At 40.8% G+C, this 72089-nt stretch overlaps 3 protein-coding genes, 1 long non-coding RNA gene and 2 pseudogenes across 6 annotated transcripts; 1 reads left to right on the top strand and 5 right to left on the bottom strand.

Annotated features, from left to right (window-relative positions):
- Positions 1–10764: 10764 nt before the first annotated feature.
- On the bottom strand, positions 10765–13806 carry LOC117556424 (annotated as a pseudogene).
- Positions 13807–23218: 9412 nt separating this feature from the next.
- Positions 23219–26278, bottom strand: LOC117556425. The gene is made up of 4 exons (XM_034231753.1): positions 26168–26278; positions 25925–26038; positions 24653–24860; positions 23219–23683 (listed from the first exon to the last, which is right to left on the bottom strand). The coding sequence occupies exons 1-4, from the start codon at positions 26260–26262 to the stop codon at positions 23219–23221; spliced, it is 882 nt and encodes a 293-aa protein (XP_034087644.1). The 5' UTR covers positions 26263–26278.
- Positions 26279–31150: 4872 nt separating this feature from the next.
- LOC117556427 lies at positions 31151–34442 on the top strand. Its single transcript, XR_004570556.1, has 4 exons — positions 31151–31282; positions 31371–31481; positions 32545–32657; positions 34103–34442. It is a non-coding gene; the product is annotated as an uncharacterized LOC117556427 (long non-coding RNA).
- Positions 34443–49873: 15431 nt separating this feature from the next.
- On the bottom strand, positions 49874–51751 carry LOC117556426 (annotated as a pseudogene).
- A 4492-nt stretch (positions 51752–56243) lies between these two features.
- Positions 56244–60465, bottom strand: ctsl.1 (cathepsin L.1). 2 transcript variants are annotated; one of them, XM_034231766.1, is made up of 9 exons: positions 60350–60465; positions 59979–60080; positions 59569–59711; positions 59248–59445; positions 58966–59157; positions 58535–58700; positions 58302–58407; positions 56581–56684; positions 56244–56437 (listed from the first exon to the last, which is right to left on the bottom strand). In XM_034231766.1, the coding sequence occupies exons 2-8, from the start codon at positions 60073–60075 to the stop codon at positions 56585–56587; spliced, it is 1002 nt and encodes a 333-aa protein (XP_034087657.1). In that variant the 5' UTR covers positions 60076–60080; positions 60350–60465; the 3' UTR covers positions 56244–56437; positions 56581–56584. The 2 variants fall into 2 exon arrangements, with proteins under 2 accessions (XP_034087657.1, XP_034087658.1); XM_034231767.1 differs by having other exon boundaries at positions 59979–60076; positions 60350–60407.
- Positions 60466–65294: 4829 nt separating this feature from the next.
- vgll2b (vestigial-like family member 2b) lies at positions 65295–70226 on the bottom strand. 2 transcript variants are annotated; one of them, XM_034231691.1, is made up of 4 exons: positions 69937–70226; positions 69134–69476; positions 66808–67257; positions 65295–66286 (listed from the first exon to the last, which is right to left on the bottom strand). In XM_034231691.1, exons 1-4 carry the CDS (start codon positions 70015–70017, stop codon positions 66243–66245), a joined length of 918 nt encoding a protein of 305 aa, XP_034087582.1. In that variant the 5' UTR covers positions 70018–70226; the 3' UTR covers positions 65295–66242. The 2 variants fall into 2 exon arrangements, with proteins under 2 accessions (XP_034087582.1, XP_034087583.1); XM_034231692.1 differs by having other exon boundaries at positions 70058–70226.
- Positions 70227–72089: the final 1863 nt, after the last annotated feature.

The raw sequence follows: 72089 nt of genomic DNA, 5'->3' as shown, positions 1-72089 counted from the left end.
CCAGAAAATCAGCGCGGATAGAAAGAGTAAAAGAAACAAACAGAAATGCCGGGATAAAACGGGAAGCAGTGAGATGCTGCACAATCCGAGAGACATAAAGAAAGATTGACAGGCCAAAAGGGAGACCGCAGAAATGTACATACCGCTGATATTGTCATTCTGTGCAGCAACCCTGTTCCAATGTGCTGATTATGAGAGCATCATTTTAGACTGACAACCTTGTTCCTACAGTATGGCATGCCAAACACATTCCCAGCCCCCATCTTTTTCTCTCTGTGCTCACACAATAGCCGTCTGATGAAGACCGAATGATTGGAGGGAGAACGGAATGAAACGTGAAAGAATAACAGAAAAACACACTCTTGGAGAGGCTGGTGATGTAAAGAGTGTAGAAAAAAACAACCTAGAAGGATAAAGAGTGGAGAAGAGAGGAGGTGTGCAGAACACGGGCTCAATGCAGCTGCAATTAAGGGAGCGATTTTGTGCCAGGGAATATGCTAATGTTGCCTTTGTGTGAGCAGTTGATTGGCCATTGCACGGCGCACCAGGCGGTGAGAGAAGGGGAACCGGTGGGCTTGGACGCCTCTGCCTGGCACCACGTCTATCACAGGCCTCATTTAGCTACACCATCACAGTTAGCAGCATCAGAGGGAAAAAATACACACTTTTGTCAGCTATCTCTCCGCGCTTCGGCATGTACATCCAAGGGATGTATAGGGAAAGAGAGGCTAGCTCAATTAGCAAGCTCGGGGGGGACAGAGACCGGCACAAAGATACTCATTAATAGTCACGTATGACCTTTATATTCGAGCTGAGCCTCAATCCACTGAAGACTGGTTGTAATTTTGGACTTGAGGGATTGTGGGTTTATTTCAGGCTGTATGAGAGGAACATTAAGCTACCGTATCATTTCCAATGCAGTCTGTTTTAAAGACTAAACCAAGAGAAAGGATATGTTGCAGTTCACAGAAACATTACCAAACAAAATGTGTCGGTAGGAAATGTTTAACAAATCTAACAGGTATGGCAGGATCAGCTTGTTGCCTCTTCAAACAATAATTTGTATCACTAAATATTGCTTCCTTTACTGCTGTCATATATTACAAATTAATCGCCTGTACTGAAGCACATCACAAAATCATGGAGTTGTCAGATCTACTATAAGCATGGTTAGGCTTATGTGCTCTCTGATCCATGGACCATAATGTTGCTGAGACACGTGTTGTTATTCAGCGTATTTCCTCCACATACAATTAGACAGTCTTTGGAGAGACGAAACATCAGCAGGCAGCGTCCGCCTGTCAGCGAGAGTGTGGCTGGTGATTAGCTTCCCTTGTGTAATTTGCACACCTGTCCCTATCATATTGCACAGCATGCATTGAACAGGGAAATTATGGGTAAAGTGAGATGCTCTCACTTGCTGAGCAAGCAGTCCTAGCTAATGTCGTTTTTTATCATAGCATATAGTGTGGCTGTGTAAGATGTTTTCCTCTCTGGTCTCAGACATAATAGTTTTTGTTTACAATTGATGACTACTCTAATTTAATTTATAATACAAAAGAAAATTGGATTTATATATTATATATATACTATATATATATTATAATTGATCACCCATGAAAAACACAACAATTGCTTATGATAAATTCAATCATTTGCTAAAGTCTGCAATACATGGTATATCAGTTAGGGCAGATGTGCTAACATTAAACTAAGATGTATATTTACGTCTATTTACTTAAACAAACGTTTTAAAAACCGTTTTGGATAAGTTAAACCTCAAAAAGGTTTTCTGAGCTCATGAAAAGTTGGCTTTTTAGAGATACGTGAGGACAGCAAGGCTACAAACATAGGATGATCTTTTAGAATATGACGCATTGCTGTAAACTATACTACCCAACAGTATGTAAATATGTTAAAATTAGCACTACCTTAAGCAACTATGCAGAGTTGCTCTCCCACCCTCTCTTTGAGTGGTGATGTCAGAAACAGTTGGGTGGGGCGACTGGCTCCATCACCATCTGGTCCCCAGAAAAGAGAGGCACAGCAGTGGTCTCATAATGCACACCCACTCACCATCCCACAGGACACACACACACACACACACACACACACACACACACACACACACACACACACACACACCACACACACACACACACACACACACACACACACACACACACACACACACACACACACACACACACACACACACACACACACACACACACACACACACACACACACACACACACACACACTCTCTCTACTCCAAGGCAAAAGCCAAGATCCTGCAGTAACACCTACGTGAACACACACACACACACACCAATAGTAGGAGCATTCTCAAGCACACATACAGGGACATGCAGGCTATACCACCCACACTCTCTGTAATGTGCAGTCCATCTGCTCACTCTCCCTCTCTCCATGGATTTAGATGGCTGAGTCCAATATGTGGTGTGATTTACCAGCTTGCTGTACATTACAGTCACAATATGTACAGGTGTCTGAGGCACACACCGCTAGAGCCTGACCAATGCATCGGCATGGCCAAAATTGTGGCTGTTTTTTTGTTTCTCTCCCATTTAATTGTATCTGAAAATAAGTCTGCCAACAAATAGCAAAAAATGGTGTGAGGAATCCACCATGTAATCAACAGGAAATGAAACCGCATCTATTTTGATTGTTGTAAAAGTATATTTTTTTCTAGCAAAAATGCCAATCATTTATTGGCAGAAGATTCTCGACTGTGAGGATCTGCTTTGGACCTTTTAAGTTTTACAAAACTAGTACCTTGAGAACATCAGCTTGTGATTGTGAAACCAACATGTGATTTTCACTAAAAAGTCCTCAGATTAGTCCATGATGACAAAAATCATTGGTCGCAGTTTAGGAACATTCTCACCATGTTTATGGATTATTTCCAACAGAGCGCTGTCAAGGTTTATCTTCATCAATAAAACATTATATTCAGATATATATTAGTCACTATTCTATTATCACATTTAAAGGATTCCTGCTTTCTTTTTACTCTCAGATGTCGTTATTTTCGTCTCAAATGTCTTGTTTTGGCTGTGCTTTAAAAAACACGAGAAACAGACACTCGGTAAATATAGATATAGACCAGAAACAAGCAGGCAATGCTTAAGGTCAGAAAAATGCCCCGAGGCATATTAGACAGCATACCATACCCATGAATAAAATATACTACTTGCTCTCCGAACAGGGCCTGAGGGGAATACACTTACATCTACAGCACACATGTGTAAACTTCAATGAGAAGTAATGTACCAATAAAGAAATGCTGGAAGATGAATTGTCAGATAAACGAACATGCAAGGATGTGTGCGTACAGTCACACACACACATATATTCCCAGAGCAATATATTTGTAACACTCAAACTAAAAATGAACCTGGATACCAATTGAAAGCAGACTACAGAGGAGATCAGCCTGCAGTACAGAGCTCTGAGCGCTCAGGTTGCTTGCTGCAGCTTAAAACATCACTGATGGCTGTTTCACCCTCTGACTCACTAAATTAACTCCAAATCCATTTACCAGCGTTGCAGCTTAAGCCCTCCAGTTTGGTCTTGGTCTTCAGCGGTTTCTTCTAATTGAGTTTCTAGTAATTACCACAAGGCTAATGCATTGTAAGTGCCTTCTAAATCAGAGGTAAAGATTTAGTTTCAGACTACAAGTGCACACAGTGATCGTATGGTATGGGAGTTAAGAGAAGCTTTGGGATGTTTGTAGGAAAACAACACGGATCCATCGCAGACCTCTGTGACAAGTAGCTCACATCCCAAAAAGAGGATGATCCTCTATCACATGGCCTTGAACCCCATCCCCCACTTTCCCTTAATCCTTGACTTTGATTCAGAGAGCCAAGGTAACCTGGCTGACACGCTACACAGGGGCCTTTGATCTGCGATGGCAAATTAGACAACAATGAGTGGGCTGGTTGGATGAATACACTTCAAGCTGAATAAATTATCTAGCTTGTGTTACCTGTTTCTTGATACCACCAAAAATACAGCAATTAATCCAAGGACTTTGCAGAATTGTGATGGGATTGTGTGTACTGTTCCTCAGGCCTTTCTATTTATTTATCTTTGTTGTGTTGGTCGGGGGACAGTGAGGGTGAGTTCGCCAGAGACTTGAGAAAACACACCGCTCCCTTACCCTCATGAAGTTGCCCGAGACCTTCCCTCTCTCCATAGACTCCTTAATTAGGCTTTAATTGCCTTATTAGCTCTGGCTATCGATGGAGGAGGAAAGACAGAGAGAGAAAGGTCAGGCAAGGAAGAGAGCTGGGGGATAGGAAAGAAAACCGTGCAAATAAACAAAAGGTGGACCAAGGGGCAGGCAAAGGACTGGAGGAAACTAAAAAACATCCACCCACCCACTCTTGTTAGATACAGACATGTTTCCAAGACATTCATGCTCACACACATATGTGCAAAGAGCAGGTTGCTGCAGGTGAACGTGAGGCCATCTCCTGTGGGAAAGAGTTGTCACGTAATATAAAACTAAAAGATAAGACAGGCCACAGATACATGACTTCTCCTTCCAGAACAGGCTCCGTGGTGCGCCCAGGCAATTGACCCCTCACCCTGACCCCAGTACAGCGGGGAGATGTACGAGAGGACAGAGCTGAGAGGGAGGGAAGAGGGGGTAACAAGAAATGATGAATGAGAGGCATGTGGAAGAGAGGGGGATGATCAGGTGCAGGGGGAGTTGCTCGAGCAGGACAAAAGAAGAATGATGGAAGGAGGGAAAAGAAGGAGAAGGCCACAGTAAATATTCCTCAGAGGACTCAAGGCACACGCTCTGGGCCTCTCAAGAGTCCTTAACTGCTGCTGCTGGAGTCATTGATAGTCATACTATGAATATAGCACCTGATAGTGATGATTAACTCTAAACAAATGTTTTTAGAAGTTTAGTTTCTAATGCAACATGATGTAAACATTGAAAAACTATCATTTGAAAGCATATGCAATTAGCTTCTAACTTTGCTGCATGTGTCTTTCACACATGCAGCTCATACTATTCAAATTCATAGACTGGACCTGGGCTGCTGGCTAATTTCATTTTCAATTTGTATTTTGTTGACAGTGATCTTGCATATATCATAGCTGGCATTTGTTATTTTCATTAGCCTGTGGCTAATATCCATTTCTACTTCAATCCTCTGAGACAGAGAACAAAAAAACTTCAAAGATGTGTAACTAAGTGGAGTCAAAGCCCGGCGCCTAACACAACACAGAAATAAAACTAACATCTGTTAGGCCCAACAAGAATAACGGCTGCCATTTTTTATCACTGCTGTAGGCTTTACCAATCCATCTGTTTCTATATCCAACTCTACCTAGTGAAGTGATACTATAAAAGGTTGCCAGTGGGAGTGAGGTGTTCACATGGAAGCATTGCAGAGGCAATACAGCAAGTTACCTTACCACTATTTCCTCTTCATCTGCCTCTCACTGCATACACTCACAGATGTACCCTGTAGGCTACCAACTTCACACTCTAACCTGAGAGCTGTTGTTTGAATCTTTGTGTGTATCTTCAGTCTAATCGTGCTACAATGTGCACGCCAATGTGATTGCACGCCGGCAAGTGTGCTTGTGCATGCATGTGTTTGCCCACGTTAGTGTGTGGATGATATACAATCCATCAGGGAAGCTGAGGAGTGTTCCTTCCTTTTGTGCACGTCGTCCCCCAGCCTCATTAGAACCCATTCAGTCAATCAAGCATGAATCCCTAACACAATAACATGCAAAGTGCTTTGTCTGGGTGTAATTGGCCTTGCCAGAGCTGTTTCTCTCAAACGGTTAGCTTCACTCGCCTCCCTCAGACCGCAGCCAGGAGCGCTGTCCAACAAATGCAGCTGGCCCGAGAAGGATGGCGAGATGATATGAGGAAAATAAAAAGCGATAGAGATAAGGAACCAAATACTTAAAAGAGCAAGATGGAGAGGCGAGTATAGCTCCTTAACAGGTACATTTTTTTGTAATAAATATATAAAGTATTTATGTAATAACTTAAGCCACCGTGTGTGTTTATCAGTAGCCTACTGTGTGCGGTCATCTAGAACTCCTGTCGGTCACAATCACACGTGTTCCCCATTACCATGACAAACCAGTTGACATCCCATTTCCCCGACACACACACAAAAACACCACACACGCAAGAACCTCCACACACAGGAAGGCATAATGGGAGATGGGTAACACATGGGGTGCAGAAACATGGCCCGTCTGTATCCCCGTAGGAGCGACTGTTTGTTCGCTATGATGGGTGACACGACTGACTGACACTTTTGTACAGACCAACCCAACAGCCAAACTACTGAAATTGTGTGGTGACATTGTTGATTAAGCAGACATACACTGGATGGTGTGTGAGTCGTTAAAGTGCTGTGGTTTCATTGGTACAGTGAGATGCAGTGTCAATGTATATATGTTCTGTATGTGTGTCAAATGCGCATTTCAAGGATGGCAAATGTAACTGTAAATATCAAAGGGGAACATTTGACTTTGAATCACAGGTTTTGCAGGACTCAACCAAGGCAACAGCACCGTAAACTGCTGAAATAATCATCAGCAGTCAAATACTGCCATCTAGTGACATTAAAAAGAGCTTCTCCCAACAAAAATACAGTCAGAAATGATTAACTACATTAAATACAGTCACATTTAATGGAAAAGCTGAACTTGCAAAACACTTTAATTACTGAGGCTGTTTGAAATGGACACAGCAGGGTCACTGTTTACTTAGCTAAATTCCAATTCATGAATTCATCTTCCTGCCATGCATCCTGTGTATGTTTTTCACTCTATCCTGGATCTCTCAGCCTCCTCAGATCAATAGCTTTGTTTGTTCCAGCAACACCTCCCAGTGTTTTCACTTGTCTCTCCCTGCAGGATGGGAATTAGACGTCCTGTCCTGTGCAGTGGTTATGCTGTGAATCAGAAAAGCCAAATTAAATTACCTAATTGGTTTCCATGGGAAGGGTAAAACAGATTTAAATTGATTACCCGTAATGGCCTTTTGTGGAGCCACATTGGCTTCTGCTGTTTGAGGAGGATTTAGCAAAACCAATTAATTTGCTTCACCTCTTACGCGCCCTCCTTGTGTTTCCCTTTGTCCCTGTCTGGGAGCTTTTTCATCTTTTGTGTTTTCCACTTCCTAATGCCCTCCTTCATTCCCCTAAAAATAAAAGGGATGATGACGATAACGTCACTGGATAACAATCATTCAGGCCTAATTGGCTGACTACTGTCACATTCCGGTGCTGATCAAATGTTTTTTTTCCAGGTCTCCTGTTACGAGACTGGCCTGACAAAAGATAATTTAAATCTCTCTTTCAATTACGTCGGTTGGGCCTGTTTCCTTCCACACGGCTCGCTGTTGCCGATTGCTTCAGCTGAGGGAAAAGTAAGATGTCAAGGTTAAAATGTGCTGATTAAATCCCCTAATATGTTCTCCTTGTCTCTGTATCCCTGCTTCTGTGTTTCTCCAGCTCCCATCAAATATCTTCATTACCAGACCTAATGTGACATTTTAATGTGAAGATTACAATTACTTAATGTGATTTCATTAATAACACAGAGTAACTATTGTGATTAAAACAGATGTCATCTACCAAATGGGAAAAGGAGAACAATCATTTTCTTCTTTCATGTTTTTCTTTTTTTCCCCCAGCATACTATAAAATATGAGGCCATATCGTGAAGTCAGCATCATCTGTTACTCAGTTTTTTTGACTGGACAAAGTGTGAATGGTGTACTGAACTTTTTTCAGCTTTCTTGCTTGCAGTAAAATCAAATGCAGCTAGGCTGAATGGCCCATGACAAATGAACAAAATAATTTCAAGCATTGTAAATGTATGTATAGCCAACTTTATGGATTACAGTTGAGAGAAACAAACTTCCTAAGGTTAAAAATATATGCAAAAATAATGGTTTGAGTATACTCATATTTTTTTTACTTCTTGTTTAGCTGGATTACATGCAAAACCCTTGAGCATTACAAATTGCAATTGAAAGAAAGATTTTGTGATGGTATTATTTTATTCACATATGGCAATGGTTTTGCAAATTTGTATTAACAAGAGTTTGTACATGTAACCTGGGGAACAATGTTTAGTGTACCAGCTTGACCTTGATGGGTAAAGGAAATGGGATGTTATGCACATATTCGGTACTGATGGCTGTTACTTAGGGCAGAGCTGGGCAAAAGAAGAAAGATACATTGGCATACAGGCAAGATTAATTACATATTCTCTGGCAAAACCTTTGACTGTAACTGTGCTTGGGGCCAAGCTGAAAAGCGGGTATGCAGGTTTTAGACTACAAAAGTTTTACCCGAAAAAGGAGAACATAAATAGTAAGCATGGAATATGTTCAGTCTGCTGTTGTCGCCTTAAGTTGATCCATCAGAACTCTGCACAGGCCAAGAAAATGCTGTTGTATTCACTTATTTGAATCCATGATCATGTAGGGTTCTGGCTATTCTGACTTATTCCCACACTCCAGATTCTGTGATATATATGAGAAATTAAATTAGAATCAGTGGTTTTTGAAAGCTGAGGATGCAAAATACATGTCTTTCATGGCTCCATTTCTGCAGTTACTTAATTACAGTTTATATGGAACCAGATTGTCAAGGGTGGGGCGGCTCAAGTGTCACAATGGGCAGATTTGACAGGGGAAGAGTCTTATCTTGAAAGCAAAATTCTGTCCGTCAAATATATTGAACATAATAAAAGTTCAAAATACCATACATACAGCTGAGGCATATCTCTGAAATACAGAATGGCTCTTAAAACTCAATCGGACAAGAGTAGCAAAAGTGTGTTATTTCTCCCTCTTTGTTTCTCTCTTTAACTGTGTTAATTTGCTGTATATTTTAAAGGTGCCCTATTATTCTTTTTGGGGTTTTCCCTTTCCTGTAGTGTGTTATTGAGATTTTTGTGCAAGTAAATGATCTGCAAACCATCTACTTTCATAACATAGGGATATAAATGTGTAACACAAGCACTTCTATTGGCAGCATTGTATGTCACATCTCTAAGCTGTTGACCAATCACAACAGACCCAGCCAGCTGACCAATCAGAGCAGATTGGGCTCTGATTTCAGACAGAGGATGGAAAGAGGTGTTGCAGGACAGGCAGTATGAGAACAATTAAGGGCTTTTTAAACTTTAAAGTATGTAGACATATCACAGGCACAAAATACAAATATGAATCTGAAAATTACCACAATGGGGCCCCTTTTAACATTTACACACAGATCTCCTTTCACTTTTACCTCTTCCTGTTCTGTGGTTGCTTCCCCACCTGTATATGAGAAATGAATCTACGACAACTTTTTACAAACCGCTGAAGAAAATAAAAAGTATCCTGTAAAGACTGAGCTACAAAATGTATCCAATCAAACAACAAGTACAATGATAGCATAAAAAGCCAAAGAGGAGATATTCTTTCTTTCACCAAAATGAAACTTACTGCTCATCTGAGATTCCCTGCCCACAGCTTTTATCTTTGACCTGTGGTTTGCAAGCCGAAGGCCACAGGAACAGTTTGCATGCCAATATGAGTGAGTATTAGAGGCATCATCTAAGTATAAGGTCAGACTTTTTGATAAACAAACACAGTTGTTTGAAGTGAATCATTTATTTCAGACAAAACTGGTTTGATCAATGAACCCAGATATGAGATAAAGCCTCAAGATATGAGAATAAAATCTTCTTCATTCTATAAACATTCAACTTGTCTGAAGCAGTGCTCGGCCATGTGCTCATATCTTCAAACTATGACCAAAGCAAGTACATTTATAGTGTTAAAAATACACTACACAGCTTTTTTAATGTATTTTGCGCAGCGCACATTTTATTGTAAAACCCATCAGCCTTGACTGAGGCTACCTGCTTGGTAGACATACAGGGCAGATAAGTTGCTTCATGTTCTCTGGGAATCTTAAGGCAGTTGTAATTTAGACATTTACAACTAGATGTGAGCTCACTTTTATCAATTGTAAAAAAAAATGAAAGAATAAAATAAACAGTTTGAAAAGCATGAAGGGGAAGAGGATACAATTATTTCCTGTCATAGTTGATGTTGTCTTTTGACCTTGAATTTCTGTGTTGAAAAGCAATCTACTCCAAGCATCAGGTGCAAGACTCATCCTGTGCATTTGCATGCCGCATGCTGCATCAAGCCACAGCTCCTACGGAGTTGTCATACCCTCAACAGGACATGTTGTGGGTTGTTGCACACCGAGATGGAGTAACAATAAATTACTGTTACTGTTTGGTGAATCAAGATTTTAAAAAATGAACATGTTTTAAATGATCATTGATCAAACTGATATTCTGTACAAACTGTGAAGACCACTGAGACAAATGTTACATTTGTGATATTGGGCTATATAAATAAACATTGATTGATTGATTGATTGATTGATCATTGGACTTTATTCAGTCAACCCTGTTTTCCATTTTTAAAGGTCCCCTATTATACAGTTTTTCATCAATATATTATAGTTCTCAGATACAAAACATGTCTCTGAAGTGTTTTGCTTGAAATACCAAACACATCATGCATTGTAGGATCCCATAAACCCCTCTGTTTCAGCCCTGTTTCAAAAGTGCTGATTTAGATGAAAATAAGGAGCCACTCCCCACGCCCCTCTGAGAGATATTTGGTTAAAAAGAACACAATGGTGCTCTAGGAGGAGATTCAGGTGATAAGGTGGACGGGTGTTACCTTGGTTGGTTATTGGCTAATGGTTACACAAGCCAAAAAAACATTATGACATCACAAAGTGGCCAACATTTCTGCATTTTTCAAGAATTGTTCTATAACCCCATAATGTTTCTCTATGAAATAAAGGCAAATTATGCATCACGTTCCTCCACCTCACTTAGGAAAGTCCTGGACCTGAAAATCCAATAAACATGAATTACAACCAGTAAATAGAAATTAAACTGCGTGCATTTACACATTATTTCGGAAACATCTGTGCAGACTCCCAGATGTTAAACTTAAATTGCATCTTGAAAAAGCATTTGGTCATAAAGAAAGAAAGTTTGCTCTCACCTGCTCAGACCAGGGGGTAGGTGGCTCGAGTAGCGATGCCACACTGGTTGTGTTTGTTCCTGCTCATCTTGATGTAACCCTGGTCTCCCCATCCGATGCCCCAGCTACAGAAACAAACACATTACCAACAACATTCAGCCCCACTATGTAAAGAACTACAATATAAGTACCAACAGCAAGTAGAGACTAAATTATTGTTTTACTGATGAAAGACAAATTATAGTAGAAATGAATTGTAAGTTAAGTTGAAGAGGTTGACAACGACCTGAGTTTGACAGCTATAAATAAGACGCATAACTGCTGCTGTTTGTGGAAACAGGAACCTTCTTAATCCACTACTAAACGATAGTAGGAAAACGGTCCATACATTTAAATATTAGTACCATATTTTGGAATTTACCTGTTCTTCACCAGCCAGTAGTCATGTCCATTGTCACTGCCGTAACCCACAGCCAGTACAGCATGGCCCAACTTTGAGCTGCTGCATTTTGGCTCATCGTACAGTCCTAGAAACACACGAAGCCACATAAGACAGACATAAGTTTGAGTTAAATATATATCATATTTTCTGTCAGAGAATATACGTGTTTATAACTGTTCACCTGAGTGATACAGCTTGAAGGATGCATGAGAAACATCAATGGACACAGACACAGGTCCCACGGTGGCCACAGCGTCTTTCAATGCAACTTCGTCTCCTTGGTTCACGCGGATGTAGCCTGTGCATGTGGCAGCGCTAAGGGCAGGGTTGTGACGGCATTCACCATCCTATTTGGAAGAAAAAAATCAACAATTGACAACATGTGGAAATGTGGAAATGTCTTACGTGGAGGGCCAACATTTTAAAAACATTACAAATGAGTTGAGTTCCATCAGGATAGTTCCTAGGCAGGATTATGACGGCATATATAATCCTATTTGAAGGGAATTTTTTTACAATTGACCTTCTTTCAAAAAAAAGTTAAGAGGTGAACATATCTTAAACGGTGGGCCAACATTTTGAAAACATTACGAATGAGATGAGTTCCATCTTCAACTATACTTTTTAGCATGTTAATGACACATTTCTATCTTACACGGATGCTGTACATTCAAAGAAGAGCCAAACAGATTGTTTACCATAGCCCGATAAGGGTAGGAGTTTTCTGTTTCTATCCCTCCGTTGGCTTCAATGTAATTGAAGGCGTGTTTCGCCAAGCCTCCATTGCAACCAGAATTCCCACTGTCACCGGAGCAGTCCACCAGCTGCTGCTCACTCAGAGACACCAGCTTCCCTGTCTTCCTGAAGTGCTGACCCTCCAGCGAGCCAGTCTGAAAGATAAATTAGTTAAATGAAACCAGAGTATATTGATGTAAAGTTTACTGTATTACCAAAAGAGGACAATAAGTAATGTTTGTACATACTGCACTGAAGGCCCAGCAGGAGCCACAATCCATCTGGTCCTTGACTTCAGTCACATATCCCTTATCCCTCCAGTCAACACTGTTGGGCAGATCGGTTTCTCCAGGCAGTCGGAGGAAAGCAGAGCCAGTTTGAGGCAGAGAAGTGTTGAAGAAACCGAGGCAACCCTTGGAAATCAGGCGTCCGTTCATTTTCCTGATAAAGAAGAGCAAAAGTTTAATTTATTAGGGTCTTTAACTAAAACGCCATTCACTGCATCCTCACATGCTGATTACAACCAATAATAACAGTTTGTCATAAAAGTTAAAAACAAAAATACTTCAGAAACTATTTGTGTTTTTCTTTACATACCATGTCAGCGAATTTGGTCATGCCAAGGCGGTAGGACTTGATGCCCTGATCAGCCATGATGTTGTGCTTCTGCACCAGTCTGCGGTTGTTGAGCCAGATTGCTTCTGATCCTTGACTTCAGTCACATATCCCTTATCCTTCCAGTCAACACTGTCTGGCAGATCAAATCCTTCAGGCAGTCGGAGAAAAGCAGAGCCAGTTTGAGGCAGAGAAGTGTTGAAGAAACCGAGGCAACCCTGGAAAATCAGGCGTCTGAACTCTTCATTTTCCTGATAAAGAGGGGCAGAAGTTTCATTTATTAGGGTCTTTAACTAAACCGCATTCAGGGCATCCTCACATGCTGATTACAACCAGAGACAATAATAACAGTTTGTCATAATATAAATGCCAAGAGTTTAAATCTAAAAATATGCAGACACTATTTGTGTTTTTTTGTATACATACCACGTCAGCAAAGTAGGTCATGCCAAGGCAGTAGGACTTGATGCTCTGATCAGCCATGATGTTGTGCTTCTGCACCAGTCTGCGGTTGTTGAGCCAGATTTTCCCTGCGCTGAGCTGAGTTGTAGGACCTTCCTGCCGGCAAAATAGAATTTATTTTTTAAATGTTCCAATCAAGAAATGTCCCCTGATAAGAGGAAAAACAAAAATGTATGCTGTAAACTTGTTATCATGTAGGCAGAGCACACATTCCTTTACGTAGACGTTTAGCTGTGTTGTGTGAAAATGAGTACACATTTAGCACACTCCAATTGTAAGCATCACAAGCAGTTTTTTCATAGAACAAAGATCTACCTGTTCGACAGCAGACCACAATAATTAGAAATAGCCGGATAAGAGTGTCTCACCAAACTGGAGTTTCCAGGCATCAAACTCTGTCATCTGGAGAGATGGTTGAACAGCTGGCCACGGCCAGAGCAGCAACCAGCAACAACTTCATCCTGACTGACACACAGATCCCTTGTGACTTGCAGGAAACCACACAGGTCGAGATTAAACTCTTTCACTTCAGCTTTGTCTCATAAACTTTCCTTTATTCAATGTACCAGCTCTATTTCCTGCTTCCTTTGAATCTCTGTTTCTCTTCCTCAGACTCTTTCTGAACTTCACCAGTCTCTGTTTATTTGCATCAATGCACCTGCACTACAAATAGTGTTTGCGCTTGTCTATCTGTGTGTTCCCTATTATTTCTGCTGTGGTTGCTTACCTGCCTCTATCGAATTGATGTCAAGTTTGAGGTCTGTCCGCCTGTAGGTGATTTAGGGCTCTGCATCTGTTCTTTGGAGGTGAGTCATCATGTTCTGGTTTCATAATGGTTCTGCTGAAGTAAATTCCATGTACAGCATACAACACCTTCTGTCCTTAGACCGTAAAGGAGTTACTTTCAAAGAAACCCCAAAATAAATGAGGATAAAACGGAAGAAACCTTAGGAAGAGCAACAAAGGAGGGATCCCTCTCCCTGGAAAGACAGACGTGCAATAGATGTTGTGTGTATAGATTAATAAATAATCATTTAGCCACAGCCACAACTCATGATCCAGGTGTAACCTTTAATGCTGACAAACTGCCAGGTGAGAGACTCAAAAACTCTGAGGATGATGCTCTGGATGCTAAGTTAGTAACCTGCATTACTACATGCATTTATGGGACATGAATGCATACAGATAGAAAACAGTGCATTCAGATAACGAGACAAAAGAGAGGTGAAATGTGACATTTCCTCAACAGTATAAGCCTATAGCAGCATAATAAGGATCTGGTCCAAGGCAAGCCTGAGCCAGCCCTAACTCTAAGCTTTATCAAAAAGGAAAGTCTAAAGCTTACTCTTAAAAATGGAGAGACAGTCTATCTCCTGAACACAAACTGGAACCTGGTTCCACAGAAGAAGAGCTTGATAGCAGAAGGCTTTGAATGTAATGTCCTCAAGGCATTCTTGAATTGTAATTTAATTGATTGGTTTTATCTGGCTGGATTGATTGATATAACTGAGTACCATTTGTCATGAATCGGCACAGTACAAATACAAAAGGAACACTTTAGTTCACAGATCAAGGTTTTTGCGTGCTTATGCACTCTTGAGAAAGAGGTTGGCATGTGTGGATGTTTTAACATACAGAGTACACACCTAGATGTTCATGTGCATTAGTGTGTGTAAAGTTACCGATGAATTGTTTGATTCTGCAGACAAACAGAAAATTGGTTTTCAGAGTTTTCCACCACCACAACTCCAACATTATTTGCTTTCTCTTGACCGAAACAATACACAAATAATTCCTTCTAATTTAACTCTGGATAATAACCAAAAAAAAGACAACGAATGGAAAATAACACAACCACGGAATAGCTGCTTTTATAGTCGTTTTTTAGCCAATATACATTTTGCCCAAAAGATGGCAGTATTGCACATTGGAAGGGCAACATTTTTACTACAGAATGAGATGAGTTCCATCTTCCACTAAACTTTTTGCAGGATAATGACAAATATCACAGGATGCTCTAAAGAAGTTTTCAACCAAACAGATATTGTTGGTAACACTTTATTTTGATAGTCCATCTGTTGACACTCTATAAGTCATCAGTTGACATTCAACAACACAGTTTCAACAGACAAGTAACATGCATTCAACTAACTGCCAATAGAATATAAGGTACATCTCAGGTGTTGATCTATAGATTTGACAAAAAGTGTCTGTTGACTGTCAACAGGTTATTAACCACTATTCAACCTTACTATCTGTAGATTGTGTCAGCCTCAAAATTGACAATCAACTACTCAAAAGCAATCTGTCAGTTGAAAGTCAACAGGGTCATGTCGACTATCTGTTGATAATCTGTTGAGTCAAGATGTCAACTAAAGATTACATTAAGCATTAGTTGAAGATCAACAGATAAGCAACTTTAGAGTTTAGTTGACGATCTGTTGATCGTCAACTAATCTAGAGTTGACTATCAGCATACTTATAGGCATTCTCCACTAAGCGTTTGTAGGCATGTGTTAGGACTATCCAATTAAAGTGAAAAACTGTTGAGAACAGTAGAAAGTCTAACCTATCAACAGAACACATACATTCATCCACTAATTATATGCAACAGACATGGGAATAAAGCAAAAATGTTTTTCACAACTGATCACGAACACTGGATAACTGAAGTCAATACCAGGCTATAAAGCACAGTAAATGTAAACACTATATGCAGCATATCAGAGAAAGAAGGCTTTTTTTATTTTAAGAATATATACTACAAATATAGTAAAAACACTGAACAGTTCTGAAATGGTCAAAATAAAATCACTGCACTGCAGATGTTTACAGTTTAATAATTATAAATAAAATAAACAACGAAACTTGACCAACAGAAGAACATTACATTATTGATCTACCCTGAGACCAAGGTCAACCTTTAAAAACAGGAAGACCCCCCCCTTCCCACAACAACAACAACGTTCAACCCACATTCAGAATTTCCTGACAGAAAAGGGGATGAGCTGTTTGTTGCTTTTCATTTCAACTATATTTTCTGCCAGTCACCAAAAAATAAATTCTGACAAAGTTGGACTAATTTCAAAAGTGTGTATTTACCCTTGAACTGGTCTAGGACACTTTTATCCACCAGGAATACTTCTGCAATTGCTGCAGTGTCTTTCACAGCATTTCTTGAAACTCAAGCTTTCTTGAAAGCTTTGGTCATCCTGAAGCCTCTCTGCACCAGTTTAAGGACACGCCGATATCTTCTCACCACATCTGAGATGGAAGAAACTCAAAAATAAAGAATACATTAATGTCAATAAATGTTATGGCCCCCCAAGGATTGTTGTGGTGTGTATTGTGTGCAGTGTCTTAGTTGCAGGGTGAGCCATAGTGTTTCTTACATATTTTCTCTTGAAAAGGGACTACAACTTGGATGAATGTGTGTGACTTCCCGTTTGTTTTAGAACATGTGTTGTATTTTATAGCGCAGTGTGCAAGTCTAGTTAGATCATTTGATATTTATTGGTAAAAAACATATTGGTGGTAAAAACTGGTGAGAACATTATTTATATTTAATTATTCGTTACAGGTTCAGCTCAAACAGCCATAGTAGATGAGCATTAGAGGTGTGGAAATGTTTCGATTTATAAGATGCATCGCGATGTACGATTATGCATCGCGATGTATGATTCTGCATCGATGCAGTGACAGAACATAATCGGGAGTTTGGTTTCATATCAGCTTAGCAGTGGCGAGCCGTCAGGGCCCTCTAGGCCCTCTGTGAGTTCCTAAGATATTCTAAAAAATAATATTTAAAAACATTTAAAAAATATATTATTTTTTTTAAATATATATTTTTTAAATATTATTTTTGTTATATTTTTACCGAAAAAACTTGATTTAATTGTATTTAAAATAACATTTCCAAAGAAATAAATCCTTCGAATCTGCCTGTTCAGTTTCTGTTTGAATGTGAAGGGTTACATGAAAAAAGCTCGTCTGGCCCTCTATGCGATTCAGAGGGCCCGCTATAGTAAAACAACGAGAGAGTAATGTCAAGTGACAGAACAATTGACCAATCATATCTTCCCTCTAAATGGGAGGGCTTTATTATCGCGGACTTTATGACAAGTTCCGCCCGCTGCGCTGCCAAGTTTATGCATGTGATATATCAACGGGTCAAGCTTGGCGGAATTAGCATACGTTCATTCACGATGGCTCACGTTAGTGATAGTGATGACATCGTTGCGAAACTACTAACCGAGTCTTTTTCAAGAATGAGTTACACGGATAAATTGGAGTTAATTACCAAAGGGCGACCAACACCACAGCTTAATTTGGTTCAAAAAACCAAACGGTTCGAGAGGCATTTTAATATCGGCAATTACGCCAGATACAACTGGATGACCGGATCAACCAGGGAACAAAAGCTGTACTGCTGGAATTGCTTGCTTTTTGGTGCGGACAGTGGGTCATGGGCCAGAGATGGATATTCTGATTTAGGAAGTTTATCCAAATCAGCACATCGCCATCAGAATGCTTCAGGTCACCTCAGAGCTACTATTCGGCTTAAAACATTTGGGGACACCACGATAGAGCTCCAGCTGGATGAGCAACAACGCCGGGGTGTCATCCTTCATAATGAAAAGGTGAAGAGGAACCGAGGAATTTTGAAACGCCTGATAAATTGTGTGGTGTACTTGGGCAAGCAGGAGTTGCCGTTCCGAGGTCACGATGAGAGTGTAACTTCATCAAACAAGGGGAATTACATAGAGTTGCTGGATTTAGTGGCAGAATATGACAGCGACCTGCACACACACCTCGCCACATCAACAGTATTTACCGGCACATCTTCAAGGATTCAGAATGACCTGATCAGCGCTGTCGCTAGTGTAATGACGGATAGCATGAAAGAGGAGCTGAGGAAGGCACCTTTTGTTGCGGTCATGTTGGATGAAACGACAGACATTAGCAACGTGGCGCAGATGTCATATGTGCTTCGATATGTCACTGACGATGGGATAAAAGAGCGTTTCTTCAAGTACGAAGATGTGACAGAGGACAAACGAGCAGAGGCCATAGCTACACGGCTGCTGGAGTTCCTGAGGGAGAGTGGCTGTATTGACAAAGTGGTCGCGCAGTGCTACGATGGAGCAGCTGTTATGGCCTCTGGATTGAATGGGGTGCAAGCGAAAGTTAAGGAAACAATTCCACAGGCCCTTTTCATTCACTGCTATGCTCACATCTTAAATCTCGTCTTGTCAAAGGGAGCTTCCAATATAAGAGAGTGTAAGGTCTTCTTCTCCCACCTCTCTGGCTTGGCCACCTTTTTCAGCCGCTCAGCAAAGCGCACCAAGCTACTGGCTTCCACGGGCAGCTCCTACTCGCTGGTGCTTTCATTCTCACTTGGTGTGCACAGTGGCAGAGAAGACCAGGGAATTGAGAGAGGTAAGATAATAATAACAATGAACGTAATGGAAATATTAACAATAATAAATAAATGATTTAGTGTTGGAAACTACCCACTCATAAAAATATGAAGGTAAAGAACTATGCTAGTATTACATTAAATGAAAAGCTAATCTTAGTGTTTACTGGAGGTCTATAAGTTGTTTTTTCTAAACTAAGCATTACTCTCGTACAGTAGGTGTTCGAGCACATCGTAGACCATCACACAGAGTTTGATGACGAAACTGTTCATTGCTCTGATGGATACATCACCCTCCTTACCAGCTTCGATTTCAGCTTTTGGTTGAAAACCTTCCACGCTATCTTCTCCTACTCGGATGTTGTTTTTGAAATACTTCAGAACAAAGGTTTTGATATGCAGTTCTGCCTGGCCAGAGTGGATCAGCTACAGCGACAAATTGAACAGGAAAAGGGGAACTTTGACAGCGTCTACGATGAAACCCAGGCTTTGGTTGGTCCTCCGCGCGGCCGTGGAGCTCAAGGAGACGTTCGTGCACGGTACAGGGAGCTCCACTGCAGCGTAATTGACAGCTTGCTAACCCAGATTTCCAACCGCTTCAGTGACCACAAAAAGCTGGAATTCCTGGCCCTTCTGTACCCGCAACAGTTCGGGAATTACTGTAACTATTTCCCAACTGCTGCCTTGAACAGTTTGATGGAGAGCTATGGCGGATATTTCGACCAGCCTCGACTGCACACGGAACTCGCCGTGATGTACGGCATGTCTGACATTTTGGGGAAAAGCTCAGCCGACATTCATCAGTTTCTCCTCAAAAAAGGACTGAGTGAAAGCATGAAACAGGTGTACACCCTCTCATGCATCATCCTGACAATACCTGTGTCCACTGCCTCTGTGGAGAGGTCCTTCTCTGCGCTGAAGCGCATAAAAAGCTACTCGAGGTCCACGACTGGGCAAGTCCGACTGTCAGACTTGGCCTGAATTTCGATCGAGAAGGAATTGCTGATTGCTTTAAAAGCAAAGGATCAGCTGCATGACGACGCCATCAAGTTCTTCATCCAAAAAGACAGGAGGATGGCCTTTGTGTTTAGGTGATTTGATCATCAAAGGTAAGTCAAAGTGATTTTCAATGTGGGCCGCCGTGCCGACTTAATTCATTTGTAATTGTTACTTGGCTGTGGGTGCCCTGTCATGATAGGTGTTTATATAAATGGTGTTGTTTTGTGTGGTAGAGGGTCGCTGTCATTGATGCGTTTTGCACCCCGGGCCGCTGTTTTGATATTCCGCTGAAGTATACTATAGGCTGTGACGTAAAAATGTTTTCTTTTTTTTTTCGAGGGAAGAGGGGGGTGGGGTCAGAGGGCCTAGGTAGAAAAGTCACGGCTCGCCACTGCAGCTTAGTGAGTTTTACTGCGTTCTGCTGTCATTTTCTGTCGCGCTAGTTTCTCTCCTCTCCTCTGATCTCTGTTTTCACCGAGGGCGGAGCTTTACAGAGGCGGCATTCAAACGATCTGCAGTCCACTAACTTGTTGCTCTCACTACCAATAACAGCTGCTCTGTTATGCCAAATTCACATCAGGCAGCAGCGAAGTGCAGATCGCCACAATGATGAAATTTTTCTGAGGCGTGTTCATGTGTTTCAAGCGATAAGAAATTATTTGTAACATATGTCAACATGTCAGGACTCTGTTTACTGATTGGCTGCTCTCTCTGGCTGCATGTCACCACTAAAAGTTTAAATATCCCCAACTTTTTGTTTAGTTGCAGTTCCCCGCAGAATCAAATGTCCGATGTGCGCTCATAGACATCGCATAGTAGAAGAACTATGAGTAAGGGAAGGTCCGTAGCTGCTATGGAGTGTAAATGCCATCGGCTTTGTGCTGCATTCACATGATGTCGGAATAATCTGTAAATTATCTCCCAATACATTCAGCAGGTGTCTTAGTTTATTATACCTCGCTCTCCTTTTCCTTTTGACCTCTTTGCCTTTTTGGTTTCCTTCTTCCTTTTTTTGCTTCTCTTATTGCCATTCTTCTTCTGCTTCTTTTTCTTCTTTCCCTCATCAGAAGAGTCAGAGGTAGAGCTTGAGCTGAAGTCAGAGCTTGAGTCAGAGCTTGAGTCCAACCTCATGGCCTGCGGCTCCTCATCTCCAGTTGCCATTACCTCCAAGTTCCCATCTGTTGATGAATGATAAATGACAAACAGAAATAAACTTTAAGTTTAGTCCCCACAAAGGATTCGCCTAAAGCCCAGAGGAGTCTGCTTTTATCACAATATACAACATTACAGAATTATATTGGTGTGACTGAGCTTGTGCAACTGATAACGTAAGGTGGTTTGAGGTTGTACATGAAGTGCATACTAATTTATGCGGTGGAGGTTAGATTGGGTATGAAGAGACATTGCAGAAGTACAAATAATGTGCACAAAACTTTAGATGGGATGTCTTATGTTGTATATACAAAAAGGAGTTGTGTATGAGAAGATGCATTAGTCTGCTACTTTGAAACTACATTGTGTAGAATGTTTCTATCACTATTAGTGTATTTCCATTAATTCCTACCAATTAGTGCTCATGGTCTAAGCCAGGGATCACCAAACATTTGTCCAAGGGCCGAAATGTAACCAATAGACACTATCGCGGACCAGCGATTTTTATATAGCCCAGAATTTTATAAATAGTATTCAGATTACTTTTGGAATACTTTCTTTTTCCATAACAGATGGGTATGTTTTGGTGAACAGGAGACACTTATTTTACTGTTTTCATGGCTTATCAAGAACTCAAACACAACATTGGTGTCATTCTGGACAGCTCTCTCATCTGCACCCCACATAAAAAACATCACCCGGACCGCATTCTTTGTACTGTCTTAAAACATTTCCTTGGAATATGTTATGAATTGTAAGGTGTCCTTGGGTGCTTTGAAAGGCGCCCCTAAATAGAATGAATTATCATTATTATTTATTATCTGAAACGATGTAATAACTTTTAAAACTTTTTCCAGTTACTTGCCCCATGCATTCAGCAGCAGCAGGCCATTCACTTTGATTTCATCCCGTTATGAAATGTCATCATTTCGACAATAAAGAAATGCTACATAAATGTTATCTTGCACATTTTATCTAACCATCTCCGTTTCTAACTTTCAATATATTTTAAAAGAGATCCCTCTCTCTCATCTGCGTGCGGGGGCGGGGCCAGGGGGCCTCACAGACGCGCTGCTTCTCTCTCTCGCTCACAGACATGCTGCAGCGCCTTGCAGTGTGCACACAGTTCTGCCGGTAATGAATATTACATTTTGTGAGGAAACTTTTCGGTAACACTTTACAATAAGGTACACAAAATGTGCTTAGTTACTGAGGAACTACTAGATAGTTAATGGTTAGTTAATGAGTAGTTCCTCAGTGACTGCGATTGAGGAACTGATGGTTAGTTACTGGTAAACAGACTGGGGGTACTGTATTAACGAATCATTCGTTAATGGTTAGTTAATGAGGAGTTCCTGAGTGAACTTATGGTTAGTTACTGGTAAACAGACTGGGGGGTACTGTATTAACGAATCATTCGTTAATGGTTACTTAATGAGTAGTTCCTCAGTGACTGCGATGGATGGTTAGTTAGTTACTGGTAAACAGACTGGGGTACTGTATTAATGAATCATTCGTTAATGGTTACTTTATGAGGAGTTCCTGGGAGACTTTGATTGAAGCAATGGTCCGCTGCAGCAGGGCACATTTAAACCTGCCATCTTCGGCTGGCTTGGGTCCCACCCTGGATCAACTGGTGGAGGTGGATCCGATTTACCTTACCATTACTTAGGCCGTTTGGGTATGGTAAACTCAAGGAACGCAAACAAAAACAGTAGTTACCCATTACCTAATGATTACCTTACCGTTACTAAAACAGTAGTTACCCATTAAGTAATGCTTACTTAACCATTCGTTAAGCATTGTGTGTCCCCTCAAGTAAAGTAATGCATCAAAAACAGTAGTTACCCATTACCTAATGCCTACTTAACCATTCGTTAAGCATTGTGTGTCCCCTCAAGTAAAGTAATGCATCAAAAACAGTAGTTACCCATTACTTAATGCCTACTTAACCATTCGTTAAGCATTGTGTGTCCCCTCAAGTAAAGTAATGCATCAAAAACAGTAGTTACCCATTACCTAATGCCTACTTAACCATTCGTTAAGCATTGTGTGTCCCCTCAAGTAAAGTAATGCATCAAAAACAGTAGTTACCCATTACCTAATGTCTACTTAACCATTCGTTAAGCAGTGTGTGTCCCCTCAAGTAAAGTAATGCATCAAAAACAGTAGTTACCCATTACCTAATGCCTACTTAACCATTCGTTAAGCAGTAAACAAATAAACAAACCCTGTGCACTCAAGTTTACATTTTTATTTAAACAACAATCCAAAGGACACTAATAATGAAAACGAAGTTGCATCAGAACTTGCAAAAGTGGCGTATGTCATGCAGCAATCTGCCTAAGGGACCATCTTTGTGTTCATTTGCCAGCCAATGTGTCCACTCGATGAAAGCAAGATGACTCTTCAGAGTCTTCACTGTGCGGTTTCCTCGCAGTCTCCAGACCTGTGACTTGTACGTTGACCAAGCCCGCTCAATGTTTTGGGTGTGGGCTCCTGTGTCTGGGTTCACAAATGACCGGCTGTGGTTCACAGAGAAATGGACAAAGCCACTTTCTGCGATTGCAGTGGTGTATGCGCTCCACATGTCCGTTATCACCGTGGTCCCTTGGCGAACGTATTTTGTGACCAGAGGAATTAAGTGGCGCCGTGATCTTTGTTTCACCAGCCTCAGGATAGGTCTTCTCCTTTTTCCTCTGATGCCCAGCATTCCAAAGACCCATTTTCTCCTCCTCCACGTAGGACCGAATCTTCCCCTACCATACTGTAATAAAGCAGTGAAAAAGGACAACACAGTTATATAAAAATAAACATCAGGAATTTCAATTGATAAACAAAGTGAAATGTGTTTATTTGCTTTCTTTTACAATTTAAAAATATTCACTTCCTTTCTCAAAAAAGAAGAGAAACAAATTAAAATGTAGTGGTACAAACAGAAAAGGCTGTTTAATTTTATTAAGTTAAAGTTTGCTTATTTTGCTGCAAGAAACATGAAAATGTAAGATAGATATTGTAATTAGATGATATATAAATAAGATTATGCACTTTTAAAATGTTAGTAATAAAAAGTAAGAATAAGGATTTATTTCCTTAAAGGTGGGGTAGGTCATTTTGGAGAAACCAGCTCGAGATCGCTAGAATTTGAAAATACACAACCGGAGAAAATCTGCCCCTTCCTCACAGAGCCCCTCCTCCAACACACACGAACGCGCACATGACCAATGAGGGCACGAGTTAAGTTTGTGCCCCGATGGAAGGCTGACAGGCAGGTAGGCCATCCAATCCGTTTAGCCGGATTGGATGTACTTTTTACAGTATTACGGCTTCTACAGAGGACATTTTTTTTAAATGTATTGTCAAAGCACTTAAGATATTCATTGCTATCGGGATGTTAAGAGCATTCCATGGAATATAACAAAAAGTGTATCTCGAGCCGGTTTCTGAAACTTACCTACCCCACCTTTAATGATCTGATTGGATGAGATAATTCTTAGCTTCTAAATTCTTTTTTTCTGTTATTTGACTGTGTATACACTGTGGAGCTGGCTCTCTCTAATGTATACTTTGTCTCGCCAGTCACAAGGGTGTGAATGACACAATTATAAAATTACATTACTTTGCTCATTCATTTGTTAATCTCTGACCTTAAAATATATGTTGTTATTTCACCTTGAAAAACAAAGGTTTTAGTTTTAGTGAGGCCAAAGGCTAAGGCTCTGTAGTTTATACACACCTTCCTTTTGTGGTAGAAGTTGCTTTCGTCCAGCATGACAAATTCGTTTGGTCCTCCAAGTCTCTGCTTTCCCCTCCTTTCTCTCCTCTTGATTGCACTCTTGCAGACCTTCCTCAACTTCAGGCTAATTTTTGACAGCGTGCGACTGCTTCCTGCCACGCCATCCTGCAGCAAGTCAATTTGCCTTAGTTGCAATCCCTGGGAAAATCTGTTAAAGATCAATATAGAATTACTAAATATGAACAAAAGCATATGAAGAAGAACGCATTCAGCACCAGTGGCTAATGTATAATTATAATTCACATTAGACATTTGTTATTACTCAAGATGAAACAGAATATTTTAATGTTGCTAATTAATTTTATCTATCAAGTTTCCCTGTATCAGAGCATCTACACATGTATTTTTAAGCTATTAGAATAATCACACATTGTAACGTTCTGAACCCATTTTTTGGTTGAAGAACATTTTGAATGCAGGAATTTTACTGTAACAGAGTATTCGTACACTCTGGTACTTCTACTTTTACTCTAATACAAGATCTGAGTACTTATAGTCAAGTGCAATATCTGAGTACTTCTGTTTTACTCAAGTACAATATCTGAGTACTTCTACTTTTACTCAAGTACAAGATATATTCTGTTTATAGCCTATGAGAAAAACTATTAGAAAACGAAAGCTAAAGCTAATGTTAGCAGATAGTGACAATGTATGCTAGTTAGCTAGCTCAACGATTCTTTAAATAATATTGCGACAGAAACATTTTTCTGTTCACATCACGCTCTGCCGCTCCAACAGGGAGCTCTGCTCTGAACACCCGAACGGCAAGGCGATACGGGTCCGTTCTTATTGTGCATCCATGGGTAAAGGTAAAACCTTTATATATACAGTCTATGGTTAAGGGTAAAACGCATGTAGTACAGAACACGTAACATGAAGGTGCCGGGCGGCGCGGTCCCGTGGGTTGGATGCGCGTTCATAATGCCGAGGGAAATAACTCTCGAATGTTCTCCTCAGAGTCCGGCGCACTTCCGTGCCCCGCCACACCTCCAAGCAGCCTGCGTTGTGAATAGCCAAATAACTAGCGCTTGGTCTGCTAGCTCAATGCTAACATATAATGGATAACGTCATTGACGCGCTAACTGAAATTAGCATTTAGATATCGGTAATGTTAAACAACAGTCAACATGCTTAAAATAAACGTAATACTTACAGGCATTCATTTGCTGTGCTTTGAGGAAATAACTGATATTATTGATGAATTAATATTACCTGTAAATGTATTTCATCCAGCTGAACAAGGACAATTTGCTCCTCTGAAACAGGGACAAAGACCTCACTGACTTCTTCGTCGTTTTCCCTCGGTGTTTTTTACGTCGGCACTTCCTACAAAAGACAAATCGTAAATTCCTAGTCCTTTTTTCCTGATAAAGAACTTGTCTTTGTAACATTACATATCAGTAAACAGAGGAAGTCATCGTTAAAACCCGTGATAAAATGTACGACTTAGCCTACCACTGCAGTCCGTCGACGTTTGAGTGTTTCTCCAGTTTCATCCTCTTTTTGCAGAGTTTGCATTTCATTTTTCCTTGAAGCAATTCCTTTTTCATTAGCCATTCAATTAATTGTTTCTTTTTTTTAAAAGTCTGTCTTCCGTCAATAAGACTGAGTACTTTGGTGTGCAGTGTCATGATGATAACCTATAACCTGACTGCTGCGTTACTACTGCGTTACTGCGGCCCAGCGTAGTTCAAGATGTGCTGCCGCTGAGCCAGACCGGAAGTGGAACTCCGCTGAGCGCACTAGCGCCCTAGCACCCTGATCCTCATTTCTTGTTCACACGATTCAAACCAATAGTTTTGATGTTTTGAATCAGGTATTTCATCTTCCTTGTTCAATTGACAAAGCACAGCTTCTTTATATTCACTGATATACAATTAAAATATTAAAACCGTAATAAAGTGTTAATACGCTGCAGATCGGGATCCGGCTGGAGCACTATGCAAGACACGCCCCTTCATAGCATTCAAGTGCTACGATTGGCCATGAGCCTGTCACGTGCATCTCGGCTAGTGATAAAACTCAACCTCTCCATCTTATATGTACACTACAGTCTATGCTTTAGTCTACACGCTTAGAACTGAAAATGGACTCGAGGAGAAGCAAGCGAAAGAGGATGGGGCCCCCTAAGCGTTTAGTGTCAGAATGTAAGTATGAATTTAAATTTATTTTTGTCATTTCAGAAATCAGTAACACTGCATCGCGAAATCATCTCAATTGACACATGTTATTACACCTTTTGTTCTGTGCTATCTGATTTGAGGTTGCTAGCTAAACCACGAGGACCCACGTGTTACATAATAATAATAATAATAATAATAATAATAATACATTACATGTATAAAGCCCCTTGCTGGAGCTCAAAGCGCTTACATGACATTTAAATGTTTTGTAAAGTTCCTTATACAGCTTTAGACTTGTTTTTATCTCATAAAGTCCTTAAGTGACACACCCTGAAAAGTCTGGTGGGTCATGTGCCGGGCTAAGACATGTGACAGAACTAGGTACATTTCAGAGGCTTGTTTTTGGTTGCTAAAGGTACAAATCAAGCCATTTAAGAATTAAAATGCTTACATAACATGTACTTTGTTACATTGAACCTGTTAACATTTCTTGATCAAATTGATATGAAACAAATTAGATAAATATCGCTGTGACACTGATATCACATCGGGACATTAACCTTAAACTTTCACAGTAAATCTGGAGTAACACATATGTCACAATTAGAAATATGAGTATGATCTGCTCAGTTAATTTAGGTGATCCAATTATATTTAATTAATATATTCTTTATTCTTCAATTCAAAGAATGTTAAAACAAATTTAAATCAAAAAATCCTCCTCATTAATTAAGTTATAAATAAGAGTTACTTTACCATTAAAGTTCAATGTCACATTGTCAGAAATGTGGTCTATTTAGTCTAAATTATGTTCCCCTTAATTTCCCCAAAAGTAGAAATGGGTCTGGGTTGTTATGGGTTAAATTAGTTAAATCGTCAAATAAACTGAAATATCTCAATTACGAAGGTTTAACGTTTTATCTTAACTCTTAAATAAGTAAATGACATTAGGGTGCTAGAAACGAGAGTATTTTAATTTTAACACAGCATTGGGCGATATGTAATGAAAATATAATTAAAAACAGTACATTCATACATTCATTCAAGAGTGGCTTTTCAGATATCCAATTTTGAAATAGTTCCAATGAAGTTATAATATAGCTGAAAAAAAACAAACATACTTCCATATAGTAATGCTCTCTACATCAACAACTCTTTCTGTGCTCCATAATCTTACAGCGGATCAATATTTGGCTGGTCAGTCTGAGGAAGAGCCATGCAGCTCCCACACTGTGGCAAAGGAAATGGGTAAGTGTTTGCTTTCAAATGTTAAGCATACTTTAAGGATCCACTCAGTCTCAGATGGTGTACTAATAAGTAGTTGCTTAGCAGATAGCAGTAAAAAAAACAATATGTAAACGTATAGTGGATTAAAGATGTCACATGCACAAAGTGAAGCCCCTTGTTATCTCCTGTGTTGAGGAGATTCTTCCACTGTGCTTTGCCATACCTTTGTTGGTGGTAGAGGTCAGGGTGGGCAGATAGTGGTTTGGACGACATCCATGTTTTTTTGGTCTAATTTGGCATTTTGGACCTTTACACAATTTCAAATATTCCCTATCGCTATATGTACCATTTTGTCAACACTATTTCTAATTTATGAACTTTCTGTCTCCCCTCTTAAAGCTGTAGTGCACTGCAGTGATGGGTCTGACTCGGATGCATTCACAGGACAGCAGTCTACTATTAAAGCATCAACTAAAGGTTAGGTTGTGTTGTGACATTGCATTACATTTACATTTTATCTACGGTTACTGTTTTTTGATTGTGTTATCTTTATATATATATATATATAATATCGCACAATACACTAGAACAAGAAAATATTACATAACGAAAATGTAAACGCTTGTGCAAATGTACTAGAGCCCATTTTACTTCTGTGTGGTTGAGTGCATATTAAAAGTTGAAGTTATTTTTTGCAATTACTTGTGAAGCCCCTGTCAGAATCAATGATCTTACAGTTGCCTTGAAGTGAATATAGTAATGTTTTGTAATGTATTATCATAGGTTTTGCAGTGTTTAAATGCAGTTGCAAGTCCCAATATAGAATTCAACAGTCTCTATTAAATGTGATCAATGACATGTCTGCAACTTCACGACAATACAGGCGGTCCTAGATCTATCATTTTGACATTTTATTGTACATTTTTTGAAAACGCTAAACAAAGGCATGGAACCACAATCTGCCTATACATACTATTTGTGTAATAACTACAGAAAAGATAATGTTGTTTTTTTTGCCGTTTTTGTCATTACAGATGTTTCTGCAGCTCCCACAGCCATAGCAGCTCTGAAGCGCAGAAACAGAGATAATAATGCCTTGAAAATAAGGCTAGATGCTTCAAAGGACAAATTATTAACTGTTGAAAGCGAAAGGGACTATCTGAGGATACAGCTGGCTGAGGGTAAGCAAATCAATAATGATTAAATAATTACTTATTGGCATCTGATAGCTTTTGAGAAAAAAAACAGGCACATACACCAAGCCCTACAACATTTCTCATCACAGACCATGAGGCCATACATGCTTGCAGATGACTAGTTGCATCAGCAATTCAGTCATTTCACTGCAAACATATCATGACAAGCATATAGGACGGACAGCACCAAATGGTGGGGTGGAGCTTGACAGATCAGGCTCCAGCTCACTTCTCTCACTTATCAACCGACAGTAGAGGGTTGGATTGAGAGGGAAAGAACAGTCACTTGTTAAAACATGTTGAGTCCGTTTGTTCGGGGGAAACTTGGAACAGGCATATCACATGCCCCGTTTGAACTAGAGTCATGAAAATTATCTCACATATTCCATAAATCCTAAAGAACAAATTGTTTCACTTACCTAACATTTCAGGTCACGATATTTTTCACTATTTCAAATGTAGTGAAAAACACTATATGAATTTTCACCGATCTGCGTGAAACTCTGAACACACAATATAAGGTTTAAAGATTATTGTAAATGTTCTGACCCTTAGTGGTAACAATAGTTATCTTCTAATCCTCTTGTTTGTTTCAGCTTTGGCCCTTCTAAAAATGGCATCAGTTAAGGCGCCAGTTACTTCTGAAGGTGACCAAATAGGGGCAGGCAACTCCTCTTCATCCTCCACCTCCTCGTCTTCCTCCACCTCCTCCAGTTCCTCCTCCTCCTCCTCCTCATCCTCTTCATCAGACAGAGGGAAGAAGAGGAAGAGTAAGAAGAAGAAGAACAAGAAAAACAAATATGGCAAGAAAAAAAGCGAAGAAGACAAAAGGAAAGACTGCAAAGAGAGGTACGTTGGCCACCTACACAGTGTCTGACTAGGGAAGTAAGGAGGTAGGACTACAGTGAATTATGTGACAGACTGACCATTGCTCAGTGTAGAAGGAACAGCTAGTGAACAGGGCTAACCTGCATTAGCAGGTGCTGTCAGACTGTTTGTGTTCATACTGAAAACACTAAACTGAAACGGATTTGCTCATGCACTTAAAGTACATTAAACTTAATTAGTGGGGGAGTGTCGCTACATGCCTTAGCGTGTTATCATCAAGGGGATCATTAAGGGAACGAATGCAGTCTGGTGTTGAAGTACAGTCGTACAATGTATTTTACAGCTCAATAAATACTTTTAGTATGCATTAAGTCTTTAATTTCAACAAATGTTCAAGTTACAATTGGGCGATGTGTACTCAACTGGACATAGACGATGTCCTCTGCGGCGGTGCTTGATCAGCTCCGGGACCACGGCTCAAACTAAACTCTGCGCTTCATTTACCAATGCTTTTTTGTTTATTTCTGCTGTAATACTTGTTACAATAATGGAGTCAGCTGTTTAACTATTATACATCAACCTGAGCTTATCCTCCCACTTTATGGCTGTTTAAAGTAATGTGAGTACCGCAGTTAACTGTTCCGAAACGGAAACTCTACCCGTTCTTGTGGGGCAGGGAGGGGAGGGCGCCTTATTAACTCATGATGTGATGATGGTCAGGTATCCAACGGCGATGGCTATCATACATGGCTGATGCACAATGTCATTGTCCATCAGCCCAACCATAACTAGAGTAAAGTTTAGCCAGCCCTGCATCATCTTCTGGTTGTTTTTGTGTTTTTAAGTGGTTGGATTCAATAAAAGAGCTGAGCGCCCAAAAAATATGGTGGACACAAGAAAGACATGTTGCTGGATTCTTAAGGTAACCACTTCTCTTGGTTGGTTATGAAGAAGGAGCATATCAATATATTAATATACACAAATATTTGTTTTGAAATTCAGTTCTGTTGTTAACCTGGTTCTTGAAAAAATATGTCCATAGCTACCGCAAGGATTGCTGCAGAGCATTCTTTTGGAGGTAGTTCTTGACGCTGGAGACATGGCATATTTGACGCTTTCTCTGGTTTGTTGGAAAGTAAGAAATACCGTCAGCCAGGACGCTTTCCGGAAAAAGGCACACTTTTTGTGGATATTGAGTAAGAAATATTGTATTTTACAAATTCAATTTCAATAAGCTTGCTAAATTAAACCTTAGGCTTATTGTTTTATACTTTCTTATTACAGGTGTGGACACAAATTGGTTTCACCATTCCGAGTCCTATCGCGAGGAAATGTCCACCATGTTTTGCATTTCGTCTTGTCAGTTTTGCAGAACGCAATTCAAAGATTGTTCAGGTTGGCATACAATGACATAGATAAATAAGTTCTGTATTTCTGCTTCAGATGCTTTCAGTGCTTACATAGATTGTTAGATAGATTATATTTCCTCAAAAATGTATCAGTGCACGTCACTCACAGTTAGCTTTAGACAATTAAGTGCTGTCACCATTTGTTTTTTTCAAAGTAACCTAAATTACAGATGGCTGCCACATTGATTAGATCTAGAGTGAGTGAAAGTCCAGATTTTACTGAAGAAAAAGGAAATAATTTTGTATTCTCAAATTTAGCTGAAAAATAATAATTGCAGCTTCTTGCAATTTGGATATTGCACTTTCAACTTAAAAATATCAGGATGTCCCACTACATCATGTAAGCAGGAATATATGTGTAAAATGTACTTTTGACTCACATTAATATATTAAAGCAGCTTCCAAACAGACAATTATCTAGTGCTCCATGAGAGTATCAGTAGTAGTCTCACACAGTTAAAGACAAACTCTAAATTAATATATTTATAATTGTAATGTAATTGTGTGGTGGTTGTCGTCATTTCATGCAACAGTTGCACTCCATAGCCAGCTGCTGTTGTCACAGTATGCCACTGATCAAGTTAGCAACCACCTTTTTTAAATGAGATGTAAAAGTTATATAATTAAACATTTTGTTATTCACTGACATTATAGAACAATATTTAAAAAGTATCTCTATTTTAAACTAAAACTTTAAGGACTTTAAGAAGAAGGACTAAGATGTGTGAAAAAAATCAACAGATTTAGGGATTTTAGGAGTCATGCCTATTGAGGTTTGTAGGCTAGTGTAATATCTGCAGGGCTGGTGGAATACAATCCAGGTAACTGTAAAGCTTATAAGGGAAGTGGCTTGCCAGTCTTTTCACAATTCCAAAATATGGTGACAGCCTGTATATAGATTTTTTTAAGTTTAATTTAAATATCACTTAACCATAGTATTGAAGATAGCAGATCATTCATAACATTATACATACAAATGATCTAAATCAAATGTATTATTACATTTACAGCCTTCTGTAGATCAGATTTTTCACTTTTGTGTTGTGCAGGATACGTAGGACATGGGAAAAGAGGTGTCATTCGGGCTATGTACTCTGAGCATCCTCACCCTGGGTTCTGCAGCCATTTTTGCTCAACGGATGCTGGGAATTTTGAGTAGGAGGTACCTGGTGTTAAGGCCCCGATATTCAAAACACAGCATTGTTTTTTGCGTTAAAAACAGGCTAACCTTGACGCTGATTTGGGTGACTTGTGTAATTCGTGGAGAAGTGAAGAGTTGTAGTTTTGGTATACAGGTATAAAATACTTTGACAGTAACAAAAACGTTTTTTAAAATAACAAGAATACAGTTTGAAAGGAGAGTGATTTGTAAAATATCCATAAAGAAAAAGAGTAATCTGCTTACAGTTCTGTTTCATCTGGGTGTTGAGAGATGTATCCATAGATCTCTTCATTTTGCTCTCAAAGTGCACCAGATTGATGCTTTTAACTTCAACATTTAAAAACAAATTTGCACACATCTTGTGTCCATATCTTTCTGTTTTGGTGGTCATGCCACAACCGTGTATGCATGCATGCATGAGTCATGGTAAAATATCTGGATTAAGAGGTTGCTTTTTCTTTGCACAGCATGAAAGAAAGGTGAAATGAATGGGCTGTGATTTTAGAATTTTTAAGCAGAAATTGAGTTCAATAATTTGTACGGCCCTTGGAGAAAGTTGTAAAAATTGAAATGGCCCTTGAGAGAAAAAAGTTCCCCACCCCTGATCTAAATAGTAATAAAAACCCTTTATTTGTAACTTAACATCTCTGTCTCCTATCCGTATATTATAAAGAATAGCCAGTTAATTGACGCATTATAGCGCAGGCCTTTGTCAGATGGTATATTACGCTGTTTTTTCTGTTTCTAATAGTTCTCTCTTATTTCACCATACGGGTGTTTGCATCCCTGAATATAAGTAGGCCTATAATGTTAAACAGAACATGCTGTGATGTCGCTCTGTTCAGAGCGACACCAGTGTTTCCAAACAACTGGTCTCTGCACGCTTACATTAACCTGCAGTGTCAGATTTTAATAAAAGAACAGGGAGAGCAGATTCTCCAAACTGTTCCATTTAAAGGCTGCTGAGACATGAGGATGCCAGGCTAAAACTTGGCCATATTGATGCGTTATAAATTAGAAACGGGACAATGTCGATAGAGCGTTAAATCCACATTGTGGATCGTCTTATCAGTTATCATTATTAAACATGATTGGATAAAAGTAGAGCTGATTGCCCAAGCCTAACTTCTGTATATAAAGGTACACACCCCAAACACAATAACTAACATACATTACTTTGAGCAAAGCTACACGACTAGTAATACCTTTACACTACACCAATTCATTACACAATTTTGTATGTAAGGATTACACTACCACTATATAACACTAGTACAACAATATTATCAATAAATAAACCCATATCCAAACTGATTTCTGCACTACAGACATCATTAGGATAGGCAACAACAAAGCGACCCGACCACGGATAAGCGGGAGAAGATGGATGGACAACAAAGTACTGTTGTTAAATAGTTACATATTTGTCTTTTTTTCTGTTTCAGTCCTGACCCCAGAAGACGCCATAAGCCGCTACAAGCGTGTTCTTGAGGCGGTAAACAAGGGGAATAATAAAACGGCGGCTTACAGAGCGGTAGGAGTGGACTGCAAAACCATTGCCGACACTGCAGGAATTGCAGAACTGCATGCCGTGAACCCGGGCATCTACCAAGATATCCGGGGAACACTGAAGAAGGGGGAAACCCTTCTCCGTTTCACTGAGATGTGTAAAGCTGCCATAAAGGACCAAAATTTAGAGGGGAAGGTCCAGGACTTGAAGACCAATGGAGGACTATTATCCATTAATCCAAAGGGGAAGTGAGGAAGGAATGGATGTTTTTTTGGTTTGCAATTGTTTTTAGTTTTCTTTTATAAAAAGTATTTTTTATTTCCATTTTTTGTTGTTGTTGTTATGTTCATCGTTGTTTGAATAAAAATGTAAAACTTCAGTGGCTGTAGATCCGTCATTGTCATCAACAGTGTTTGTTTGTTTGTTAAACTGCTTAACTAATGGTGAGGTAATCATTAGGTAATGGGTAACTACTGTTTTTGATGCATTACTTTACTTGAGGGGACACACAATGCTTAACGAATGGTTAAGTAGGCATTAGGTAATGGGTAACTACTGTTTTTGATGCATTACTTTACTTGAGGGGACACACAATGCTTAACGAATGGTTAAGTAGGCATTAGGTAATGGGTAACTACTGTTTTTCATGCATTACTTTACTTGAGGGGACACACACTGCTTAACGAATGGTAAGGTAAGCATTACTTAATGGGTAACTACTGTTTTAGTAACAGTAAGGTAATCATTAGGTAATGGGTAACTACTGTTTTTCATGCATTACTTTACTTGAGGGGACACACAATGCTTAACGAATGGTTAAGTAGGCATTAGGTAATGGGTAACTACTGTTTTTCATGCATTACTTTACTTGAGGGGACACACAATGCTTAACGAATGGTTAAGTAAGCATTACTTAATGGGTAACTACTGTTTTAGTAACGGTAAGGTAATCATTAGGTAATGGGTAACTACTGTTTTTGTTTGCATTCCTTGAGTTTACCATACCCAAACGGCCTAAGTAATGGTAAGGTAAATCGGATCCACCTCCACCAGTTGATCCAGGGTGGGACCCAAGCCAGCCGAAGATGGTAGGTTTAAATGTGCCCTGCTGCAGCGGACCATTGCTTCAATCAAAGTCTCCCAGGAACTCCTCATAAAGTAACCATTAACGAATGATTCATTAATACAGTACCCCCCAGTCTGTTTACCAGTAACTAAGCATTAGTTCACTCAGGAACTCCTCATTAAGTAACCATTAACGAATGATTCGTTAATACAGTACCCCCAGTCTGTTTACCAGTAACTAACCATCAGTTCCTCAATCGCAGTCACTGAGGAACTACTCATTAACTAACCATTAACTATCTAGTAGTTCCTCAGTAACTAAGCAGTAACTAAGCACATTTTGTGTACCTTATTGTAAAGTGTTACCAACTTTTCCACCAATAATTCCAATAAGTATTCACTTCAGGTTTACGAAAGTAACTGTATTCAGATTACTCGTTTTTCAAATGTAACGCCAGCTGAATACAGTTAGCCTACTTGATTTGTGTATTCTGATTACGTAACGCCGTTACATGTATTCCGTTACAACCCAACCCTGCTTCTAGGCTACTGTCCCGCAGCTCCAGCCTCTCTGTTGGACTCTGTGGCAGCGGGGCTACTGCTGTGGTGCGGAGCGCATTAACCAGACTCAGAGCCGTATAATACGGCTCTGACCAGACTCTTCTCAACGAAGGATCACTTCTTCTTCAGGGGAGGGAAGGTTTCGCAGTACGCAGTCTACTGTCTACTGATCCGCAGCTGCTGCCTCTCTGTTGGACTCCGGTACTGCACCTTATTCACGAGACGTTGTAAACAAAGAAATGGGTGGGGGCGAACGCAGTAACCACTCCGCCAACGCCACAGTCACCCCCGTCGTGCGGGCCGGATGAGAATGTCTGGCGGGCCGGATGTGGCCCGCGGGCCGCCAGTTGGTGGTCACTGGTCTAAGCCAATTCATCTTTAAATGGAGAGCCAATATGCTATGACAAGGCAGCAGTCAACAGCCTATACACAAGTGAAGTTAATTAAATTCTTAAAGGAATTCCTTAAAAATGACAACAATAGCTGAAATATTGTAAATATTATGGCCCAAATAAGAGATTTGAATTGGGAAAAAAATGTTTCTTAACATTTCAAGAGTTTGATTTATAATTCAAAATACATTTTCAGTACTCTGCCTGAATATCAATAACAAACTACAAACCCCTCTGTATAACACTGAGCAGAGACCTATACATGTAGAAAGTACATCGGTCCTGGGACTACGGATGAAAAATAGCCTCTTGGCTAACTCTGGCACATTTACAGCAGGTGTTTGTCAATGTGTATTGTCCCTGATAAAAAAAATAGATGGCTAGGCAGCCATTTTTGTTTGCAATTCAAAAGATGCACATAAAGCAGCAGCCGATAGGAGGCTATATAGTTTTAAATACAATTGATAGTAGCCCAAATAGGTAAAAGCAAAGATACTGTGACAACCCTGTGGTTGTCCACCATGTGGTGCTGTTGTAACCTGGGTTTTCCTTGTAATCAGCAGTGATGAGACCCACCTGTGGCACCTGGTTCCACTATTTAAGAGGGGAGAGGTATTCTAGAGTTTTAAAAAAAATTCATTTTAAGTGTCTGTGCACCAGGTTCAAGGAAGTTTGCATAATCATGGCTACATTGATGGATTTTGTTAAGTGTCCCAGTGTGGAACTGCTGGAAAAATGTACCAAAGACCAACTGTTAAAAATTGCAGAGCATTTTGAGGTAGACGTTCCAAAGCAGGGTCGTAAAGACACCATAGTGACTATGTTACAGACCCAGTTGGTACTGCAAGAAGTTCTGCCAGCAGTGGCTGTCGATGTTTGTTCCGAGGATGAGTTGGCTGAGATGACAGCTATAAGTCCAGGGCGGCAGAGAAGTGCAGGTTTTTCTTTGTCTGACTTTAGTGAAATGACATTTGAACAGAGAAAGGAAATAATGCTGCTGCAGTTCCAACAAGACAGTGAACCAGCAAGTGCTCATGAGGACCGGGCTAGGGCTTGTGAGCAGGAAACTGAGATGGAGCGTTTAAGGTTAACTACAGTGATGCGGGAAGCTGAGTTGCAACAAGAGCGTTACAAGTTGGACCTCATCCAAGAGGGTAAGCTTTCTCCTGGGGTGTCCCCAGCAACTTTTGATGTAGCTTATAACCTGAGGTTGTTACCGAAATTCGATGAGAAGACTGTAGATAATTTTTTTGGACTTTTTGAGCGGTTTAGCCAAAGACGACAGTGGTCTGATTCGGAGAAAACATTGCTATTACAGTGTATGTTAACTGGTAGGTCTCAAGAAGCATTTTCTGCATTAAGTATGGCTCAGGCTCACAGTGAAGATTACTTTAGGGTAAAGACTGCAGTGCTAAAGGCTTATGAGTTGGTGCCTGAGGTAGGGCTGTGCAATTAATCGTATTTTAATCGCGATTACGATTATGGTTTGCGACGATTAAGAAAACAGCATAATTGACAAAATACGATTATTTTGCTGGGTGCGCTTTCGCCCCTCCCTAAAAGCCCACTCGGCCACGTGGGAGTGACATGTGTTGTGAGTGTTCAGCGCAAGCGAAGATGTCAGAACAAGAGCAGCAACTAGTTAAAAAGAAGGGTCGCGGGGAGATTCCCAGTCGATCGCGAGATGTGTCTAAAAATAGAACAACAATATTCTGTTTTATCGTTAATGTCCTGTAACATAATGTTCCCGTGCCAGAATAATGCACTTGAACGCATCAAAGCTTTGTGATTGACCGGCCTCACGCCATGTGTCGGGGCGTGGCTGGTGAGCAGTGCACTAGTTCGCTGACTACGAAACTGGTTCAACCTAACCTGGATATGTTTGAGTTAGCCGGTTGGCCTAATCCAAAACATAGCCGCTCTCGCTAAACTATATGTACTACGACGCTGGTTATCAAGTGGATCGCTCAAGCCAGCCGTTTCCTAACTAGTTAGGTGCGCGTTCACATGAAAGGGGTGGTATTTGGAGCATTCGACCAATCACAAACATGGAGAAGTGTACTGACAGCGCAGCGTCATACTTCCTGAATGAAAAGTGAACTTTAATATTAGACATATGAAGAAGTTAAACTTTAAACATCCATGACTTAAACACTTTATCCAGGATAAAAGCCACATAGCTGCACCTGCAAGGTGAATACAGCTGGTAACAGAACAAGTGTTTGAATGCATTACATTACATTAATGCATACATTAACAGGTTTATGATATCACTGCCCCGTCCAAGACACGATCTGACTTTAATTACATTTGACTCGAGTGTTTCGTTAACTTAATGTGTTGCTTAAAATAATACTTCTGCATACAGTATGTGACACTGTGAGTGTTGCACAGCCAGATAAGGCTCAGCTGACTCAGATAAGAAAATATATGATACATTATGAAGTGATATGCCGCGGACTGTACTTAATGTTACTCTGATCCGGTTCCTTATGTTGTGGCAGACATTTAAGTACGCTTTCTTAACGCTAATGTTAGAATAGTCAGATTGCTCTGAAGATGGGAGGTGATATTCTATTAATGTTCACGTTCACACAGTCGGTGATTTTTGCCGGCCGTCTTTCCTGCGAAGGCAGCTTTTCTGTATTTCCTTTCTCCTGTAATATGACTTGAAACGCTTTAAACTCCGCACACTGAGCTCTGATTGGTCAGCAGGCAGTGCTTTCACTGAGTTGAGCTCTTAGCCTGCAACCAGGTCCCGACCAGGGCTGCTTCTCAGGTCGATTAAATGAAATCCTTGCTTCCCTCACTTGCGTCATTTCCCTGCGTTTAGTCCCTCCCACCAGGGAAGCATGGAGGGACGCAAGGAAACCACGAGAAGCAGGGAAATGAGTTTTAAGAGCAATGGGACGTCCTTACCTCCGGAGCGTCACGTGAAGCGACGTCCGTTTGTGATGACGCTGCACAGCTGATCGTCTGACAGCAGCCAGCTCTGTCCCCGTTATTTCCACACACACCCCCGCCTCTGTTAGTACACATTTACTGACACAAACATTTGTATCATCTGTTGTAGATCCCAATAAATAAAAATAAAATAAGAACTCATTCTCAAAAAAGATAAACGCCATTCTTAAAATGTATAAACGAACAATAGTTTGATTAATATTGATTAGAGTGCACAAAAGAAATAAAATAATTGAGAGAAGAAAAAGAGATATGTTATCTATCAAAACCCAGTTAGATTAACATTCATTGGATTGCACACTTTGTTTGTTTGTTTGGATATGTAGCACATTAACATTTTAATAGCACTTAATGACTGACTGAATGGAAATGTAAAACGAAAAAAGCGATCATGAAAATGTTTCCAACAAATGAATAAAATGATTTTTGACCACTTTGTTGTTCAGATATATCACATATGTGTAACTAAATGAAACAGGAATTGAAACAAAATACGGTATAAACTGAGGAGTGACTCCCGTGAGGTTAATGTGTTTTCTTCACTCCGCTGGGAAACGGCTCTCATGTCAAGAAGCATGAGATCAGTGCATGCACTGCATCGTTCAATCAGTGAGCGATACACAGTAAGGGGGCGGGGCGAGTATCTGAGGATTTCATCGGAGGATGGTCTGGTGGTTCCTCGATTATCGCTCCTCCATTATCGCTCCTCGCTCCTCGATCCTCGGTCCTCCGGCAGAAATAAGAGCCATGGGACGGTACTCAAGATGGCGCAGGCAAATCAACTTCCAGTGAGACCGAGGACCGAGGAGCGAGGAAATGAAAATAGTCGACCTGAGAAGCAGCCCAGGTTAGCCGCTAAGCATAAGTTACCATGGAGATCTAGCCTGCTAAAAAGAGAACCAGCTTCGTAGGACCGGAAAGCCGGAGTTTTCCCTGAATTTAGCCGGCTAAGCGAAAAATCCTGCTTCGTAGTATACCCCCCAGGAGTGACAGTCCGCACACACACAAGACCGCAATTATGGCAGAAGCAAAAAAGCCCAAAATATATAATTTTCCCTCCGAGTGGGAGGATCATTATTTTTGTATCTATTCCAATTCAAAGTCCATCTGTCTCATCTGCAATGCGAGCGTGGCTTTATCGAAGAAGGGTAATTTAGGAGCGGCATTTCAAAACAGTGCACAAACGCTACGAGACGGAATTCCCTCCTAATTCTGCCCTACGCTCCCAAAAGGGGAGGGGCCTGAAAGGACAGCTAAATGCACAGCAGTCCATTTTCACCAGGCCCAACAACAAGAGCAAGGCTGCTACCATAGCATCTTATCGTGTCAGTCACGTTCTAGAGAAACACATGAAGTCTTTCGAAGACGGCGAAGTTATGAAAGAAGCTTTCCTGGAGGCTGCGACGCGCTTTTGTGGGACAGTAAAAATAACAGCAGCATTTCAACAGGTTTTTGATATAATAAAAACTCAATTTAGATACCGTTATTAATCTGCTGTAAGTTTTAGTTTGTTTGAACTTATTCATGATAATTATTGTACACAATGGTATAAGAATGCAAACATTAAGATCTGTTCTGTTTAAATTGATTATAGTCTATTATCAGTTCAGAAACTAGTGTTGCTTGCATCCTATTTTAAAGGCATTTCTTTTTATACTCTAATAAAATGCAACAAAAAATGGGTTTGATTCTATTAATGTTGTCTTTTGTATTGCACTGTTGCAGCAGATTACTGTGTAGCTTCAGATCTGAGTTGTCTTATTAGTAAGCCTAATTTATACTTTTGTAGCAACACTATTTTTATATAATGGCCAGGGGCGGATCTACCGGGGTGGCATGGGGTGGCAACTGCCACCCTAAATAATAGCCTTGCCACCCCAGCTGCCACCCCAGTTGGCATCTTTGTTTTGAAAGAAAAGTTGTGGCTCATCGGACATTTATGAGAGAAAGTCTCTAATGTCCGAGTGCAAGTGAATGCAGCACAAGATCCACGTCATGTAACCCCTCCCCCGGTCCTGGCGCGAGAGTGGAAATATGATTGGTGGCGAATTCATTTGAACGGGACGGCGCAAAACGAGAAGCCTTTCGGACCCAAGCACTGAAGGAATGAGGTAATTGCGGTCTACAATGACAGAGAAGAGAATGTCAAGTTTGGCTGTACTCAGCATTGAATCAAAACGCACTACAGCTGTTGATCTTAATACATTTGTGAGGCGTTTTGCTGAACAAAATAGTAATCGCCGCATTCAGCTGTAATAGACATGCCAACTTGATGCTCTGCTCACGGATGACTCGATGAGAATAACAAATTGTTAAGATGATGACCTTGTATGCGTGTATATATTTTTTTCTTTGAGGGGGTCTGCCCCCAAAAAACAATTGTAAGTCCTGAGAAAGTAAAATAAGACGGTGTGTAAAACTACACTGCCCAGCCAACAGAAAGTAACCACTTTGGTTTAACTAGGCCAGTAGGTAAGGACCTTCCACTGGATAATAACTGCAGCGATGTATATGTTTTAGCTGAATACACGTTTTTTAACCCTAACTGATGCAGTTAGTCACTTCTTTAATGTTTGTTCTTTCTGATGTAAAGTCAAGGTTGTAACTGTATATCAATAATGATATAATTACTTGTTTTTCAAATTTGAAGGAGGGTGAGCAAGCATCTTGATGAACATTCATCATTAACTCCTCCAAAAAATATAGTTTATTCAATAATAAATGAATATGTGAATCATAACAGTTCTTCACTATATCTGTAAAGCGTCTTTGAGCACCTGTAAAAACAAATTAAATCTATTATTATTATTATTTATTAACAGTGATTGACAGCTGATAGGAATAATATGATTGTTAATATTATCATATTCATTCAGACAAACATCGATGAGACAGTTAATTAATGTACTTATTGCAGCAGTCTGTTTTGGTTCCCCTGCTGGTCTAAGAGTGAGACAAACTCATTCAGTTATTGTTCAGTTAAAATTCATTAAATTACGTCTGCCACCTTATATGTAAGGCTTTACTGATGTGCCACAATAATATCACCTATGTGATTCAGTTAAAATATTAATATTGTGGGTTTCCAAGTTAACATTGATTGTAGGGGTGTAACGGTTCACAAACATTCCGGTTCGGTACGTACCTCGTTTTTAGGTCACGGTTCGGTTCAGTACGTTTTCGGTACAGCAGAAAAAATTATCACAAAACATTAAATATTTTGTTTTTATTATTATTAAACTGACTAATGTATTCAAATAAATACAAAATATAGTAAAATAAACATTAAGGTGCAGCATTTCGATGAACTGAAATAATCTGTATTTGAACTGTACTAGTACCTAAGCAGCCGGCTTGACATTAGGACTTGCTTTTCATTGTATTTTCATGTTGTTCTAAAGAAAGATGAACTTGTCCACATTGCTTGCTGAAATGGCAGATCTGCTGGCACTAACAATGTCTCCTGCTGTGGAGAACACCCTCTCTAGGGACAGAGGTAGCAGACACAGCCAGGTAGCGCTTTGCTAACATGGCAACATAAGGATACTTGGCGTTTGTAATAGCTTTGGCTCGGTCTGAACTTGTTCTCGAGTGGTGGAGGCTTACATGCAGTGGGAGTTGGGTTTGCACTTCAGTCTTTTTTCTTTTGGTACCGGTGATATTCACGTTCGATGATGCCTTTTCAAATGAGTGTGATGTATTGCCAGCCGCGTAACCAATGTTAGTTGAACAATGTCGACAAACAGCTTTGGTTCGGTCCACCTGTCTTTGTCCGTCATCCTTGTACGTAACTGCGAAACCAAAATGTTCCCAAACCGGAGACTTCAATGATGCTGGAGGATTTTCAGCTCAACTTTATCTGCGTTCGCCATTTCGACAGTTCCTCAAATTACTGACTACATTTGAACTCATCCCTGTGACCAGCTCTCATAGTATGCCTCTCGTCCAATGAAATGACTTGGTCGCTCTATGATATATACCTGAGATTACTTCCAGAAAGTTGTTCTCAATTTTTTACGTTTAACGCTATATTCGTTCGGTACACACGTGTACCGAACTGAAGGGCCCGTACCGGATAATTTCAGTATGGGTACGTGTACCGTTACACCCCTAATTGATTGATATGATTGCGATTTCAATCAGCATATACTTCTGTCAGGGGATGCCACCCCTCAAAATCTCCTGCCACCCTCTTGCCACCCCATGAATATTTGTCTAGATCCGCCCCTGATAATGGCAAAGAAAGGGTTCAGAGTCTTTTCTTTTTGTCCTGTGTCATATGTGGCAGCACTGCTCATGGGCGTCGCCTGGGGTAGGCATCCGAGGCTAAAGCCCCGGATGTTTTTTCTTTAGCCCCGGACAAATTCTCCCTCAATAATATAATACATTAACCGTACTTTACCTAGAGGACGGCAGGATTGTAATTTCCCGTGTTCAGTGAATGCAACAGAGGCAAGACACCACCAGACCAATCAGAGAGTTGCATGGAAATAAACTCGTTTTATTGTCTGACAGTGACAGGTACGTACCTCTCCTCTGTGACAGTGTTTAAACTTTCAGCCGCGGACGCGGAGTTTCTGAAGATGGACATTAGACATTTTTTTAATAAAAAAGACGGCAATTCTCAAGTGGTGGCTCACACAACAACCCCAGAGCCACCACCTGAGCCAGGTGAACAAGGTATGTACATGTCAGTAAATTTACAAGTTATGCGAACATGTATGCAAAGCATAAATTATAGCTACGTTGACGTTACTTTGAATCGCGCGGGTAAGCTAAACCGTTAGCAAGTAGCTATAGCTAGCCAGATATATTAAATAAACACTTTGTCATACAATCTAAATGTTGTGTTTTTTAGCGTTACCTGGTGATTTCAAATAAAGCTCTCTGGGAAATGTTGACTTGACATGAAGTCATGAAGCTAGAAGCTACCTTACATTACACAGTTAATCCTGAGTCCTGTCAGTTAAAGTGTTTCATAGTTAGCTTAGCTAAGCATCAACCTAGCACTGAAATATATGGATGTTATGTGACAGTATTTCTGAGAAAAAGTCAGCTGAAATGGTGGCATAGTTGCCACTGCTTTACGAACGTATTTGCAGCAGTAAATGTGGCTGTCTGGCCACTGACGTTGCCATAACAACACCTGCATTTAAATGTGCAACCTCTTTTGTGACAGATTTTTGCAAGAAATTATAATTCTTCTGATTGATATTTCCTATTGACAGCTAGTTTCTATGTGAACATTATGAGATGGACAGCCAGCTAACAAGCTTTTTATACAAATATTTCAGATCAAAGCCAATCCAGTGGGGCTCCTGAAAGGGGGAAGGGACACTATGCTCCCAAATATTAAGCCTTGACCCCCATCTTAAAATTGATATGATCAAAAAATTATCTGCATTGTCGGAGGCCTTTTTTCCTCATTATCATGTCAAATTGTACAGCTTTCCTTAGTGTTGAATGCAGAAAGATGACTATATTAGAGTATTAAGTGAAAATGACTATATTAAAGTGTTAAGTGAATATATTAAGTGAATTACTCAAACTGCATTTGTATAGGAATGATTCTGTCCTATTGGCAGATAACTACTCTTAACACTGATATCTACAAGAGGTTTCCAATGTAAATTTAACTATTTTCAATTGTTTAGTATTACATTGTGTGAGAGTGTGGTGACACTCATTTTAATGAAGACACATTTGTGTATCTTGAAATTCATTTATTTGACAGAGCTGGAAACGGATTGACTTACATACTTGTTTGTGTTTACCTACACAGTCATCACAGATGAGCCAAACAGAGTAGAGGATGAAGAAAGGAGAACAGGAGAAAGGGACACACAAGAAGGAGATACAAAAGACAAGAACGACAATGGAGACAACAATGAACAGGAACACCAGAACAGACAAGAGTCAATGGGTAACATGACTGATTTAGGGACTGCAGATACAGGGCCAAGGCAAGTGAGACATCACTGCTTTCCATCCAGCATGTTTGGCCAGCAAAAGAGATCATTTCAACCGCAAACAGCAAGTGATGAGGGATTATTATTTCCTCCTTCCATCCCTTTTTTCTGTTTAATCTGATTACTAACAACTTCTAATAATTTGACATAGTTTATGATTTAATTGGAAAATGAAGTGTTTTTAAATAATAAACCCGTTTCTGATTCTGATTCTTTGATTTCTTTTTGACATATGGGTGTTGAGAGATGTATCCATATCTCTTAATGTTGCTCTCAAAGTGCACAAGATTGATGCTTTTAACTTCAATATTTAAAAAAAATCTTCCTGGGGGACCCCAGAGGAGGTGAGTTCCCTCAAAATAGCACTTTATCTCTGCTTATGTAACTCCAGTGTAGTGTCCCCTCGGCAACAGATCACTCAGAGCTGATTACTTTCCTGCATTTCAATGGACAGCATATAAAAAGGACACGTGAGCTGCATTGCTTAAGAGATCCTTTCATGCTATCTCTTTTACAAAATAAGTGTCCAGTCAACAACAAAACATCAGTGATCGTATAGTGGTAGTATATTTTTCACAAGCAATGTGAAACATTAAACTTGTTCGCTGGGCATGTCAAAAACCTCCCTGCTTTGATCAAGACTTTAGGGAGCCTTTAGCCCCTCTAGCGAAGGGACTGGAAAGCAAGCTTTGAAAATGCAGTACCATCTACATACTGTCATGTTCCAGACACTGCTCTCAACCACTCAGGGCCTGCACAAATACCTGCAGAAAGAAACAATTGACTTGGTGCAGGCTGTAGATTACAAAACAGCAGTTGAGAACACAATGAAAAGTTACCGAAGTAACGAGAAAGCACATGAGGTCTATGACAAGACCAAGGCCCTGTGCAATGATCTTGATATTCCCGAAACTGTGACACAGAGGAAGAAGCGTAGAAACATGGAAGACTTTGTAGTCGAGGCATCATGTGGAGCAATGTGAAACATTAAACATAAATAAACTGGTGTACAAAACTCACATACCTGCATTTCAATGGACAGCATAAAAGGACACGTGAGCTGGGTTCTGGTGCTCAGATTAACTATTGATGATCACATTGATAAATCCGTTTTTAAGAGTGCGCTTAAGACCTTCCTTTTTGATAAAGCTTATAGTTAGGGCTGATTAGATTCAGCCCCTAGTTTTGCTGATATAGGCTTAGTTTGTCGGGGGACATCTTACTTCTTCCTTCTCTCTGTCTATACCTGTGTACTCTCATGTTCCGATTAACCCAGCTTCCCCAAATATCTTTCTTTTTGGTGTCTATATACGCCGGGATCCGGAGTCATGGATGATCCTGCGCTCCTCTGTCCTGGATCGCGAGCCCTGGATCTTGAGTTGTGGCTGTGGTCCTGGATCATAGGTCCTGGATGGATATCCTCGTGGATTCATCTTCCTATTAAACACACGTGCATTTCCAAACATTTGGACTACCTATGTTGCAAATGTATTATCTTTTCAATTTACACACGGCATCTATTGCACGTCTGTCCGTCCTGGGAGAGGGATCCCTCCTCTGTTGCTCTCCCTGAGGTTTCTCCCATTTTTCCCTTTGAACTGTGGGTTTTCTTCGGAAGTTTTTCCTTGTACGATGTGAGGGTCTAAGGACAGAGGGTGTCGTATTGTCATACTGATATTTTGTACAAACTGTAAAGTCCACTGAGACAAATGTAACATTTGTGATATTGGGCTATATAAATAAACATTGATTGATTGATTGATTGATTGATAAATCATATAAAACAAATAGCCAATCACACTAAAAACATGTTGCTGTGACTGTGAGCATTAAACAATTAACATTAAACTAAACAAACACAACAGTATGTTATTGTCCTTATAAAATAAAAACATACATTTTGTACATACAGGCACCTTACCCTCAAGTGATCCTCAGGTGCTATGAGAATCTCCCACAATGCATTGCCGTAACAAAGCTAATGCAGGCACACGTTTGTGACACCAGATGGCGCAATTGTGTATGTGCGTGTGGGGAGTCTTGCAGTAGAAAATTTGACTGTAGCGCCGCCACTGTGGGCTAAGCCCCGAATGTTTCCAGGTCCAGGCGACGCCCCTGGCACTGCCACAAGTTCCTCTTCAGAGAGGGTCTTCAGTACAGGTGGCAATATTGTCACCTGCCTGCGCTCATCTCTGAAACCAGACCATGTCAACAGGCTGATATTTCTTGCAAAAAATCTTTAAGAGATTACATGAGCAGCCCTACCAGCATTTGTCATGGTGGCCAACACCTTTTTATTTGGTCTTAAATTGTAGTTCAACATTTATTTCCTGTTACTTCTGGACCATGACGGTTGGCCAGCCTTCAACGTTTAACTGAGTGGAATATGTTGAATATGTTTTACCAAAATGTTGGCTAGAGTTTTCAGTAGGTTGTGACAGTGCACTGCAACATGTTTGATTTAATTTGTTTTGGTCTATTTTATTTTAATTTATCATATTAATATATGTTTAGTATGGTTTTGGAAGTGCGCTCCAACACATTTATTGATCTTGTTTATTGGTAAAATATTATTTGTTTTAAAGTTCAATAAATGGTCAATGAATAATCGTCAAAATAATCGTGATATCAATTATTGACCCAAATAATCGTGATTATGATTTTTGCCATAATCGCACAGCCCTAGCCTGAGGCCTACCGTAACCGTCAGCAGTTCAGGAAGTCAGAAGGACAGACCTATGTGGAACTTGTTCGGGAGCTGAAATTTAATCGGTGGGTCACGGCTTCCGAATGATTTGAGGGAACTGTTCCTTCTTGAACAATTCAAAGATATCCTTCCAGAACGCGTCGCTACGTACCTGAATGAGCATAAGGTTAAAAATGTAACAGACGCTGGGGTGTTAGCTGATGAATACACTTTAACACACAAGATTCATTCAGGGGAGAGATTTTACTGGGGGAGCAGAAATAACTGGTCTGGTGACCCCAGAGGTAAAGTGGGTGAATTGTTAAGGTCGGAGCAAAGGTCTGTGCATGGCTGGAGGGATAAAGTCGATCTAAATACTTGCAACTTTTATTTGGGTAATGGTCACTGGAAAAATGAATGCCCGGAACTTAATGCAAAAACCAAGGGACTCCAAAATGGCCAGGTTCCCAGGCCTGTTGCCCTTGCAGATTCTGCCCACAAGGTTGCTAGGGAGGAGGTTATAGCTGCGGTTAAACTCCATACTGCCCACAAGGTTGCTAGGGATGAGGCTAGGGATGAGGCTATAGCTGCGGTTAAACTCCATACTACCCCGCAACCAGTTGCTGCTGCGGTTTCTAACTTGGGACTAGCCCTGCAGGAGGTGAAGCCCCTCCCTGGTAGCAGAGGAATTTGATCCAGGTTATGCCCCTTTTATACGTCAAGGTTATGTGTCTTTGCAAGGAAGTGACAATAAATTCCTTGTTAAGATACTGAGAGACACAGGTGCTTTGGATTTGTACATAAGTGAGGGTGTTCTTCCATTTTCCTCGGAAACTAGCACTGGAAGTTGTGTATTGTCTAGGGCAGGGGTCGGCAACAGGCGGACCGGGGTCCAGATCCGGACCCAGACCTCGACCTATACGGACCCGGACCTATAATCAATACATTAATAGGGGATTTCAATTTTGATGGAGCGATTCTATTTTAACCACCGCCGACAGGGGGCGAAAAAGACGAGTGAGCGATACAGGGAGAGAAACGCAGAAGAAGAGACGAGAGTGAGGCAGAGAGAAGCGGAGAGGATAGTGAGTGAAGAGAATAACTAGCGATACTGGGATAGAAGCGGAGAGGAGAGTGAACAGGCGTGTTAGCGGCAGACAGGGAGAGACAAATAATTACACATGGCGCTCTCCAAGGAGAGGAAAGTGGATAGTGAGAACAGAGCTTTTAACCCTGAGTGGGCGGACTCATTCATGTTCATCCTGCCCACTGGGAGTACAGAACCAGTGTGTCTCATTTGTTCAGAGACAGTGGTGCTCATTAAAAGTGCCAAAACGCCATGAGACAAAACACAAAGTGTTTGATCAAACATTCCCTCTTAAGTCAGAACTGAGGTCACAAAAAATAAGCAGTCTCAGAGCCCAATATGATCAGTCGACCAGGATAAAAAAAACTAAATATCGTTCCAGGGCAGGCTAACCGAGGCTAACCAATGAGCACCTGCATGTGTGTATGAGAACGGCCCTGACACCATTTCAGCCCAGATTTAAACTCCTGGCAGGACAAGCTCGAGCTCAATTCTTGCACTGAATTAAAAATAAGTGAGTGAGGGACTGCAATATAAGAGGGAAAGAAAGAGAAACTTTAAAACTGTTCAATTGTTATGATGTGTAAAGACTAGTATTGTTCTATAATCGTCTGAAACAGTTAAGTCATGATGTGAAACAGTTAACAAAGAAAAAGGGAAACTCAAGCTGCTGCTACACTTTATTTTATTTATCTAAAATTAAGCACTTTTAAGATGCACATATTTTCAAAAGCTATTTTATTTATTTTCTCTATTTTATTTTTAAATGCAGCCCGAGAGGAACATTACCATATCCACAGTATTTACTGTATAGTTCAATGTTAATTGACAATAAATATTGTTGTTTTTGAGTTGTACTTTCTTTATTTGATTGGCAGTCAGTTGTTGATTATATGCAGACTGTTAGGTGGACTCTACATAGAAACCTGACTCGACTTGGAATTACATACCTGACTAAACATGAAGTGACAGACATAAAACAAACACGACTAACACAATTGGCGAGACACCACACAGACGTTGATAAAGCTACAGGCTATATATCACACTAATTCATAAAGCAAGTTAGACATTTTGATGTTCCGGACCTTTGCATGGGGAGATTTACTCCAACTGGACCTTGTTGAATTTTAGTTGAATACCCCTGGTCTAGCGGGTACTATTTCACAGTTTTTCCGGCCCCATAAAAATTATATATAATATTTTCTGTCAGAGAATATACGTGTTTATAACTGTTCACCTGAGTGATACAGCTGGAAGGATGCATGAGAAACATCAATGGACACAGGTCCCACGGTGGCCACAGCGTCTTTCAATGCAACTTTGTCTCCTTGGTTCACGCGGATGTAGCCTGTGCATGTGGCAGCGCTAAGGGCAGGGTTGTGACGGCATTCACCATCCTATTTGGAAGAAAAAATTGACAAAATGTGGAAATGTCTTACGTGGAGGGCCAACATTTTGAAAACATTACAAATGAATTGAGTTCCATCAGGATAGTTCCTAGGCAGGATTATGATGGCATATATAATCCTATTTGAAGGGAATTTTTTTACAATTGACCTTCTTTAAAAAAAAAGTGAAGAGGTGAACATATCTTAAACGGAGGGCCAACATTTTGAAAACATTACTAATGAGATGAGTTCCATCTTCAACTATACTTTTTAGCATGTTAATGACACATTTCTATCTTACACGGGATGCTGTACATTCAAAGAAGAGCCAAACAGATTGTTTACCATAGCCCGATAAGGGTAGGAGTTTTCTGTTTCTATTCCTCCGTTGGCTTCAATGTAATTGAAGGCGTGTTTCGCCAAGCCTCCATTGCAACCAGAATTCCCATTGTCACCGGAGCAGTCCACCAGTTGCTGCTCGCTCAGAGACACCAGCTTCTGAAGTGCTGACCCTCCAGCGAGCTAGTCTGAAAGATAAATTAGTTAAATGAAACCAGAGTATATTGATGTAAAGTTTACTGTATTACCAAAAGAGGACAATAAGTAATGTTTGTACATACTGCACTGAAGGCCCAGCAGGAGCCACAATCCATCTGGTCCTTGACTTCAGTCACATATCCCTTATCCCTCCAGTCAACACTGTTGGGCAGATCGGTCTCTCCAGGCAGTCGGAGGAAAGCAGAGCCAGTTTGTGGCAGAGAAGTGTTGAAGAAACCGAGGCAACCCTTAGAAATCAGGCGTCTGTACTCTTTATTTTCCTGATGAAGAAGAGCAAAAGTTTAATTTATAGGGTCTTTAACCAAAACGCATTCACTCACATGCTGATTACAACCAGAGACAATAATAACAGTTCGTCATAAATGCCATTAGTTTTAAACTACTACTAACTAATACTGCAGAGAGTACATTTGTGTTTTTCTTTACATACCATGTCAGCGAATGTGGTCATGCCAAGGCGGTAGGACTTGATGCCCTGATCAGCCATGATGTTGTGCTCCAGCACCAGTCTGAGGTTGTTGAGCCAGATTTCCCTGCGCTGAGCCTCCTCTACTGAGGTGTTGTACGACTTTTCTGCCAATCAGAAGAAAAACAATCCATGATGAATAATTAACTGAAAAACAAAATGTTATGCCGTAAACTTCATATCATGTAGGCAGAGCACACATTCCTTTACTAGACGTTTAGCTGTGTTGTGTGTAAATGAGTACACATTTAGCACACTCCAAATGTAAGCCTCACAGGAATATTTTCCATAGAACAAAGATCTACTGTGTTCGCCAACAAACCACAATAATGACAAAAGTCTCACCAAACTGAAGTTTCCAGGAGTGGAACTCCAGGTCATCTGAAGAGATGGAGGCACAGCTGGCCACGGCCAGAGCAGCAGCAGCAACCAGCAACAGCTTCATCCTGACTGACACACAGACTGAAGAAAAACAAATACATCCTTAGTGACTTGCAGGAAACCACACAGGTTGAGATTAAACGTGTTCACTTCCACTTTGTCTCACAAACTTGTCCTTCCTTCCTTCTAGCAATGTATCAGCTCTATTTCCCAGTTCTTTTGAATCTCTGACTATTTATCAACAGCAGTACAAATTGTGTTTGCGCTTGTCTGTCTGTTTTAGTGTTCCCTAAATCTGCTGTAGTTGCTTACCTATCTCTCTCAGTTGATGTGACGTTTGAGGTCTGTCCACCTGTAGAAGATGCAGGGCTTTGTTAGGGGACCTTCTTATATAGCTGACTGCAGTTCATAAATAAAATCTGATAAGCACGTAATGAAATATTAGAAAATTGCACAATGCATTTTATTCAGGAAACATACATCATGGTCATCAATTCCTTTTCTCAACAAAGTTATACAATAGAATAAGACACCCTCTGTCCTCAGACCCTTACATCAGTCAAGGAACAAACTCCCAAAGAAATGTGGGCCTCCTTTGTGATGTATTTTATTTCTACACAATACAAATATTTGTATCATATGGGTTTTGTGTACATAGTTTGTCAAAACAATAGTTATATGATAGTACCTAGTAAGTTTGATTCTGAAGCCATCAAGTAAAATGTTACTTTATACATACTAAAGTGTGAAAAGTACACTCAATCAAGCATTTGAATGAACAGTCAGGTGACAAGAACAAGTCATCAATCGATCAAATTTACTTTATATAGCCCAATATCATTACATTGCATTTAGCCGACGCTTTTATCCAAAGCGACTTACAATAAGTACATTCGACCAGGAAGACACAACCTTGAAGAAAACAGAATCATATAAGTACATCGGGTTTCATAGAGCCAAACATTTCAAGTGCTACTCAACTGGCTTTAGATAAGCCAGTCCTTTATTAGTATATAAGTACAAAACATTTTCGTAGGCCACCAGGGTGGGTGGAGGGGGACCGGAGGAGGGACACAAAACTAGGGCCAACAGGGTGGGTGGAGGGGGTCTCGAGGACGGGCTTGGGCTGACAGCCCAGGGGCAAGGCAGAGCTTGAAAAGGGGGTTATGGAGGGGCAAAGGCAGTGGCAGGAAGAGTCAGGGGGTAGGGCTCGAGGGCGAGGACCGCGGCTCTCAGGGGGCCGGGCTCGAGGGCGAAGACCGCGGCTCTCAGGAGGCCGGGCAGAACCCGGTGTCGGCCGGACAGGAACCGGCGCTGGTGGGACAGGCCTCGGCAGGATCCCCCACGGAAGAGGACCAGGAGTTGGCAGGACCCCCGCCAGGAGGGCAGTCGGCGGGACCCCCAACGGGACAGGACACAGGATTGGCAGGACCCCCGGCAGGAGAGCAGTCGGCGGAACCTCCAACAGGACAGGAGTCAGGACACAGGGTTGACAGGACCCCCGGCAGAAGGGCAGTCGGCGGGACCCCCAACGGGACAGCACACAGGGCTGGCAGGACCCCCGGCAGGAGAGTAGTTCGCGGGACCTCCAACGGGACTGGACATGGAGCCGGAAGGACCCCCAGCGGAACCTCCGTCGGCATAGGACATGGGACTGGCAGGACCCCCGGCAGGAGAGTAGACGGCGGGACCCCCAACGGGACAGACATGGAGTTGGCACGACCCCCAGCGGAACCTCCAACGGACCAGGACATTGGGTAGGGACTTGAGACGTGACTCAAGTAGGGACTCGAGAGGAGACTCGAGAGGGGAACCAAGGGGGAACTCGAGAGGGGAACCAAGGGGGAACTCGAGAGGCGACTCGAGAGTAGACTCGAGAGGGGTCTAGAGGAGAGACTAGAGGAGGAACTAGAGGAGGAACTCGAGAAGGGAACTCGAGAAGGGACTTGAGAGGGGAACTAGAGGAGGGACTAGAGGAGGGACTAGAGGAGGGACTAGAGAGGGGACTAGAGAGGGGACTAGAGGAGGGACTAGAGGAGGGAACTCGAGAGGGGACTCCAGGAGGGGCTAGAGAAGGGACTCCAGAGAGGACTCGAGGGGGAACTGGAGAGGGGACTGTGGCAGCTGGGGCCGGGACTGGGGCCGGGACCATGGCTGCTCGGGCCAGAACTGGGGCTGAAACCATGGCTGCTGGGGACTGTACTAGGTCTGGAACCATGGCCGGAAATATGGCTGTATGATCCAGTTCTGAAGCCGGAAACATGGCTGTATGGGCCGGCTCTGGAGCTGGAAACATGGCTGTAAGGTCCGGTTCTGAAGCCGGAAACATGGCTGTAAGGTCCGGTTCTGAAGCCGGAAACATGGCTGTAAGGTCCGGTTCTGAAGCCGGAAACATGGCTGTAAGATCCCGTTCCGAAGCCGGAAACATGGCTGTAAGGTCCGGTTCTGGAGCCGGAAACATGGCTGTATGGGCCGGCTCTGGAGCCGGAACCATGGCTGCTAGGACCGGTACCTGAGTACGAGCTGGCTTCCTGACCTTGCGTCTTTTAGAAGTCTTTTGGAGGCTCCGTGGACCTCCAAACGCCAGGCGGGATCCCAAGAAAGGGTCAGAGAATGGAGACTGGCACTCAGGGCTGCGTGAGAAAACTCTGAGAAACTCAGGCAATGAGCCTCTCAACCATGGCATGTTGTCCTCCTCCATTTGTGCCTTTTTGAGGACAGCCTCTTTGTTCCTTTTAGCCAAGGTTCTACTCCATTCAGCATAATAACACTGAAGAGTGTACTCCAAGGATAACAAGTCCAAATCAAAATTAAAATACGCTGGGTCCATTGTTGGTCGGTTCGTAATGTTACGGTGTGCAGGAAGCAGGACCCAAATGCAGATTTAAGTGACAAAATAATTCCTTTATTTCAAGGCTACAATTTCAGAGACAGAACAGAACACTCACCGCAGTTTACTCACAACACAAGACGAACCGACACTGAACACAGGAAGAGACAAGACTAAATACAGGAAGGGGTAATCACAAGACGAGACACAGCCGGGCAGGGGAGGAGAAACACAAGGGCCACAGGTGAAAACAATCAGACAACTAGACACACCAGAGAAACTAACGACGGGAGGAAAAACACAGGAAGAAGGACCAGACAATATACAAGGATGAAAATACCCATAACCAGACATACAAAACTACAACACAGACAGATCCTAACAATAATACTGGCAACCTGCCAGGAAAGAGATGGCAAAACTCCTGGGATGACGCCCCGGATGCTAAGTTAGTATCATGCATTTTTGGGTACAGGAAGAGAGATGAGAAATTAAATATGAAATTCCCTCGACAGTCAAAGCCTATAGCAGCATAACTATAAGCGTAATTAAAAAGAAAAGTCTTAACCCTAACCCTTACCCTGGCTTTCATTGTATTTTAGGCTGTATAAACCACGAATAACCATAAATTATTGGATGCAATGCCCTAGTGTCTACTGTGACATGTTTACATGCTTTGATGTTTGAAAGCGCTTTATTTCTTTTGGTTAGTGATTGGTCGACCGTTCAGATATGTCCCGCCTTAAGTCTATCTCGTACCATGTGTTGGAGCGCTAGCCAATAGAAGCGCGGGTGTAACATAATGATGTCACTATGTTACTGAACTAAACAAAGGATTCCAATCCAGGGCGATTCAGAGGGAGGGGCGACTGTGTTGGAGAGAAACCCCCTCTGGCGTGATCCTTAACACACTAGAGAAAAATGAGAACCTCCAAAACTATAATATAATTATAACCATAAAATGGAGCCAGTTTAGAGCAGCTAATACAGGAGTAATATGGTCTTGTTTTCTAGCTCTTGTCAATACACATGCTGCACCATTTTGGATCAACTGAAAAGTCTGAAGAAGCGTTTGGGTACAACCTGAAAAAAAGGAATTACAATTGTTTTGAGGTAGGATTTGCCTTGTCTATGTAATGGTACAAAGTTGAAAGAAGGAAGCCCTTGAAATCCGTTTTTTAAGGAAGTTAAAGGACATACCCTGATAAGTTGTGCTGGAGGCCAAGTTATTGCCATCCAGAGTAAGTATGTCATTACATGATTTGTTTCAGAGTTGTTTGGGACCAAGATAAATATGGTCAGTATTGTCTGTGTTTAACCTTAAAAGGTGGGGTTAATCAACTTTTATATGTCCTTAAGGCCTTTCTTGAATTGCATTTGATTAATTGGTTTCATCTGGCTGGTTTTATAGATATAATTGAGTATCATGGGTCATGATTCGCCACAACTGCCACATTTTGGATCTCTTATTTGGTCGCATGTCGATGTCGTTTATTCGTCTGCATCGGCTTGAACATGACGTTTATGACACTTAGCTAGCTTTGGAAATAAAATGTGAACTGTCTGAAATGAAGGAAACAGCTTTTTTACATAATTATTGCCATGGTTACTAACAGTCAGCTACCAGGCTGCTCTTTAGACGGCTATTGCTTCCTCTTGACCCAAAACATACACATCAACAAATTCCTACTAAGATAATGGTGGACAATAAAAAAAGAACAAATAATTTAAGTATAATTGTTTATTTTTAAATCAGTTTATTTTACGCTACATGTATTGCATTTAAAGTGCAGAAAGACACTGTACAACTAACTTCCATGAAGCAACAATATGACATATTTTTCCATAACTCAGTTTCTTTATTAAATGTAAGCAAAATCTGCATCATTTTCTTCCACCTCATTTGGGACTTTTCTGGACCTGAAAATCCAATAAACATGAATTACATCCAGTAAATAGACAATAGGGTGCATACATGCATTATTCAGGATACATCCGTGCAGAAAGCCTTGTTTAAATTGCATTTTCAAATAGCATAATGAGAAAATAAACGTTGCTCTCACCTGCTCAGACCAGGGGGTAGCTGGACGCAGTAGCGATGCCACACTGGTTGTGTTTGTTCCTACTCATCATGATGTATCCCTTGTCTCCCCATTCTAGGCCCCAGCTACAGAAACAAACACATTACCAACAATATACATCTCCTGTAAAGAATCACAACAGTGGTAACAAGAACAGGTAGATAAATAGTGATTGGTTTTCTGATAAATTACAATCTTTATTCCAGACTCAAGGTCCATATCACATACAAAAAGACAAAACACACGTCAATAAATAAGATAAAAAGCTAAACACAAAACAGATAGTCCAATCACAGCTAGCCACACATGCTCACTGTCTGTATAGGCTGTTGCGCCAATGTCTCCAAATCATGGAAGAGAACCGAGTAGAACTCTTCACAGGATTAATTAAAATCGAGATAACATGATTGTCCGAGTCTTCTAGGCGACACATGAATTTGTACATTAACTTTCTTAAAAGGGCGTGACAAGTAGGTACCCCCAAGTTAACAAACAGCTGGCTGGCACTGTGCCATCTTGGTACCCTCAGCAGCAACCGTAAAGCATCATTGTATGCAACTTTTAGTTTTTGCATGCTTCTAGCCTTGTAGTTACTCCACAGGTGAGCTGTGTACAATGGTGTACAGAAAGCTTTTAAAAGTGATACCTTGACATCTACAGAGCACTTGTGAAACTTCCACATTAATATGTTTGCCTGGGCATACAGTTTGCAGCGCTGTCTATGGATGTCTTTGTCATCTGTGAGATCATCAGAAATATAATGACCAAGGTACTTCATCTCACTGCTCACAAGAAGAATGTTGCTACTGAGAATACAATTAGGAAATACAGCCTTTTTATCCTCAATCATGATGCTACTCTTCTTGGCGTTATACTTAATATTAAAATCAATGCCATACTGGGAACAAGTCCTCAGAAGCTGCTGTAAGCCAGCACTGCATGGGGAGAAGATGATTAAATCATCTGCGTACATAAGGTGGTTGACAACAGTAGCACCGATGACACAGCCAGTTTTACACAAATTCAGTTTCCTACACAGATCATCCATGTACAGATTAAACAACAAAGGAGATAAAATCCCACCTTGCTTGACCCCATTACCAACATAAAAATGTTCAGACACAGTATTGCCCCACTTCACCTGCATCTGATGTGCATACCAAAAGGCTAAGATCCTTATTATGTACTTGGGTACCCCTCTCTGGCACATTTTGTCAAATAATTTGTAATGATTCAGTCTATCAAATGCCTTGGAAGCATCAATAAAACACAGAAACATGGTGGAATTATGGCTTCTATATTTTGCTATAATGTCTTTTAAAGCAAAAATACACATATCTGTGCCATGTTTTCTTTTAAAACCGAACTGGTTGTCAGTTGTGGTAATATACCTTTCCAGCCTATCCAACAGAATGTTCTCCAACACTTTTGAGAGAATGCTAGCTAAAGCAATGGGTCTGTAATTATCAATGCCATTAATCTTCCCAGCTTTATCCTTGATGACTGGCACAAGTAGCACAGATAACATGGAATCTGGTAAGACACCATGATTAAGGAAACCAGTAAGACACAGAGCAAGAAGATAACTTATAGTGGCAATTCATTTTAAGTTGAAGAGGTTGACAACTGTCTGTCCACGTGTAGGTGCTAGCATTCAAACGGTTCAACATTTCAAATATGAGCAACATTTTTATTGTATTTACCTGTTCTTCACCAGCCAGTAGTCCTGTCCATTGTCACTGCCGTAACCAACAGCCAGAACACCGTGGTCCAACTCTAAGCTGCTACAATCTGGCTCATCATACACTCCTAGAATCACACAAAACCACATTAGACAGACATATCTTTAGGTATAAAAAAAAGGAATACCCTCTATTACTTTATACATTTGATAAGTATATTTTCTGGCAGTAAAGAAGTATTTATTACTGTTCACCTGAGTGATACAGCTGGAAGGATGACTGAGAAGCGTCAATGGCCACAGACACAGGTCCGATGGTGGCCACAGCTTCCTTCAAAGCATCTTCGTCTCCTTGGTTCACATCAACGTAGCCTGTGCAACTGGCACCAACCATGTTAGGGTTGTAACGGCACTGTCCATCCTAAGGTAGAGAGACAAGTATTTTGTAATTCACCAACCTTTTCTAACTAAAACTCTGACCTAATAAGAGATGGATTTCTTAATCACAAGACTTTCTGTTTTAGGTCACGATACATTGGGCTCCAAGATTGCAGTACTGGACATCTCTTACATGGAGGATTGAAATTGCAATCTATACTTTTTTCCCATGATAATGACAAATTGCTATCTGACATCTAGATGTTTCACGTATTATATATTTTCAAACCAAATTGCTTGCTGCTTACCTCAGCCTCATAAGGGTAGGAATCATCTGTGTCTATCCCTCCGTTGGCTTTAATGTACTTAAAAGCGTTGTCCATCAGTCCTCCATCACAACCTTCATTTCCATAGTCACCGGAGCAATCCACCAGCTGCTGCTCGCTCAGAGACACCAGCTTCCCTGTCTTCCTGAAGTTCTGACCCTCTAGTGAGCCAGTCTGAAAGAGAATTTATTCCAATTTAAACCACAAGACAATTGTGTAAAGTTTCCTGCAAAAGAGAGGACACCAAGTAATGTTGGTACATACTGTGCTAAAGGCCCAGCAGGAGCCACACTGCTTCTGATCCTTGACATCGGTGACATATCCCTTATCCCTCCAGTCAACACTTTTGGGCAGATCGGTTACTCCAGGCAGTCGGAGGAAAGCAGAGCCAGTGCGAGGCAGAGAAGTGTTGAAGGAGCCGAGGCAACCCTTGGAAATCAGGTGTCTGTACTCTACATTTTCCTGACAAAGAGAGGCAAAAGTGTCCTTTATTTAGGTCTTGACAATGATAACTGATTGTCACAAATGGTAAAAGTTTTAAACTAAAAGATTGCAGAAACCACATTTGTGTTTTTCTCTTCATACCAAGTCAGCAAAGTAGGTCATGCCAAGGTGGTAGGACTTGATGCCCTGATCAGCCATGATGTTGTGCACCACTACCAGTCTGCGGTTGGTGAGCCAGATTTCCCTGCGCTGAGCCTCCTCTATCGGGGAGTTGTAGGACCTTCCTGCCAATCAGATAAGCAAATATTCAGTGATAAGTTATTAATCCACTAATTCTGTTCCAGCAAAAAGATTTCCCCTTATAGTCAAACAACTATGTTGGCAGATTACAATTCCCTTTACTTTAAACCTTTAGGTGTGTAAATGAGAACACAGGTGCATTCTAAGTAAGTAGGTAGACCTCATAGGCAGTATTTTCCCAGTAAACAGAAGAATACTGTATTTGACAACAGACCACATAAAAAAAAACAAGTCTGATAAAATAATCTCACCAAACTTGAGTTTCCAGGCATGGAATTCCAGGTCTTCCAGAGAGATGGAGGCACAGCTGGCCACGGCCAGAGCAGCAGCAACCAGCAACAGCTTCATCCTGACTGACACACAAGCAGAAAAAGTCAATCATTTCCTGCAGATTGAGGTTAAACTATTTTACTTCAGCCCTGCCCACACATTTTGGTTTCCTTGACATTGGGAGTCACATGTGGTATCTCTGCCCGGTTTCTTTGAACCTCTGTTTCATCGCTCCATCAAACTCTTTCTCGCTGAGTCTCTGTTTCTTATTTGCATCAATGCACCTGCAGCACAGGAAGTGTGTGCGCTTGTCTGTTGCATGTTTCCTATTATTTCTGATGTGGTTGCTTACCTGCCGCTATGTTGAGTTGATGTGAAGCTTAAGGTATTTCCACCTGTAGGTGATGCAGGGCTGTGTTAGAGAGACATTCTTATATAGCTGACTGAAGTGATGACTTGCCGTTTGTGCAGTCAGGCGACTGTCAGCTGCTCATAAAGTGAAATAGAAAAGGAAGAGATTGTTAATCATTGAAAAAGGGAACGGCCAAGTAATTAATTATAAGAACATTGCATGATTCACATGTTTTGGGAAACATAAATACAAATCCCTAAATGCTCTTGTAAGAACTCTATTAGTTAATCATCAGTTTTGTTTTTGGGAATCACACCATCAAAGAAGGGGAAACACAGCCTGTATGTGGTTTAGCATGACATCTATTAAAAACACTGTTGGGAATTGTTTTTCTGCAGTGCTTTCTGATTTTAGTAAAATAGTGCTGGAAAATCTTCTGAAATGTTTTCAAAAAGACACATAATGCAATAACATTATTTATGTGGTAACCATGTTTTACTGGAAACCTAACCAACCAAGTTATACCACACTGGAAAATGTGTTTGTAGCAAGTAAAAGCTTTCTTGTTTCCGGTTATGTATGTGTTACTTTAGCTAACTCCCACTATGTTTCTTTGAGCAATTTTCATAAATGATGTTGTTTAAATTGAAATTGAATTTCCCCTTAAAAATACTGTATGGATTAAAGTGTTTTCTCCTTCTTTATTTATTAAGATACACAAACAAATGGAACAAACATTATCAAAAACGTACACATTCTCAACAAATATTCTGAACTTTAAATGTTTCCCTTTGGGAGATTCTGAAATACTACAAAGAAATATCTACAAAAACATTCTGATAAATGACACCAGCACTTGCTAGTGTTTCACTCATGATTCATTGGTATTTCCATTTACAGTTGTTCAAGACTTCCTTTCTGTTTCCATACACACATCCTCTTTTTAATTTGCATGTAAGAAACAATTAGTTCAAGCAGAAATCATAGTTGGGAATTGAATTCATTAATTTGTTTCTAAGTCATCAGATGATGGCAACCTAAATTTGAATTATTATAAGCTCTTTTTTACATTTTGTAGAGGCAATGTAATCATCTTTGGCAGTTCACTGCAGTTCAGATTCTCTCTCTGCCCCGCTCTCGTGATGCCTGTAGTCTCTCTATCTCTGCGTGTCTGTCCGTCTGTCACAAGGCTTTCAGGTCAGCAGGACTTAAGACAATAAAGATGCCGTGAAAAGATGAAAAAACTCTGACCTAAGCTAAAAGTTTACAGATGTCATTAAACTCTATGAGTTGTCGAGTTGTCCCGCCGTGTTTCTGCCTGTTTGTGGGCAGTCTCTCAGACATGGGTAATGTTTGTACATATGTTTGGGTTACTTGCAATTATTTAATTAATTTGGTGATTACTATTACAGCACTAGTTTAATTGTATTATATAACACTTTAATTACTTGCTCGTAAAAAAATAATAGGAAAACACATGAGCATTGGTGGAAAAAGTACTCGGAACATTAATACCACAATGTCCAAAAGTTCAAATATTATCAGTTAATTATACTTCCAAAGTTAAAGGACTAATTCAGCACAAATATGGCATTTGTGACTATTCAATAAGACATAGTGATGAATAATACTGACGCAACGAGGTGTGAGTAGAATTTTGTAACTAGCTCTAACCCTTTTTTGGACTGCAAATGATTGAATACTTGTACCCAGGTTGAGAAGTTTAAAGTAAAAGTAAAAAGTGAATTACTCTTTGTTGGCACTTGTACAACTTGTAATGTGAGGAAGGGCCCCAACTAGACACTGCACTTATATTAGGCCTAGTCTGCCGAGACTCATCTGAAATGTATTTTCTGTTGAACCGTGGCGGTTCTAGACCAATTTTACTGGGGGGGCCAGGCTGGGGACAGTTATTTAATGTTTCAGTAGTTTTTTTTATTAGTAGAGTATTTGTTTTAGTAACTTTAAGTGACAATTTAATTAAAAAACATAAACAGTATTTGCTTTCAAAAGGTAATGAACAGTTTATTCTCCACTGTACATCCGGGTCTCTGATTTGATTTAGTTCCACTAAATCTTAATATTGTAACCTTTTATTTGGAGGGGGGCCACAGAGGGGTCCCTGGTCAGTGTTAGGGGGGCACTGGCCCCTGTTGAAGAACCGCCCCTACTGTTGAAGCAAACAAGTATCAAGTAGATAGTCAAGTAGTTTTAAATGTACTTTAAAATTGTACAGTTATTAAGTAAATGCACTGAGTTACTTCCCACCACTGCAGTTGATCAGCAGCTCTTGGCACATCTTTCAGCTACTTTTGAGTGCACTAATCCCTATAGTTTCATACTGAAACAAAGTGATTCCGTATTCTTAAATCACATGAAAACCGCTAAATGTGTGTGCAATCCTTTGTAATGTTTTGTGTTGCAACCCAATACAAAGATGTGACAAAACTGGGTTTTGGTGACATAGACTGTGAAGAAAAAGTTTGGCAAAATGCTGGCCCACATATTAAAAGAGCAGCTTGTTGGATTTATTGTGTAGCCAAAAATTCAAAGTGTTACTTTATACAGGAATAAAGTTTGTGCCTTGCATCCTATAAAGCATTTACAACAGTAGTCAAGTGACAAAAGTGGGTCATGAGTCGACACAGATCACATCGAACAGAAACACTTCCTAAGTTCATAGATCAAGGTTTTTTTAGTGCTTATGGCCTTGAGGAAGAAGTTGAAGAGAAGCATGTGTGGATGTTTGTTCATACAGAGTATAACTCCTAGATGTTTACGTACATGTGCATTTGTGTGTATAGGTGCTGATTCTACCAACAAACAGAAAAAAGTTTTGAGTGTTTTCCAACACAACCACTTCCACATTATGGATCACTTCTTTCGGTGTCATGTCATTGTGTTGTTTACTCTGCATCAGCTTGCACATGACATTTATGTATCTTAGATAATAGCCCTGGAAATGACATATTAACTTTCTGAAATGCAGGGCACAGCTTGTTTACCACTTTTACAGTCAGTTAACAGGTTGATTGTCAGAATATAAAAATAAAACGTTACATTTCACTGCATTTATTTTGGCAAATGTATTATTTCTCAAACTAATGTGTCCCATATCATGTGACTGTCAACAATGACCCATCATGTGACTCCATATCTCTGGTTGAGAACTGGGTACTTTTAAGGGTTTCGCTTACTGTAAAATGTTGACTGTACAGTACATCTGAGTGGATCAGCTGTTCTCAGTAAGTGTTGCTAAAGATTGTGAATGTCAGCTTCACTTCCCTTTATCGAAGTGAACAAAGGGAGCAACACCATCAACGTTTTTTCCAAAACTACTTCTGCTCAAAATCCAGTAAAGCACACTGCATGCATAATTAGGGTAAGGACCACAATTGTAGGCTGTACAGATTACAAAGACACTTGAGGAAAATGTGTTTGTTATATTGGGCTGTATGAATTCAATTGTATTCCTTGTTGATGATCATCATTCTTAAAAATACATTTACACGGAGTAACTCTTATCAATCCCATTATTATCATCATTTTAAATCATATAACTGTCTGCAAAATGTGTGGACTGCACTGTTACTGAATTTCTTCATAAGAACAAAATGAAGTAGGCCTTAACACATTTGGCAGAGTTGGAGTTAAGACGCAAATTACAATATATACTTTTTTTCCCCTCAATTTTTACATCATATTAAAGTTGATATATTTGGGTTTTGGACTGAAAAAAAAAATATATATAACCTGGGAATTTGAGACACTAACATTTTTCCACGTTTTCTGTTTTTTTTTTTTTAACAATACAATAAATGCTCTATGTTTATCATCTGCTTGTTTTGTTTTTTTAAATGTTAGAAAATAGACTTTTAACATCTGTACTGTTGGAAAAGAAAGAGTATGCCATGGACATTTATAATGTCCGGACTCCATAGTAACTACAACCTGGTCGCAGTTTTAAAAAAAATCATAATTTTGTAGGTGACGTTTTAGAAAAACACCAGGAGAGGGCAGCATTTCCTTAGACTTTGCTCATACAGTACTGTGAAGTAAATTACCTCAGCTCCCTCACGTTTCATAAATAAAAACAATATGCAGCAGTTTTTCTTTTGCTTCTTCAGAACACTTAACATACTGAATGAATCAGTACATATCAATTGTATGATTAGCATCCGTAATTAATACATTCACCCAACACAAACTGTTCACTTATAATGGTTATCATGGCAATTATAAATGCTTTGAGTTTATTGACCTCTAATTAATATATAGTGACAATAGCTGTGGGTAGGGTACACACTCAGTATGGATAGATATTTTAGGATCTGGTGTGAATAGGAAACCCTCATGCCCAGTGACAATACAAGTGTGAAAAGGCAGAAGGATGCTTGGCATGAGAAACTGAGAGGAACGCTAACTCGGTAAACTCTACTAATTTCATTACTCTACATGCATCCCCAGCTTAGAGCCAATCACATTGTTGGCTGCTATCTAGTGGGGGGTCACACATAACAGCCGTTAAATTGTGACAGTGGCCCAGACTGGCATACCTTAGCACATAATCTTATTATCGGATCAATAACACAGCAACATTTGGTGCATAGCTGAGATGGCTGGCTTCTTCTCTGGTTACACATTGCTATCATTCACCACTCGTTCCCACTTTATAGGTGACAAACTGTGAATGATGGCAGGAATTCAAATATAAATCCTTTTAAATGAGAGTCGCAGATCACATCTGGCTGTGCTACTGTCTCTAAAATTCATAAAGCTGCTAAATTATCAACACTCTATCAGTGTGAAAGTTTCCACAAAACCTCCATTTCAACAAAGTGATCCCTTCCCAATGCTGAGTGGTATTTCATGCTTTAAATGAGTTATAGAACATAAACAATTACTCATAATGCCATGCAAGTTGAACATTGAGGAGATGCGGAACTTTACCATAAAAATATTTATTGATATCACAATCTTCTTGGACAAATGAGAAATGACACACAAAGAAATGTCCCAGAAATATTCAGAAATCCTAAATTCATAACATCTAAGAATGACACCGAGAAATGAAGAACTAAAAAAAGAACATTTTCATCAAATTGAACAAACACAAGCTTTGAGTCTGTTAGGAGCAAACAGATACTTGTATAAGTGAACACATTTTGGTTTTTTTCTCCAAAAATGACCTTTTTTCTCCACAAAGGATTCCTTCATGGATAAATGAGAAAGTCCACCCGAAACAAATAGTATGGTCATCTTATCTCTCTTTAGAAAACACAATAACACCATATTTTAAAACACTGGCCTAACCAAACATTTTTTGAAATACACATAAACACCAATAAATAGAAACACTTTATTTTAGAGAGCAAATAATAATAACAACCAACAAATGCAGATAAGTGGATGATGACAACAACTGTACCAACAAAGAGCATGAAACCAAGATAACCAGGGACGTTGGAGGGAATCCCTGCTTGATGCTTTTCATCCTCCTGTCCCTCCACTCATCCCTCTATCTCTCTGTCCTCTGCAAAAGTCTGTTGTGATCATGTCTGTCTCAGTCCAAACAGGTCACTGTGGCTCACACCTTGCCAAGGCCTGTGCTGCACTGGCAGCATCAGGAGAGAGGGAGGAAGACAGATGCTGAAGAGAGAGAACAGCAGCACAGATTATAGCCATTCGGTCTCTCTCTGCCTCTCTCTGCTTTATCTCCATGGTGCACACACGTCGACCTGGAGCAAGGCTGTATACTGGCAGGGGACGCCAAGAGTAGAGAGAAGGGGGTGGAGTGTGTGGGGGGATAAAGGGACACGCTGCTTCAATAGCGGAGCAGGTCCAGGGACTAATTGGATCTGGTAATGGCTGGTCAATGTGACTGAGGGGCTCGTTAGAACCAATACAGCTCCTTGCCTTTCTTGTGCTGCTGGAGGCCTGAGAAAAAAAGGACAAGGGGAACAATGAGGAGAACAACAGTGAACAACAGAACACAGGTTGTCATGGAGCCTACTTTTGCCAAACATCCTGTTTTAAAGGGGGAAAAGAGAGCTTCTGTAATGATTAGGATGTGTTATGTGTGCATGTGGGTGTGTGTGAATGGCTGTTTAAATCATAGTCTGTAGGTTTTAATGCATATGTTTTTCTGTGTTTGATTAAGTGTAATCTATATTCAATACCTGGAGTGAAATGTATTTAGAAATGAATGGGACCAATAAAACAAAATCTTCACCCTGCAGAATTTCACCGTGCTCTCAATATGCTCAATTCGATAGTGTTTCATATTCTTTTATCCATAAATGATCTATACTTTCCATTTGCATTTGTTGAACCTGAGGTCTGAGTGTGTTTCTTTTCATTTTCTAATTTCCATATCTGATTTGTACACTGACTGTAAACAAAGGAACACTTTTCCCATATTGTTTTTGCTGATGCCTGACACGGTTGAGTAGTAATACCTGCATCCATGTTGAGGGCCAGCGTCTGGCTGAGGTCTCCTGGTGGAAGCAGGCTGGGCCAGGAGGCAGTGGGGTCCAGCTTGCTCACTTCATAGTGGCTTTGCAAGGTAAGGGGATGAGGCGGCCTCACTGTGGGCATGAGCAGGGGCCCGTAGTGGGGGTCCAAAGCTGACGGTGAATACAGTTCATGCAGTGGCCTTGGGTGGCCGTAGGCTTGGGCCTGGGGGTATCCCCAGCTCTCTGGTGGGTGATGATGCGAGTGAGGATGAGCGTGTGGGTGGGGATGAGCGTGTGGGTGTGACAGCCCTGGGTGTAACGTTGAGGCGTATGGGTCCATGGAATAGGAAGGCGCACCCGTCTCACAGTGGGAGCGGCTCTGAGGCGGGGAGTAATTACTGTCCCAGAAGGATGGGGGGAAGCTTCGTCGACTCCTGCTAGGCGACGGAGTATCTAATGGGAGAGGGAGACAGAGAGGGGAAGGAAGATAAACAACAATGACATTTAGGCCAAGTCACAAACTGTTGCACAACTCTGTAGTGAATCGCTTTGATTTATAGAGACATGTGGTAAAGGCTTGAGCTTTGTGAGAGGAGCAACCCGTGCTAAAACGTAGATTTTACTCACATGACTGCTACACCCTGTAGCCCAGATATCTTCCCCATTGGATCATACTGTCACACAGCCCAAGCCCCCAAAAGACACAGAAATAAACACAACCACTAGCAGACGGAGGAAGAGAGAGACAGAGAGGGAGACAGAGAGACAGGTAGAAGGAGAGATGTCGTAATATCCTAGGATTCTATATAAGGTAGACGCTCTGACCTGGACGGAGCCCAAGAATCACAGATTCCTAAATCACTCGCTGTGGTGACATCTCTCACTCTCATGTCAGCCCAGTAAGTCTCACAACACACTCACGCACACACACACACAGACACACACACACACAGACACACACACCAAACTCTTTGGCCCTGTACTTCCACCCGCCGGCCCTCTCCAGTGTCTCCTGCACCCCCACCTGTTGTTTTCTCTGCTCCCCCCTCTCCTCGCCCTTGACAGAATGTCAGCGAGCCATTATATGTTTTTAGCAGTATACTTATATATATAGATATTCCTCTGAAAAAAGAAACCATGCGACACCCTGAGAGCTAGTGTTTCCCTATGCCCCTATCACACGGACCACAGCATATATAAATCTGACCAGCAGGCGGGCAACTGACTGAGCAACCATTGTGAGGCAAGAGCTGGAGTGATAGTCAGAATGGCAGCCGGAGAGACGTTTGAAGGGGATACGCCGGCGAGGCTCTGCGCTTACGGCCATGTATAAACATAGCATCTGTTGTGAGGCAGGAAGCGTGTGTTAGTGCCGAAATGAAGACGTCCGACTGAACTAGGAAATACACTAACAGTGGTAGCAGAGAGAGTAGGGGCTATAGGCCCTATATGGATATTAAAGGTACATCTTCAGGCTGCTGGTAGAAAGGGATTTAGATGCTTCTAGAAGATTTGCAAAAGACTAAGTTTAGCAAGCAAAAACAAAGCAAAAACCCTTATAATGCAGTTTTTTTGTAATGCTTGTCAGGGTAACATTTATGTATGTGTATATTTTTTGTAAACATCCAAAAGTTTTATCATAAATTACAATGGACTATAATTAGTAGTTCTAAAGTGGCAAGTTTTTCAAGCATGCCACACAATATAATGATGCCTTCACTAACATTTTCCCAAATCTCCAATCCAATAGCACAGCATGCTTTCTCTTGCTCTTCTTAAAAGCTTTACCCTAACCAGAGTCAAAAAGTCCCTTTGGACTCTCAACAGCTCCTGGCCTTTGTGACCTCTGAACCCGACCCCCTGACCTCTCCAGGAACAACAGTCCCAACAAGCAGCTTTTTAGTCCTGTCACATGATCACATCACCTGTCTGTCCCTCTGAACTGTCAACTCACCCTGTGTGGCCTAAAAATCCATCTCGAGACATCACAAAGACAACTATAATAAATGGATATTATAATGACGCAGTGATGTAGTGGAGGGCAAAAAACAACCAAAACTCAGTTTCCCCGGAAAAAGGCTGGCGTGAACCTTCATGAATTAAATATGATGTCAAAATCTCAGTGAGTCAACAGTAGCATTCTGATTGGGACCCATGAAAAAAAAAATAGTATTCATTCAAATACATCAGTGGTTGTTTGTATGCTGTTCTGAAAATGCAATGTTTTTTACTTCTCCAAAGTCCACTACGTTTTGGTTTTTCCCACTATTCACAAAAGGACTGGTGGGTGCCTTTTTTTATCATAATGAAAATGTACAAAGTGGTATACCTGTGCCTGGTTGGTCTGCTGCCCGCCGTTTGCCCTCTCCATCCATGTAAGAGCTGAGGGCCCTGGAGAAGTGCTCGTCCACCACGCTGCTGATGTCCCCCTGGTAGTAGCTGAAGAGAACACAGCGAGAAGTCAGGTACTCTGCCTCAGGGGGCTCCTGCTTCTCCTTGGGGCCCTCCTCTTGCCGTGAAGCCACAGGCGTGAAGGAAGAGGAAGAGTTGGATGAAGATGAAGAGGAAGTTGATCCTCCAGCGGCTGGGCCCCCAGACATCCCCTCGGGACCCCTGGGAGTGTCCATAAAATCCCGGCAGAGAGGAGAAGTGCTACTCAGAGCAGTGGGAGCCTGTCAGGGGGGGTTAGAGGACAAGCAGGGGAGGAGAGGGTTAAAACAGGTGTTCGAGAGGACAGTCCTGGAGCTGTCTATGACACATTTTGACATAATGTTTTTCTTTGTGTGTGGCTGCGCTGGCATGTGTGTTCGTGCGCGCAAGCAAGTGAGCGTGCGTGTGTCAGGATTTTAGTTTTGTGTGTGCAGAACTACTTCTGTGCTTGGTAAGACACAAACAACACCGCTAATTTAGATATTCATGAATTACTTATGCAATCAAATACTCAAATAACAAACGTAAAATAAAAAAACTACATTCTTACGATCTATCAGGTGTCTTGCTTTTACGCACAAGATGCATACATTAGCGGTGCCTCACATCAACTAGTGTCCCCATCACCCCGTTAACACTGAAAAAACACTGAAAAACTAAATAATTATTACGAGAACATTTTCATTTTTGCTGGCGTCCTACCTGTAAGCTATTGATAAAAGCCGTCGGTGCGTACGGTGCGTAATGTCCATAGGCTGGGTACATAACATCCAAACAGCTCATGGTAAATGAGCGGTGTCTTCACTGCTCTGTGGAAACCGACCTTGCTGAGAGAGCGAGTGATAACATTCCGTTTTTTTTGCCGAGAAGAAATTAGCTCTGTGATCGCTGATCAGTGTGAGAAAGCCTTGGCCAGACTCGACATAGTCCCCCCAGAAGGAGCGCACCTCTCTGCTAACTGTGTGCGCCACAACAGCTGCAGCAGCAACGTGTGATGAGGTTTATGGAGTAAGCATGAGGCTGTCCTGTCCTGTACATCTCTGTGTCAACCCCTCCCACCTTTACCAGCCCTCCACCCCCAACATCACCACTACCAACACTCCCACTTCCACAACATTGTTTGCTTTGGTATTAATAATTAATTGGCCGTAATCATTGAAATCCTATGATATGAGGAGTTAAAAGTAAATGCAGAAATCACGTCAAGGTCTGGGATTATAATATCTCCATTTTGACATATACTGGCAATATATAGGGATATACAGGGTTTTTTTAAAAACTGGGAGCATCTGGTGACTAATTATGGCACAACAACTTCTTAATCCTAGTGTAAAATAAAGGTTAAATAGAATGTCATCTAGTTACACAAATAGAGTTGGATGAAGTCATTGAGTTGTATAACCACATGACAATGAACACATGATACTTGTGATTAAGTGATGTTTTATATATTTCCATGTACTGGGGGTACATAAAAATGTTGTGCTCAGTCCAAACTGAAAGTGTATCCGTGGTCTTAAAACAGCCATCGGTTGCCAAGTAAACCTTCAAATCATCTGAACTATTTAGTGCGTTCCGAGAATGACACATAGGTGTCAACTATAGGTTGCATACACTGGCCATACCAACATAGAGGAGAAAGGGACTCTGCACAAATCTATGACAAATTATCACCTATCAGCAGTGCAAACAAAAAGATATTTTCACACACACACACAAACATACCTGATGACAATCACATCCAGACCCTGAAGCACAGGCATTCATCCCCGACTATGTACAAAATGACTCAAAATGCATCTTCAAGACATAAAACATATTATACACCAAGCTGGAAACATTCTCCAGAAAGTGTAGTCTATTTCTCTTGCTTTAAGGGTTTATCGAGGCCTTATGTTTGGGCATGTCAGTCTTTTTGACGAGCACTTCAGAATGCCTAGGAGAACAGTGTGGAAAATGTGCAGAATTCCATGGACGAGTGTCAGATGAGGTGGAATGTCTCTGATGTATGCGAGTGGACGAGCTCCTGGGGAAGTTACATCGTCCCTCTGCTGCGTTCTCTAGATTGAGAACATGACCAACATCTTGCTATGCATACATCACACATAGTATGAATAACTAGTGGCAGGTTATTGGCATGCTAATGAACAGACTATGCTCTTAAATTGCAGTTGATGAGGCTGATGGGCAGCACTGGAGTTCTCACTTTGACGTTGTCCGGCATTACTGTGTTAATGAGAACTTTACATCATAGCACTGCAATCTAATACTGTGAATTGGACAGGATTGTATTGAATCAGTCACTGTGGAGAATTATATTTGAGATGTTTACATTTTGACAAATAGATTGAAATTCTTAAATCCATTTTGATCAGTGTGTTACCATGTATTCTTTAGTTTATAACCCTCTCAGCATTATGTGCAATATGACCTACTCGATCCATATACGTACATGCGGGGTAATGCAGGACAGCATGGGACTCAGGAAGAAAGAGTGATGCAATGCTAGAAAGCTCAATGTTACACCAGCGTGATCAACAGCTGCAGCTGACAGAAGGGAAGGGAGGCCACTCTAAGTATTAATGGCCATGACTAAATTTCTCTCTGTCTCTCTGTCTCTCTTTCTGTCTCTGCTACTCCCGCCTACTTGTCTTCCCTAGTGATACACACACCTATTCTCTATTTAATCGCACTGTGTTCCCCCTGAAACAGCCACCCCCGACTGTCAATTGTGTGTGTGTGTGTGTGTGTGTGTGTGTGTGTGTGTGCGTGCGTGTGTGTGTGTGTGTGTGTGTGTGTGTGTGTGTGTGTGTGTGTGTGTGTGTGTGTGTGTGTGTGTGTGTGTGTGTGTGTGT

This window comes from Gymnodraco acuticeps, unplaced genomic scaffold (assembly GCF_902827175.1).
Source record: "Gymnodraco acuticeps unplaced genomic scaffold, fGymAcu1.1, whole genome shotgun sequence".
Lineage (NCBI taxonomy): Eukaryota > Metazoa > Chordata > Actinopteri > Perciformes > Bathydraconidae > Gymnodraco > Gymnodraco acuticeps.
This window is presented reverse-complemented; position numbering and strand designations above follow the sequence as displayed.

What these genes read in the sequence shown, in the direction of transcription:
- LOC117556425 (XM_034231753.1), bottom strand. Translation starts at nt 26,262, where the DNA reads ATGAAAAAGGAATTGCTTCAAGGAAAAATGAAATGCAAACTCTGCAAA. An exon ending in TGGATGAAATACATTTACAG is followed by an intron (nt 24,861 to 25,924) that starts GTAATATTAATT and finishes GATCTTTAACAG; the next exon opens with ATTTTCCCAGGGATTGCAAC. An exon ending in ACTTCTACCACAAAAGGAAG is followed by an intron (nt 23,684 to 24,652) that starts GTGTGTATAAAC and finishes GCTTTATTACAG; the next exon opens with TATGGTAGGGGAAGATTCGG.
- ctsl.1 (XM_034231766.1), bottom strand. Translation starts at nt 60,075, where the DNA reads ATGAAGCTGTTGCTGGTTGCTGCTGCTCTGGCCGTGGCCAGCTGTGCC. An exon ending in TGACCTACTTTGCTGACTTG is followed by an intron (nt 59,446 to 59,568) that starts GTATGAAGAGAA and finishes TCTCTTTGTCAG; the next exon opens with GAAAATGTAGAGTACAGACA. An exon ending in CTTCCAGCTGTATCACTCAG is followed by an intron (nt 58,408 to 58,534) that starts GTGAACAGTAAT and finishes GTGTGATTCTAG; the next exon opens with GAGTGTATGATGAGCCAGAT.
- vgll2b (XM_034231691.1), bottom strand. Translation starts at nt 70,017, where the DNA reads ATGAGCTGTTTGGATGTTATGTACCCAGCCTATGGACATTACGCACCG. An exon ending in CTTTTATCAATAGCTTACAG is followed by an intron (nt 69,477 to 69,936) that starts GTAGGACGCCAG and finishes CCCCCCTGACAG; the next exon opens with GCTCCCACTGCTCTGAGTAG. An exon ending in AGCAGACCAACCAGGCACAG is followed by an intron (nt 67,258 to 69,133) that starts GTATACCACTTT and finishes CTCTCCCATTAG; the next exon opens with ATACTCCGTCGCCTAGCAGG.